The 55,415-nt window shown below is 41.7% G+C and overlaps 1 protein-coding gene across 1 annotated transcript; it reads right to left on the bottom strand.

Annotated features, from left to right (window-relative positions):
- Positions 1-2,490: 2,490 nt before the first annotated feature.
- GOLM1 (golgi membrane protein 1) lies at positions 2,491-25,934 on the bottom strand. The gene is made up of 9 exons (XM_054397682.1): positions 25,806-25,934; positions 23,843-24,022; positions 16,032-16,086; positions 14,985-15,087; positions 8,167-8,305; positions 6,457-6,586; positions 4,988-5,275; positions 2,953-3,066; positions 2,491-2,609 (listed from the first exon to the last, which is right to left on the bottom strand). The coding sequence occupies exons 1-9, from the start codon at positions 25,932-25,934 to the stop codon at positions 2,560-2,562; spliced, it is 1,188 nt and encodes a 395-aa protein (XP_054253657.1). The 3' UTR covers positions 2,491-2,559.
- Positions 25,935-55,415: the final 29,481 nt, after the last annotated feature.

Genomic DNA, 55,415 nt, shown 5'->3' on the forward strand with positions numbered 1-55,415 from the left:
AAGTATTGACTAAAATGGACCAGGGTTATTTAACAAAAAAAAAAAAAAAAAAAAAAAACACATCATGGACAAATATTAATTTAACCCTGAGATGGTTACAGCAATGAAGTTTTCCTTACCTCACACAACTAAAAATTTTAATGAGGCAACACTCTGTAAATCACAGTTCCAAATAATCTCTTCTTCAACTAGAAGTCCTTCAGTTAAAGTTCTATATAGTAGATCTACAGGACCCTTGTCTAGTAGAAATCTACCACTATAATTACATTCCCATGGCACTTGAAGTCATTGAGAATAAGAGAGTAGTCCTGTGTGCTTTTGAACATTGCTTTGCAGGTTTGTAGACCATCTACTGTCAGAGGTATAAAAACTGTACTTTGTGTAAAGGTGGTCTTGTTTGTGGAGAGATTGACATCTGCTTGCCTAGCAAGAAGCTCAGTCAGCTTTGGCTACTGTACAGAAATGGAGGCAAAAAAAAGTTGTTTTAAAATAGTTCTCTGGCAATGTGTGAATTACCTTACGAAGTTTGGGGATTTTTGTGGTATTACCAGTGTCAAGTTAATGCCATTCATTAAACTTGAATACAGTGTTTTGCTGTACATTTTATACTGGTTCTATGCTCTTAACAGTAACTATTAAACTATTGATTAACTTCATCCTGGCTATATAGCTTTTTTACAGTAAAAGTCCCAATAAAATGTCCCTTTTACTCACACTATGGGTAAATATTTCAATATTTTAAAATGCTCTTGTTTGCAAAAAAATCACACCTTAAGAGTCAAAATTTCCCAATCCTTGTCACCTAGAAGATCATACCTCCTTTTCCTGCTTACAAGAATTTCTTCTCCCTGTTATGTTGATTTTCCTAGTCCAGACCAGTTCTGACCAACTTAAATGGTGAACAAAACAGAGTAACCCGGGACCTCAGTAATACAAGTTAGTGCTTTTCTTGGAAGAATTCAGGTTATACAGGGCAAGTCTTAATAATGAATGTTTACATATTTGAGCTTAACAGGCTCTGCCTTTCACTTGGATGGCAACTAACACACTTTTCATTCATGAAAGAACCAACCTTCAACTTGAATATTTAGACATCAGATACAGGAGTTGTGAACTAGTACACCGGGGAATGACATGCCACAAAAGGAGTTACAAAATGTGCATTAAGAGAAAGTCAAGACAAATTTCTGTTTGCTTAAATGGAATTGCTGGTTGGGAAGCTAGCCATGCCTGTCTGTTCCCAAGCTGTCTGGATGAAGGTTTGCTCATACTCACACAAAGATTGCTCCCAACACAGGTGTGAATCTTGAGAACTGACACAAATATGCTCTTCAAAGCTGCTGGCTACACACAATGGAAGGTTGGACTGCTGTTAAGGGTGCCATAGTGGTAGTGGAGTGTATTTCTAGGTTATTCCAAGTAAACTAGGTTTTAGTTTACTTTCAACAAGTTACAGGAAAGACAAAGACTACAAAAGATTAATCACATGATACATTGTGCATAACACAAGATTTCACAACAACTACAGCTGCGCCTGTGGGAAATGCTGACATGTCTGGTAAATGCATAGTCTTGTTTCACATTTTTCAGCTGAGATGATCACTGTTCCATAAGACAAGTATTTGCCTTTTTTATTTTTAAGCAGAAGATAGTGCCGATAGTGCCTAGCTGGATTAAAAAGTAGTCATAATATACCATTTCAGATGCCTTCTGTTATAAAAATTCCAGAAGTTTGAATTTTTACAGCTGAAACTTGTGCAAGTTAGTGGTAACTGAACCATCCCATAGTACTGATACTGTGAACAGGAGTCCAACAAAGCTTTCAGAGAAATCTTCATGGCTAATCTCTTACTAAGACACTATTGCTAGAATCCCCTTTTTAGAAACAAACAAACAACACAAGCAAACAAAAGAAGCTATGAATACAACCAGGACAGTGTTTCAGACTGGTCACAGAGGGTGTACATCAGTAATTTCACCTAGGAGGCCCAGAAAAACAGATGATATTGCATAATAGCTGACCACTACAGTCATGCTTTATGAGTCTATCTACATTGACAGAATAGGCACAAGGGTAGATGCCAGCGTGGGATATTTTTCGTCCTTCTCATCTTTCTTCAGGGTAAGTTGGCTTCTCTTAAGCTGCTCATAAAGTAGGCTGGGGGTTTTTCTACCGCATTGCTCAGGGGAGAAATCCATCCTCAGCAGAGGACTCTCTCATCTACCACCAATCCACATATGCTGTTGTTGTAGTGTGACTGGACAAGTTAGCTAGCTTCAAAATTACTACGCTTACTGCTAACTTGTTTTAATTTTGTAATTGGTAAGAAGCAAAGTCATTGCAGAGGTATATCTGCTTTAAAATGAGCCACCAGAGGTTTAAGTTTTTGTTTTGTTTTTCCACCACAGAACCAGTACTAAAACTTTGCAAAAAAATACTACCTTAGGATCCTTAGGAAGCTTTAAGAAAAGAATCAAAACATTCTCAGATCACTTTGCTGTCGTCCTAGCTGCATTTATGTGAAGAGGCAACTAAGTTGCATCATTAACCTCCTTTGTTCACAACTTCTGTCGTTCTTCACCATGCTCAGGTAAGTGGTTCTTCATAGCTTCAGGGTTTTGAGCAAATCATGGAAAAAAGAAAAAGGTACAGAAATCTCTTTAAGAAGCAGAAGTGACTGTTAGTTCTTCACCTTAGAATACAATCTATAACACAACAGGAGAAATTCTGAGATGACTGGTAAGCACTGTAAAGCTACAGATACTGTCCCTCCCCACCATGTATTTAACAGTAGATTCAGTGGTGCTTTATGGAAAACAGGTTACACTGTCAACATGAGGGAAATTAGCTACTATTAGCTAAATATTAGCTACAGAATACAATTCAAAATACCATCTGAAATTTTTCAGCATGTGGTACTTAGGTTAAAACTGTTTTCCTTAACTTTTTACCATTTTCAGTCCCTGCAAGTGCTGCTTGCTTGTCCATTTCTGATTCAGCTTCATTCTCATCTAAATTGTAATCAATATCCTTGTCCTCCTTCAGTGCTTCATTTTCATGTTTGTCTGGAAAAATGTTAAAATAAGTAGTTTTATTCTGGACCATGAACTCATCTCTACAAGAAACAGTTACTGTAACAGTCTTTGACAGAATTTACTTTGCTGATAATTAATTGCTGTTTAGGCTTTCATATTCTTTCTCCTTTTGAACTGTTAAATTTCAGAGCTGCTTTTGCAGTAAATCTTGTCTAAAGACCTAGATAAAAGACAGAATCTTTGAGGATTCAGGTGGTGTGATAAAATTTGGCCAGCACTGAGATGGACAGAAAGGAAAAGCATTGAACAAATTCAGAATACATTAGAAGCTAGTCTAAGAGTAAAACCTAAAGCCAATGCTGAAAACTTGCCTGTGGTGTTTCTTTTCAGTATGTAACCACCACCCCTAAAACATATTTTAGCTTCACCACTTTGTGTTTTCATTTGACATTCAAGCAGCTGTGAATACAGCATTAAAAATCCCAGTACTTTATGATGTGCTAACTTGACACAAAAGTGTTTTTCTACAAAAGATTTTTCTTCACCCAGTCATTAACCCATCTCAAGCAATTTTTTTTTTTCAGTTAACCAGACAGGAAAAAAAGGTCACAGCATGGAGCTACAAGGACACCCCAGTTAAGAGAGAGCAGGGTCTCTGGTTCTGAATATGCTTAAGCCAAGCCCTCCAAGCAATAATTATCTCAGTGGCAGGCTTGAGAAACTTTTGTTGTCCCCGTTCAGACCACCACATCAAATAGATTTTTAGTTACAGACCTAAAGGTCTAAAAATCTTTAAAAGATGCTTCTCTTGAAAGAAGACAGGATGCTAAGAGAATGTGTAAGAAGCCTTTGCCTTTTGTAAGAAACCTTATGCTTCTTTGGATTCAAGGAACCTATGCAAAAAGTATGGCATTTTTTTGAACAATCAAACCTGAGGAATATCCTGCTAGTCTTTCTAGCTCACAGAAATCCTGGCCTTTTATAGGCTACACAGAAGAGTTTTTTCTTGCACTAAATGGATGATTTTTTTTTTTTTAATCTAATTGTTCCACACCTTTGGGGCCTGCTCTGTCCAGTATCTTTCTGGAGCAGTTTGAAAAATACTACTTTAGCAGTGCAGCCGAGGTTCCTTGTACCTGCCAGGTCCTCAGCAGTGTTAGCATCATTGCTCAAAATTCTGTGAATGCTTTTACTAGTGAAAAAAAAAAAAAAGGGGCATTTTTTGTGGATATCAATTCCTGCTCTAACCACCATAAAGCTTCATCTTGATAACTCTGGGCTAGAGGGTCTACCCAAGACACATGGTTAATTCTGGTCAGGCACAACATCAATACTTTGCTGCTCAGTGCTGTGAAGACAAATGGTCTCATGTGATAGATGCCAAAACCTAGCACCAGAGCAACATCTGATCTGCAGTTTTGCAGACTCACGATAGTAAACTTCAGGTACCCAATGTCTTAGGTCAAATTTTATTCATTGCAGGTTTTTTGTTTGTTTGTTTTTCGAAAATAGGCATTTACACACAGGTACTATAACAAGACTACCTGCAAAACATCAACAGCTAGTATCTCTGTACTTAATGCCTTGGGTGGTTATCTCATCCTTACCAAATGCATCAGGTTCTTAAAAAGCCTCAATATCAAGAAATTTCAGGGCTAATTTCCCCAAATGCCTTGTCCAGCCAGTGGAGAGAGAATACAGGAATGCTGCCATGGTGATGCAGAAGAACCCAGCCTGGTACCTCCATGTTGCCTAAACAGAAGTCTCCATCTTTACCTACAGACTTGTAGAAGAGTGCTGGGGACTGCTGAACTTTTTACATCTCAACACTAACCTTTGTGAAACCTTATACTAAGTCTGGTCAGTTTCCACTCCTGTTGCAGAAATATTGTGCCCTATTCCACACTTTAACCTCTTTACTGTTCTTAAGAATAAGTGACATGCTACCAACCAGCCTTTCCAGGGGGCAAGTCATCCTGATTAGCATCATCATTTAGGAGGTCTTCCCTCTCAATTTCCTCACTGGCAGCCTGCCCTTCTGCCAGCTGTAATGCATCTTGCCCAGCTACATGTTTTTCATCTTCAGATGGATTCAGCTCCTTTTCTGAGTCAGGCAGCATCTCCTTATGAACTGCAGCAGGCTTGAGAAAATCCTGTGTTTTTTTCAGTTGACTAGAAAGCTTTTCGTCTTCTGTCTTAAACTCCTGTTTTCTGGTATCAGTTAGGCTGGAAATTCTTTCTGTAAACAATAAAAAGAATTCTGAGTAGAATGCTTTACAGTGGTGGCACAAGTTAAAAACCTCTAGTAAGTACTGCTTTTTCTTTGTCATGCAATGCTTGTTTTTTCCTCTGAAAGATTATCTTACAGTCACATCGGTTCCAAAGACAAAAAGAAAACAACTCGTGTTTTGCCTAGTGGGAACAGCTAAAGGATGGACAGTGTTTACTGTCAACAGACTTGTGCTTTTACCTACTTAAATTTTTAGTATGTGTAGTTAATAAATTGGGCAGATGAAATGAAGCAGTTGAAATAAAAATTCCAGTGTGTGATATAAGCACCAGGTTTCTACATGTTACTTTTCATTACTAACAATAAAACTGATTTGATGCTCAAAATACCTCCGGACAAAGCAGTCACAGAGGCTGATTTTCAAGTAAATCAAGGCTGTTCTTATTTTTAAATATGAAGAGTAAATGCAGGAGGGTATTAATGTTCAGCAGTCATTACCACATCTCTTTTTCCTGTGTATATGTGTTTTCAACTAAAATCACAGTAACGTTTTCCTGAATAAACTACACGTAGATGTTGTTTTCAGTTGCTAGCTCGCTAAAATGAAAGATTCATGCTCCAAGCCTGCAGTTGAGGACAGCATGTAAGCATAATTCAATAGAAATTGAATTTCTATCACACACAATACTATGCAAGACTGATGCACAAGGATACATCCATTCTAATTAATAGATTCTGAGAGACAAAACACAGGGAGCATGAAAATGCGTTTAAAGCCAAATTTTCAGCTCTTCCGTAAGTACAGACAGGCAAGATGTGTCAAACTTATTAAGAAACTTTTAAATTTTAAAACTTTTAAAACTTTTAAACACACTTGAAAATCACTGATTACAAAAGCAGGGCTTTTTCTCCATATCAAATGAGGAGCGTGACTCCAAAATTGTAAATATTTGTTTTTTTCCTTTACGTGCAACATGTCAATTACAGCAAAACTGAACCAGCAGAAATGCGAGTAGTAAAAATGTTTGAGTAGATATTATTTCTCTCTACTGACAGAAAATTCATTAAAGTTCAGTCTACTGGTGTCCCTTTTTCATCTTGATCTTGTGTACAAGAATGTATTTTAAATCTTCAATTAGATTACAAATGCTCCAAACCAGTTGCTAGTAAGGTAGTGATTTCCATTTCACCTTTAGCCTGCAGTGGGTCTGTCTTTTTTACTGCAGGTACTGCTTTAGGTACATCTTCACTGGGTTTCTGCTGTTCTAAGTCAGTCTGCTTGAATTCAGTTTTCATCACTTCTGGCAGTTGAGTAGTGACCTACAAAGTACACAGATAAGCATTATACATAAGTACAATGTACACAGGTAACCATTCCTCTACATAACTGCTCCTGGATTTGAAAAGGGAAGTGGAAGTTGGGTAACAATTCAGTAGGGGGAAAAAGTCCTAACATAAATATACTTGGACTGAAATTTTTATTGGTGATGTAAGTACGACAACATCTTGAAAACGCAGTGATGTTTCTTTGTAGCAGCACATCAGGAGAATTTAACAAACATTCTTTAATCCAGTTGCAGCTAACAATGAGGTTACTGTTCTCAGTCAGTGCTTCACAAGAAGCACTACATTTTATTCCCCAAGGGTCAGAGAACTGTATCACCACATTTCTCCACTGTTGCCCTGATACCACAGCAGGGTCAGCAGAGCTAAAAACCAGATGGTATTAATTACCATTAGTAATGTGCAAGAACAGGGCATACTTTAAGGTCCCTTCCAACCCAAACCATTCTCTGATTCTATAATACAGCTTCAAATAAGCAAGCCTGTACAGAACTCATCTAAAAACGATGTTGAATGCAGGATTAAAAGAGGGAAAACCTAGATCAACAAACTAGAAAATAGTATCCGTTTAACGTGATGGAGCTTCCTTAAGAATGTATTAAGTACCAGTGCTAGACTACTTTCAGCATTTGACAAACAAAAGCTGTCAAAGTTACCTTTTTTTAAAAGGGATAACTGGCTACAATTTCCTGTCTGTAATATTTCATTCATCTTGCAGTTCCCATACAATGCAACTTCCCAGGATAAAAGGTCACAAACTTCCCACCATTTTACATAAAGGACTGGACCCAGACTATAACCATTACCAAGGGTCTTTGGTTAGATGTTTCAGCCCTTTCCTCCCACCCATTTCCAGCTATTTGCAAAACCCAACTTCCATCCTTTACTGTGTCCAGTTATGAAGTCATCAAATGGTTTCCTTTAGTAGCCTTTTTTTAGCCAAAGAGAAACAGGTATAATCCACTGCCTTTTCCAAAGAGAGTTAGCCACTCTTCTGGGTTCAATTAGGACAAGGTGAAGTTTCTCCACAAGAAGCTGTGAGGAACCACAGCCAAGACAGCCAGTGGGTATTTGATACCATACTGACTCATGCAGGTAAGGGTGTTGCACTCTGCATTCTTATTATTTTCTTCACCATTGTTGTTACTCTTGTTGTTCACTCATTCTTTCTATTTTTGTATTAAACTATTGCATTTTGCTCCAAAATTTGTCCTTCCCATCTTACCAGGGGAAGGGTTTTGGGGAGCAGCTGTGTGAGTGGTTGTGAGGCATTGGTTATGGCTGGGACTGCAAATATGACAGCCATTCACAGTATCACTTCTCAAACACTGCCCATATCAGAGACACAGTGATTTGGAGTCTCGTACAGGGCCTCTCCCTGATCTGTCATCAGAATCACTACAATTTTCTATATTGTCAGAAAGAGTCAACAAATGTTAAGGAAAGCACTGCAAGACTTAATGAGATGGGCTAATGCCAGTTGGATGTAGAAGAAAGGTGGAAAACACCTTAAGAATTACAAATAGAAAGATTTAAAGCAATGACCCAAATCATACCTGGCTATTTTTTTTCGAATCTTCTGAGAGACTTTTGTTTTCCTTGATTTGTGGCACATCACTACCCTTTTTTCTAAGCTCATCTATCCTTTCTTCACATTGTTCCTTTAATTCCTTCATCTGGTTGATGCACTGTGACCTGAAGAAAACAGGAACAAATTAGCAATTGTTAACTTTCATAGAATCTCAGAATTGTCAGGGTTGGAAGGGACCTCAAGGATCATCTAGTTCCAACCCTCCTGCCATGGGCAGGGACACTTCACACTAGATCAGGTTGCCCTGAGCCACATCCAGCCTGGCCTTAAAAAAACAGGGATGGAGCTTCTACCACATCCCTGGGCCACCTGTTCCAGTCTCTCACTACCCTCATGGTGAAGAACTTCTTCCTAACATCCAATCTGACTCCACCCATTTCTAGTTTTGTTCCATTTCCATGTCCCATCACTACCTGACACTCTAAAAAGCCCCTCACCAGCTTTCTTGTAGGTCCCCAGATACTGGAAGGCCACAATAAGGTCACCTCAAAGCCTTTTCTTCTCCAGACTGAACAGCCCAAACTCTCTGTCTGTGCTCATAGGAAAGGTGCTTCATCATCCTCGTGGCCCTTCTCTGGACACCTTCCAGCATGTCCATATCTTGTAATAGGGGCTCCAGAGCTGGACGCAGTACTCCAAGTGGGGTCTCACCAGAGCAGAGTAGAGGGGGGGAATCACCTCCCTTGACCTGCTGGCTATGCTTCTCTTGATGCAGCCCAGGATGTGATTGGCTTTCTGGGCTGCAAGTGCACACTGCTGGCTCATGCTGAGCTTCTCATCCACCAGCACCCCCAAGTCCTTTTCTTCAGGGCTGCTCTCAAGCCATTCACTGCCCAGACTATATCAGTGCTTGGGATTGTCCTGACCCAGATGAAGGACCTTGCATTTGGTCTTGTTGGACTTCATGAGGTTTTGATGGGGCCACTTCTCCAGCCTGTCAAGGTCCCTCTGGATGACATCTCTTCCCTCCAGCATGTCTGCTGCACCACACAGCTTGGTGTTGTCAGCTTTCTTAAACGCCCCCCCCCACTCCAGCTGTCCTTTCTTCCACTCCTTGTAGAGTTTCTTTTTGTGTGACATTGTGTCCAGGAGCTCCTTGCCCATCCAGGCAGGTGTTCTAGCATTCTTTCCTGCTTTCCTCTTCGTGGGTACACTTGGCTCCTGGGCATGTGGGAGAAAGTGATCCCTGAACATTGAGCAGCTGTCCTGGGCCCCTCTTCCTCTAGGGCTTAGTCCCTCGACACTTTGGCCAGCAGATCCCTGAAGCGATCAATGTCTGCATGCCTAAAGTCCAGGGCTGTAAGCTTGGGATACATCTTCCTGGTTGCCCTGAGGATCTTAAATTCAACTGCTTCATGGTCACTGCAGCCAAGGTTATCCCTGAGCCTCACACTGGTCACCAGCCCTTCCCTATTGGTGAGAACAAGTTTCAGCATAGCACCTTTTCTCATTGGTTCCTCTACCACGTGGAGGAGGAAGTTGTCATCTATGCATTCCAGGACCATCCTGGAATGCTGGTACCTAGCTGTGTTGTCCCTCCAGCACATGTCAGGGTGGTTGAAATCCCCCATGAGGACCAGGTCTTGTGACCTGGAAGCCACTTCTATTTGCCTGTGGAGGGTCTCATCTGCTTGGTTCTGCTGGTCAGGTGGCCTGTAGCAGACCCCTACAGTAACATCTCCTTCCCCTGTCTTCCCTTTAATCTTCACCCATATGCTCTCAACCAGCTCATCATCCTTCCCCAGGTGGAGCTCCACTGACTCCAGCTGCTCACTGATAATAAAGAGCAACACCTCCTCCCCTCCTACCCTGCCTGTCCTTCCTAAAGAGCTTGTACCCATCCATCCCTACATTCCAGTCATGGGAATCATCCCACCAAGTTTCAGTAATAGCCACTATGTCATGGCATTCCAGCAGCACAGAGGCCCTTCATTTCCCCTGTTTATTGCCCAAGCTGCATGCATTAGCCTAGAGGCACTTCAGCTGGGCTGGCCGTGTCACCCTCTTAGGTGAATCCCCCTTGATTCCCTTGGGGTGTCCCAGTGCTTCATCCTTGGCTTGCCTCAGGGCAACAAGTTGAGAGCCCTTGCTAGCACTCCATCCCTCTGCCTCTGCTGACCTGCCCCAATGTTTGTCACAGGCAAGCATGAGATTAACAACCCCTTCCCCCTTCACATCTAGTTTAAAGCCCTATCAATGAGCTCTGCCAACTTCTGCCCTAGAATCCTTTTCCCCTTCTGGGACAGGTGCATCCCATTGGTTGCTTGCAGCTCTGGTGTCCTGTAAACTGAGCTGTGATCATAAAATCCAAACCCCTGTTGATGACACCAGTCCTGGAGCCATGAATTGATCTGTTGGCTCTTCCTAAATGTTCCCTTGTCCATCACTGATGTCAGAGGGATAGAGGAGAACACAACTTGAGCTCCTGGTCCCTTTAGCAGTTGCCCCAAGGTCCTGAAGTCTCTTTTAATTGATTGTAATCCTCTCACTGCTGCATCATCACTACCCACCTGAAAAAAACAGCAGTGGGTAATAGTCTGAAGGATTCACAAGGCTTGGAAGTTTACTTATGACATCCTTTACCCAGGCACCAGGGAGACAGCAGACCTGGTGGTTCAGTCTGCATATCAGGCCCTCCTCTCCCCTCAGCAGGGAGTCACCTACAACAATGACCCTTCCATTTTTCTTTCCAGGGTCAGTTTTTATGGCTGGCCTGAGGCGGGTTGGCCTTGGTGGCACTTCTGGCTTTTGTGACACTTTTGGCCTTCCTGAGCCCTCATCCTTGCTCACAACCAATTCCTCCTGCAGAGCCTTATGCCTGTTCTGCAAGGACACTGTGGGTGCTGTGCTTCTTAAAGGAGCATGTTTGCTCCATTTGTATTGTTTGTTTCATCAGGTAGCTACCTGTTCCCATTGACCCTGCACATGTGAGTTACTACAGGAAGGCTGGGGGTGCTTGCTGATGAGAGGCTATTGAATCCTCTGCCCCACTAAGAGTTAACTCCTGTTCTGTATTTGTAAAGATCAGTTTGTGAAAGTTATCACTTTCCCTCTCACTCTCCCTGAGGCTTCTTAACCTACTCACCTCTTCCCTGAGCTCCATCACTTCATCCTGGAGCTGTGCTATTTGGCTGAGCAGGTCAAAAACCTGCTCACACCACACACACACATAATCAGTGTTGTCCTCTGTTGGCTGTGAAAGGCTGTGGCATTCCTCACAACCTGTGACCTGGATGCCAATATCCATTTTGGTGGGTGCTGAGAGCACAGTCATCCTCCTCCGAGTAGCCACCATCATGCCTTCAGTAAAACTGAAGCACCTTGTGTCCTGCCCACACACCCTGCTCGTGACAACTACTGAGCTGACTCAAAAGGAGCCCCTGGGATACCTCACACCCCACTCACTGGGTTCCAACTGAGCTAATTCAAAAGGAGCCCCTGGGTCACACCAAGTCACTATTTGCTCTCCCTGAGCGTGTCAGCCTGCTTGTACCAATGGTCAGGCACTCCCAGCTGTCTGACCATGCCCCCTCCCTCTCCCGCCCCGCTTGCTGGGTTCCAAAGAGCCTGAAGGCTGTCGCCTCGCAGCTGCAGTCTGAGAGCCTCTTCCGGTTTCGCTGGGTTTAAATCCCCTGCGGCTTCCCCGACAACGCCCCCACCCACACCACCCTCTCAGGCACACTCGCAGGAGACGCCGAGTCGGGTCAGGTCACTTGGCTTCATCCACGCTCTCCTCTAAAATTTTCTCTTACAAAATTATTTATTCCCCTCCTCCCCCAGCCCTTTTTTAATTGTATTATTTTCTTGTGTTTACATTTGAGAAATCAGTAACAAAAAAAAGGGGGTTGTTAACCTAAGACATAAGTCATGGTGAAGGCAGTTCAACTTCTGGAAGAAATTAATTTAAATTGCTTTTATTAGACCAGCTCAACGAGCTGTGTGTATTTTCTTGTCTTCCACTAACCAATTTCAATTAAGTCCAAATCAGTTTTGATCCTTCAAGCATTTCTACTAAAACAACAGCTGTGTATTTAGATTTTAGCTAGGAGGAGTAACCAGTAAGATACTGGTTGCAACAAAAAGTGTAAACTACTGCAAGACTAACAAAACATGTATTACAGAAACAATGTTTATCAGTAGATAATTATGTTTCAAAAGAAGTATTCCCTAAAGATGCAACTATTGTGTATCTTTTAAATTATTTTATTAATTACACAGTGCCACTAGTGATTAAACCTTTGTGATAGCAACAGTCTTCTTTTAGCAGTCCTATAGCTTGCCTTTCCCTTGCCGTTCCAGAACCTCTAGGTAAGCCCTAAACTGATGTGTGCAGCCCCCTTCTGTGGCTGTACTAAGAATCCTGTCCAAACTCCAGGAATGTTGGGAAGCTGATTTGGTCAGAGAAAGTCAGCTGCCGTCAGGGCATGATCACCCCCTCTCCCTGACTCTTAATTTGTAGCTTTTGATTTATATTAGAGGAAGAACAAGATCTAGAAAATAAAGCACATAAGCATTACTCTGTAACAAACACATAGAAAGCTTAGAACCTAGTCATTATACAACCCCAAGTATGCACCAACAAAGGAGTTTTTTGGGTTTTCAAATCCTTTTTCCCCTTTCTGTCTATGTTTTTACACTTCAGGCAACTTTCAGATCAATGCATGCCATCAGCTACAGATCTGGCAAACACACCTTCCTGAACACAACATGGATCAAGACACTGCAAGTTTTACCTCCATCTCACTGAAACACAAGTGTTAATACCCCTGGTGTAACAGTAGCTTGTTTAGACAGATATGTTCTATTATCTTAAACTGCAAATAACCCAACCAGAAGAATTCTCAGGGCATGTGCTTGTATGACAGCAGATCACTCATTTTTATTGCATTTTCATCACTCTGCACCTGTGTTATTTAGAAGTGAATAAAAGAAAAAAGAAAAAAAGAGTGGCAGACAGATATGCTATGACCTAACAAAATAATTACTTTAATGAACTGACAAATTACCTTTACTACCATTTCATCTTGATTAGATAATACTCTAAAGTCTGATTTTGTGAATGCTAATACTTGAAGGAGTCATCAGAATAAGAGTGTTTCCTAAGAAGCAAGAGAATAGCTATGTGGTGCTTAGTTCCTGGCTGGGGTTAAACCACAACACACCCCTCCCAAAAAAGATTTCTCATGCACTCACATTCTTACACCTGTCAGGGCTGCAAATGTCAAACTAATCACAGACATTTTTACACATAACAGGATTTCCAAAGAAGTGGCTACTCCTAAGAATCAAAGTGCATTTGAATACTGAAATATTTTCACAAGTTCAGAGGCTTCCATTTCCCTCTGGCTGCTGCAGGAGAGAAGGGTCAGCACAGACAGTCTTTGATGAAAAGCTCTACCACAAGCAGACAACGCTAGGCACAATGTACACCAAGGATAATTTGGTAAGTTGACTGCAGAGGAACACACATTCCTTTTGCACATAATACCAGTAAGCTCAAGTAACTCCTGCTGACTTCTCTATGGAAAACACTAAGCTTGCTCAAAATAAACCCCAGGCACCCCCCGCCCCAAAAAAACAAAAGAAAACGAAAGAAAGCAATGCAAAGCAATGCAAAAGCAAAGCCACAGCAAATCAAAAGCACAGCAAAACACCCAAGATGAAACTTTAAGATTTGGCCATGAGAAGAAACAATGATTTTTGTGCCTTCTAAGTTAACAGATTTTGTTCTTATGCATTACCCACACACAACCAATTTTATCACTGTCTTCTACAGTGCAATATCCAATTGTTTAAAAAAAATATTGATAATTTACAATACAAAAGGTATTTGGTTTCTGTCATCTTTGTATAATATTTTCAGTTATGCAATTAATTGTTTTCATTTTTCCCCAGGGCAAAGTGTACTTGATAGGTGTGAAGCTTTCATTCATATAACCCCAAGTCAAAGGAGGAAATATTGGCATTACACAAACCCAGTAAGCATTCCAAAAGCGATAGTACTTAATTCTTAAGCAAGGAAAAGGAAAAAAAAAGAAAAAAAATTTTTTTCAAGGTTTGGCCTGCAGAATTGAAGTTCTTTGATTGTCATGTTGAGCTTTTAATTGAAATTCTTAAAGAAATTTGGCTAAGCAGTGGCTGCTGGAAAATGTACAGCAGTTACATTTTTGATGAAAAATCATCATGAGAATATGCAAACAGCACATTCTGCTAGTTTTCTCTACCTACACATCAGAGGATGTAAAGACACATAGAGGGAACAAGAACCAAACCAAAAGAGCCCAGGAGAAATTCCTAGAAATACCAGAAATTTGTATTTAGTGCAAGGAGACTGATACACATTTGTGTTCAGTTGTTCATGCCTTATGGCAGTGTGAAATCTCCACAAAAAAAGTGTGATGTCACTGTAATGCAGAACACATAGCTCTGACCTCTGGTAACACAATGATGTGCAGCTGCTCATCAGGTATTCCCATATCTTAGTTCTTAAACTTCTTCAGTTTAGCCTCTTTGTGTTTCAATTCCCCTCCCCTCTGACTCTTAAATGTGCTTAAATATTGCTGCCTTTCTCCACCCACAGTGGAGGGAACATCATGAAATGCAGGAAAACCCTGTGGATACTGTGATGCCAAGTGTGGTAAGATCAACTGTGTGCAATTTTAGACATGCCAGGTGTTACTTTCTAATGATGTACATTTACTAACAGTTTATAGCTACCACAAGAATATTATTACCATGTAACCTACAACTTCAGAAGCCATTGTTTAGAGAGAACATACTTACAGGTCATATGAAAACTTCTTCTGAAGGTTAGTCTGGTTCTTCTGAAACCAGAGAACATCCAGCTGTAGCCTTCCATATTCTGTCTGCAACTCTTTCAAGTGTTCTGACCATAACAGGATTAAAACGTATATATTAAAATAAACACACACATATACATACCTTCATATATTACAACAGAAGTATTAAACAGCAAGTTGGCAGTAAGCATGCGAACTCCATCCATCACACTCATTACATTTTGTATACAAATACACAGATAGCTGTTGCATTTATTGATCAAAGATGAACAGGATTGGGTAAGAATAGCCTTTTAACCTATTAACAAAACTGGTGTCATACAGATTTTTTTTTTTTACCTCCCTTTCTTCCTAAGGAATACTCTTAACTCTGTTAAGTTTCAGCCCACAGAATCTTTATGAAATACTAATCAGGACATTTTATGAAACAGCATTGTTTATTAGCCATCTAAAGACAAGCTTACAATACTTCCCTGAGTTACATGCAATTTACAGTTATGCTGCCCAAAATCAGGAACATATGTGACTAAGATTTCTTCCTGAGAGAAAGCTGTGTGATGGCACCACGTGTTTATAAACCCCAGGAACCATTACCCGGTCTTCTGAGCAACAAATTGCTAAGAAAGATTTTGAAGTACCAACATGAATATAAATTAATTAGACCAATTTTTCTTGTTTCAAATAGGAGTTCGTAAAGTCAGAGAGGAATCCAAGAATCCACTGCAAGAGGAAGAATGAAGGCTAAATATATTAATAGTACACAGAGAAGCTAACTTCATTCCATATTACTTTAAGGGTCAGCAGTCCTACATTGAACACTACACAGACAAATCCTTCTACAGTTGAGGCAGATTCATCTGACACTGCACTGAAAAGGAACTATGCATATGCAGGATCTAAGTCACTGCAGCTCCTGCACCATCCCACAACGTAAAGGCAGCAGTCCCAGAAGATGCCTGAAAAATCCAAATCCTAAAAGCAAGGAGCTTAAAACACAATATGAAAGAAACAGAGGGGTATCACAACATACCTCGTAGACCCTGGATCAGTCTTTCATTTACTGTGATGTTACTCATGAGCACTGCCTGGAAGGAGTGAAAAAAAAACCCACCAATTTTAATTGTGTTATCATTATTAACACTGATCAAAACATTTGTAAGATCTTTGTAGAGCAAAACACATCAGCTTGTAGCTGCTCTAGTTATTTACTATTGCAAACAACAAACGCTTGGTTTAACACAGATTTCCCACTAAACAGGGGGTTGGGGAGAAGGACAAAGGGCACAGGGAAGTTATCACTGCACTTAAATAATAAGAGGAGGACTTCAAAAAGTTCACTACTATAATTGCTCATCATTGCAGTCACAGACAGATTTATTGTATTTGTTCCTTGAAAGAAGGGGCAGTGCAGCACAGATCGCCATCAACTACCCTCTCACCTAGGGAATCAATATACCTACACTCACACATGCAAGGATGAGCTATGAAAGCAATAGTCATAAAGCATGAAGGAACTCCATGAAAGGAATGTGAAATTATTCCATTGTATCATTTTATAACTACAGTCTCTTTCACTTTGATAAGAAATTAATGGAGTGACCTTCCTTTCCCTCACTTTACCTCATTCTGAAGAGGCAGTCAACATTAGCACAGGTTTTGTCTATTCTTTCATCAATCCCACTCTAATCACCTATGTATGCATGTGCTCCAAAACACTTAAACACTGACAGAACTAAGGCAAGCCTAAATTAAATTAATTACTGTGAGCCAGAGGTCAGGATAATTCAGACTCATACTTAACATTCAAGAAGTCTGGTGCAAAAGTGTCTTCTTAAGACTACAAAGAGATGAAATCCACTGACCCTTCAGAAATTATTCAACCTACTCTTAGCATATTTCTTAAGCTTCTTAAGCCAATTTCCATGCCATGCTTTTCCCAGAAAATGTCAGTGTTCTCTAGGGGTCCCAAATCAGAATACATCAACTTTCCAGTTTCCCAAAGTTTCTGCTCAAAGTATTAAGTTTTTCTTTTTGAAATGAATAAAATTATTTGCCATGCAGAACAGGCTCCTTAAATCTCAAGAGGGGAAAAAAGCACATGCCTTGGTCTTTCTGGATTGCTTGTAAAACTTCCTTTTGCAATGCCACCTCTACCTCCCTGAACTTGCAGGTAGGAGTCTAGGAGAAAAATCACTAAAATCTAGTTAGTTAACTAGAGCACGAAATACTGTATAATAGTTTACAGGGCAGTACTCCAACTGCCAGGTTCCAAACTGACTGTAGCAGTGACAAGAGGCTTTCCACTCCTCCTCCTCTTGCCATCCACAAGCTAACTAACCCTCACATCGTGGCTGTGAATTAGGCAGACGTTTTCTTCTGGGGTTTTATACAGGTCAAGAAAGCCAAGTGTGGGAAGCAGTCACAAAACACATGCCAAAACACAGTTCTAGGAAGAAACACATATTTTACATCTTTTCCAGCCCACAAAACAATACCTATGATTCCTAAGAGGGAGAAATCAGCTTTGAGAGAAAAGTTTGACATAGATATTTCAAAGCGTACGTTTCAAGCACGTACTCTGAACGGCGCACATGCACTCAATCCAGTTAATACACAGGAGTCTCCATAAACATATTCCTTGGAGGCATTACTACAACTACTCCTTCAGCATTTGCTACAGCCATTGCTCAAGCTAATCCAAGCACACCGAAATGATATATGTGCTTTCTAACACTGACTGCATATGGTGTATGTAAAATCATAATGAGATACTGCCACAAGAAAAGACTGAACTGCAATGAACTTGATGGGAATAAAACGTTTCAGAACCAACAACTAAGAAAAAAGGGCTGTGCATTCACAAATATAGGTCTTAAGGAGGAAAAGATGAGTTGCAGCATCTGTAAATCATCTGCTAAGAATAAAACCAACTGGGAACAAAGCAAGCTGGAAGGATAAGACACATGCAGAAACCAGAAGAAACAAGCATTCTTAATACTGAGGGAAAAGAAAGGCACCTACTTCATGATTACCTTAAACTGATCTAAGCCCTTACTGCAAAGAAGGAACAGTTCTACCTTGCATGTTCCTACTGCTCCCTACCACCACACTGGCAGTGCAGCACAGGTCAAATTAATACTGTTCATTTGCTAAATATATCTGGAAATTCTTACCCCTCTTCTTTGCTAGCACACCTCCACACACACTTTCCTTGTGTCATGTACATAAATTCTTTCTGTATTTTTCTTCTTCATCACTTGGAAATAATCTTCAGGAGTAAAGAAATCATTTATACTAACCACAAAAAGGCTTCCTCATTGTAGGCCATAAGATTAATAGCTAATTACAGATTAATATGTGCAGGAAAAGTTCATAAATAAGATCTGTAAGAAAATAATTCACTTTTAGGTTGGTCTGTGTACTGCACACTCATGTATACTTCAGATGAGGAGTATCGACTCAAGTATGTCTACAACAAATTCCAAGCTCTAAACGGAGAAGACATTGTTCATACAAATCTATTTCTCACTGAACTGAATGGCATTCAGAAATAAGACTCTTCCCTATCCTCAGTAGAGGGGAAAAAAAAACCCTAAAACAAAACAGACCCAACCAACCAAAAAAAAAAAAAAAAAATCCAAACAACCCATGACAAACACCCCCACCCCAAAAAAAAACCCAAACCACCACCCACACAAAATCAAATCAAAGTAAAACAAAAAACCCCAGCTCTACTCCCAAGGAATGATCATGGTAAAGATCAGATACTCAATATTGTTTCACATTCTCAGTGAAATAATGTGCACCATGACGTGTTGCAGTTCAACCTTTGAAACTCCAGAAGCCACCAAAACTATAAAGTTAATAATTTCTTACAGTTTCAGCAGAGGAGAAAGAGAAGTTGAGACATATGAATAAGAAATGACTTTTACAGGTACAGGATAGTAGTAAGTGAATTGGAGGAAACTAAAGCACTGTGCAGCTACAGAAATGTCCTAACGTCGTTTTCTTTTATTAAAACACAAACAAGAGGCAGTATAAACGAAACAAAATCTTATGATGTGATAATCTTAATATAAAAGCTGTACAAATATACATAAGGTACCTTCTGCTTCCCTTTTTGTCCGTTCATTTTGCTATGATTCCATGAAACATTTCATTATTTTTCTTGAGCTACACATAGTCTAAATTTCCACTCTTAGGATGCCTAAAGTTCACCTAGTCCCAGAGTATCAATCTTTTTTCTTCATGTGAAAATACACTTCAAACAGAGGTAATCTTCTGAACTTCTGCAGTAAGCAGATTTCTCTTGCTAATTTAGTTATATCACGCTATGGCAAGTAGAACAAGGCAAGAGGCAGTGCTTGCTTTTCCTTAATGCCTTTTCAAAAATCAAAAGATGCGGTATTGTTTGATTTAAAAAACAGAAAAACCACAGACAGGGACCTTTTCATTTCACAGCAGCTTTCGTCTCTCTCCATCCCACTCACTCTGATTTCTTTCAGGAGAAACCGATTCTGATCACGTACATGGGAAAGAATTACACAAATCAAATCCAAAGAAAACTGCAAAAGCAGATTCCAGCAGTAAAAAAGGCCAAAAGAGGGGCCAAAAGAGGGGCCAAAAGAGGGGCCAAAAGAGGGGCCAAAAGAGGGGCCAAAAGAGGGGCCAAAAGAGGGGCCAAAAGAGGGGCCAAAAGAGAAAGACAGATTATATAGTTTGTTCTCCTGATATACTGCTCAAAAAAATCGTCATGGCTGTATATATCCCAGAGTATATCAGTCTTTAATAGCAACCATACAGAATACTGCTCCTTAGAAAAAGGCCTACAGATTAGAAACAGCCCATTTGCACTCCTGATTTTTTAGCTGTTGTCACTAAGAATTCCTGTAAACTCTCTCTTCAGTCTGTTTCTTATGCACTTCCAGAAGCCATTTGCTAAATCTACATTAATCCTTAAAAATTCAAGCAGACTTTTTAAAAGCAGTGATTTCCCAGGATTACACTGCTTCAGTGAGTGGTGAGTGCACAAGGTATTCCAGGCCCTGACTACTTCCTACCTTCTACGTCTTTGTTCTTCAAGTAGCACAGAGACAGTCCTACTAGAAAAGAAGACAGAATTGACTCAAAGTAGTTCCCACACTGACAATGACTTTAGCACGGTGAGTATCTCATTAGTGTATTAGTTTGGTATCAGTGGCATGATTATTCTGTATTTTATCAGCAGAGTAATAAGACACAGTGAGCAGAGATGAACTGCAATTCATGGGTCTCAAATGCAACTTGAGAGTTGCTTTTGGTAAGGAGTCCAGATTGTGGAAATTTAATCCCATATGGATTTCTCCTATAAGCAGAACAACCATAATGTCTCCCTGAAAAAGAGGGGGTTGAGACAGACCTACTGAAAGCATTTTCATTTTCCTTTAAGAACAACAAGAATAATTACACAAAATCCCATTTATCACTCAAAGATCTGTTGAGTCAGTATTACTCGTAAAGCAAGCTGAGAGACTTGGGATTTGGATTTGCATTCATCCTTCCTGAACTATGTTAGTATTTGCTAACCCCTACGGCTCAAGGACAGAGTTTCCTGTAACAAGAACAGATGAATTCACTGCTTGCCTCCCAGGAACCTCAGACTCCTCTGGAATTCCCAGAGCTGAAAAACAAGGAGATGTGTGTGTGCCTCTGTGTGCATACAAATGTGAATATACAACTTGCACTTATACATACACAACAAGCACAGTATTTTCTTATACTTTACATCCCTCTGTGAAATAACCTCTGATCCTGGATAGTTTCCTCAGATCAAGATTCTTGGTGAGAGGCTTTCCCTCTCTTCCCTACCACCGTATCAGGGGCATTCCTAAATTAAAGTGGATGAATCCATGCCAGCTTGTCTGATGGCATCTTCTCACAAATACATAGGTTCCCATTAAACCCACCCTTCCGACACTTATATTGTAGAGTTGGAAAACAAACACCATCTGTGCAGCATACTTCCTCATGTGCTGCAACAAGAGCGAATTTTGAATTTGCCACAGAGTGGTGCACATGTTCATCCTACCACTTCAGGCTTCCAAGACACACTCTTCTCCAGTCACAAAATGCAGAAGACAGGTCCCCTGCACCACTTCAATGCCTTCTGCAGCATCAGCAGGTGGGGTTTTAACAGCAAGAGTTGTAAACTATTCCATTACTGAACAAATCATCTTTGGGTCAATGGAAGGAAAAGCACTTAACAGGAAGAACAGCTGTACCAGAATGGCCCCCAAAATCACCTTGCCCAGCATGTGTCTATAATAGACAGTAACTGTGGATGCTAAATGAACATGGAGGCAGCCATGAAACAGTATTTTTAAAGCATGCTTGGAGCCAGTACTGGGTAGTGGGGCAGATGTTTGTCCACGGTTATCCAGTTGCTTTTCAACCTACACAGACCCCACTGCAAGTGGGCATTATGGATGTCCCACACTGGCAGCTTCAGCATCTATACCCTGAAGAGCACTTCTTCTATCCAGACTGAACTAAAACTTGCGGAGTACATTTGAAGCACATCAATGGATGGGAAAACAATCCAGCCACAAACTCTTTCCACACTATTTGAGATCCTAGGGATATCTGTGATGGATCTCCTCAGCTGGCCCTGGTCCAGCCTGTAACCTGCACTTCCAATTCCTACAGACAACGTATCAGTATCACAGCACATTAAAGGTTGTATGGGTTTGGTTAAGATCCTTGTTTTCCACTGGATGACTTTCCCAGCACTCCAAAACTCAGTAACAGTAACCCACCCACAGTCCAACAACTAACTCAGTTTATTTCTAAGCTGCTTTGTATCTTTGCCTTATTATTGACCCCTGCAGTAACACCATCTTACCCCGTGGCTGCATAATTTATCTACAAGCCATGTGTGTAGCCTTTCGCAATTCCAAGTGTGAATGCATACATTAGTTTCCCCTACCCTTGTCACCAACTCTTTCAGAAGATAACTCCTAGAGACTTCAAAACCAACAGACTTCAAAACCAAGATTTCCTTTTCCAGAAGTTGCTTGGACTCTTCCCCCAAACTAGTACATTCACCCCTACGTTCAACAGCAGTTCTGGTTTCATAAAATACCTCCCAACACTTTTCCTGGTACAGATGCCAGATTTAACTGACAATAGCTCCTGCATGTCCTGTAGGCTCAAAAACACAGCCACGAGAAAGATGGCTTGTGTGGTGTCAGCTACATTTGTAGAAAGGCTGCACATCATGCTTGGCAGAAGCAATACTTCATCCACTGAACTTCCTTAAAACTCCTGGGTGAGCTCCTGTCACCAACTCTCAGCTCCACGCATCTAGACAGTCTGCACTGTAAACTCTGTGGCCAGCGCTTCACCACTCCACTGACTTTAATAATTCTGGCTAAAGAAAAACTTATATGAAAAGGAAGCATAAAAAAAAAAATGACTGCAAAGTCATGCATGTGCTTTCACTGCTTGCAGGATGACATTGGAACATAAAAACATATCAAAACAGAATGACAAGTTCCATAAACATGTAAACTGGGGTTCCTTCCCACAGAATAATATATCTAAACAATTATCACAGGATTCAGCAGCAATGTCCACTGTTAGGAGGCAGAATTGACAAGAAAATTGATCACTCACTCAAATGCTGTCTGACTATCCTGGAATACGTTTTTAACAAATATATGCATTACAAAAAATAGATGAACTATACCTCAACCTTTTTTAAAGCATAAACAAAGACTGAACCCAAATAGAGAAGAATTATTTAAAAAATGTGTTTGTCTTGAAGAGGTAAAAAGAATTATTTTATTATTTCTTTGAAGATCTTGGATAAGAATTACTTCAAAATAAATTAAAAACATAGGCACTAATGTGCATATTAATGAAAATTATTTTATTTCCTCTAAATCCTTCAAAGATTTTTCTGGTGATATTTTGTTCATGCACCACAAGTTTTGAGCAGCAAATGGCCACCTAATGTAGAACCCTTTACCTGAAGAGCACCTACTACCATCACCAGTGTCTGTTCAATTTGATGAAAATAGTAGTCTTAGAAAGCTGACCTATGAAATTCAGTCAAGAGACTGTATAGCCAAAGCAATAAACCTGCAACATACACTCTCTGCTAAACACTTCTAGTAAACATGAGAAAAGCGATATTCCTGACTAACAGCCATATCCAAGGCTGTGTTGGCAATATGAGGAAAAAACACAATGGAACAGATTGCAAAGCACTGCACAGCAGTAATCGCTCACACTGCTATTTAAACAGGTAAGTCCACATTCTTTACAGAGGATTTACATCCCTCTGGCAATACTGCCCTGTAACAAAAGGCCAGTATAAACTTCTGATGGCTCCCAGCATTACCAGGTTTTGGAGGCAGAAGTCCAAGGTACCACAAAATCTGCATCATATTTAGAAAATAAACATCAACCATTTCTGCCTATAAATATATACATATATATTTGGAAATACAAATATATCTGTTGCTACAGCTTCTTCTTTTCCTTAGGTTTTAAAATATTGGTATATGGGAAAGACAGAAGCCAATCCAAGGTTGGCAAAAAATACTTATAGAGGGAGGAGAGGTTTTATTGATAAGTGCTGTTACTTCCAGCTTCTAGTATTTCACATATTGTGTACTGGATGCTATAGTGCATGCTCAGTACCTATTTCCTAAATATTGTACAATGGTACATAAACGTTTTAGCACACCAACACTGATTCTATGCCCATCAGCTGGAACATCAGAGCAAACTTATTCTGTTGCAGAGCGTCTTAATAAATCACAGCCTCACAGAAAGCTGTGGCTAAAAAACACCTACCTTCTCCTCCTGGTGTACTCTGTTGGCATTTTCCATCTGAAAGCTGTGCAAGGACTGGATTTTGTCAATCTGCTGCCGCTGCTTCTCTAGCTCCCCTTGGAATTCATTCTTTTTGAGCTCCACAGCACCCCTTTCTGCTGCTGCCCTGCGGACTTTGCCTTCCAGATCCATGATTCGACCCTGAGGAAAAGCAAATTAGCCAATACTTCCTTCCCCCTTGCCAAACTCTTTTCCAATGTATTCAAAGAATAGCAAGTTTCACAGAACTAAGAATGCTAATATCACCATTGTGTCAGCCATGGATACTCACCACACAGACAGACACACACCATTTTTTCACAATTTAAAAGAATACAGTATATTCTTGTACTAATTATCAACATTTCAGTCAAAGAGAAATGTAAAGCTGTCTTAGTACTTGGAGCTTAAAAAAAAAAAAAACACAAAACATCAAATCACCAAAAACCAACAAAACACAAACAAAGACTGCAATCTACAATCTCTCTGAAGTATAAGGTCAAATAATTTTTCAAATTTAATCCAGGCAATCCTGGCATCACAGCCCTTTCTAGCATTGATTCTAAACTAACTCAGAGGGCAAATTCATCTCTCAAATCAAAATTTTCCTGGAAGACCTGGGAAAGAGTAGAGGGAGGAGAACACTTCCCAACTTTTACACAAACAACTGAAAAATTACTGTTACACAAAGACATACAAGAAAAATTAATTTATAAGCAAAAAATCATCATTCTTCTTGAACGTTCAGAGCATACTGATAACTCAACACCATCACACAATGCACATACAAACACAGAGATAGATATAATGTAAGGAATCAAGCTTTTTTGTTTGATTTTATTTTTAAAGGTAGCTTATTTTCATCATCATTACCAGCTGCCTCACAACCATGCAGCAAGGAACTTCAGCAATACCGAAACAGTTGCTATCTGCTGGTAGCCATCCTGAGGCAACTGACTGAAAGGAGAACAAGGGATGACTGGAGTGCCAGATGACAGGGCATCATACCCTCCACCAAGGGAAAGCTAAGCCAGGCCTTTAACTGCATGGCCAGAGACGTGTGGCCTGTTTGAATAGTGCCCACTCTGAGATTATAATACAGGAGCTCAATTCCTAGAGCTGTCAACTCACTACTAAAATTTGGCTTGATTACAAAGAGGTTACAAATTCAGTGAGTGGAGCTCTCATTAGCCATGTTTAATCACCAGGTTGTTAGTTTTTAGGTTCGATTGTTGAAAAGGGGAAAAAGAAACATCCTGCAGACATTGTCAACAGCCATAACTTTTATTTACATGTTCCTCAACTTCAGAAAGCATGCTCCTGAAAGGTTTAAAACCCAAGCCCAGCACTCACAGAAAACAGGATTACCATTAGAGTAATAACAGACAAGGTAACTTTTCCATGTAATTTCTCTGCCTGCTTTAGAAAAGGTTCATAAGAAACATACATTTGGATTATTTTGACACTGTTTCTGAACAAGCTACATTTTGAACAAGTAATATTTCCTTGTACTTGTTGGGAAAATAAGCATACATTCTTTTGGGTCACAAGAGGCGGGGGGAAAAAGGAGATGAGTAAATTGCAGATGCCTATTCAGATTAGAAATGGGAGTGGTAGTCTAAGTGCATAGGTTAGGAATCAAAACAAAGGATGATATTTACCACATCCATAAACTGAAACAGCACAAGCTAACCGAACGCTTTCTACGAGCAGAAGTAACACGTACCATACGTTCAGGTCTTCAAGTTTTGGGCCCACTTCACTTACAATAGCCATTCTTCCCATTCTCCTCATCTCCACTAATAAAAAGCAACAACTGTTGTTAAAATTCCTACAATGAGCTGAAGCTCTTGGACCACCACATGCCAGAGAAGGATCCTTCTTATGGACTACAGTTATTAACCACACAAGCACAAGACGACATGGAGAGCAGCAAGGAAGTTACCTGTAGATCCACGCTGCGAGAACTTGCAATCCAGTAATTGAAACCCAAAACAACGATGCATGCCACAAGTGCAGCCACGAGAAGAGGTGGTGACTTCATCCCTCGGCAGCTATTTCCCAGCCCTACCATTTCAAGACAAAAAACAAACCCAAAGAACCACAATGGAGTAGAAACCTGCAAATTAAAATAGATACATTATATTGCATCCTCTGCCATGGCTATTTTATAAACACAACAGAACTTTTACTGCAGTAACACAACAACTCTCAGCTGAAGGGACTACAGACAGCAGGAAGGGATTTCTAAAGTACAAAGGAAGGCCATTCCACACTGTTAGCTTGTACATAAATTTCAGAGGGACTTAAGGGGGAAGCCTTGAATACTCCTAATAAATAATGAAAATCTGCAATAAACAGAGCCTACCAGCCATCCTTTTACCATACATTCCACATGAAATGCTAATTAGAAAACACTGGTCTACAGATATAAGATAGATACCTTATCTAATTGAGGCAGAAAACAAATTTAAGTCTCACTCTTCAGCAGTAATTTTCACTTCCCACACTTGGATACATTTAACTTATTCCTTCTGATATACTATTTTAGGTTTTTCGGTTCCACGCTTGTAAATAAATAAACCAGATTGAACCAAACTTCCTTAAGAATAGCAAAAATAAAAGCCTAATATAAAAATTAAAAAAAAAATTGAAGACCCTTCATTTATTTCAATAGTAAATCGTTTGTTTTGACCCTCAGCTGCTTGCTTTGCCCCCTAAAAAAATACGTAACTCGCTTTAACAAATGAACACTACTAAGAGTACTGCTACAGGTACTACTGGTTACTAATGAGAAGTCTGTTTCTGTGGCAGCTCATTTCAACAGAAGAGTGGGCACAAAGGGCAGTTGCAACTCACAGAAATGCATTCGGTTGGAAGGGACCCTTGACTATCAACTAGTGCAACCCCCCCCTGTAATAAGGAGGAACATCCCCAACTAGATCAGGCTGCTCAGGGCCACATCAAGTTTGACCTTGAATGTCTTCACAGATGGGTTCCCTGGGCAACCTCTTCCAGTATTTCACCACCCTCATTGTGAAGAACTTTCTCCTAATGTCTAACCTAAATCTGCCCTGTCCTATTTTGAAAACATTGCCCCTCATCCTACAGCTACATGCCCTTCTAAACAGTCCCTCCCCAGCTTTCTTGTAGGTCTTCCTCAGATGCTGAAATGTTGCCATAAGGTCTCCCAGGCGCCTTCTCCAGGCTGAACAACCCCAAGTCTCTCAGCCTGTCTTCACAGAGAGGAGCTGCCAGCCATTTGAGCCATATTTGTTCTATGACCTGATCTTCATGAGTGTAATAGCACCTAGCTCAATGAATCCTCCAACTCCACCTTCCTCTTTTCTCAGCAGGAAGTGCACAATGCTGCCAGGCTGGTGAACACCTCAAATCTATTTGTTAATCTGAAGTTTGTGAATTTCTTCATGTAAGACCTTCAAGGCAAAGAGAGCAAAACAATTTATGCATTTCAGACTCTCAGAAGAAAAGTCAAGTGTCTCTGCTGACAAGGCCCAGGTCTGTGTATGTGCATGAGACCTGCCAAGGGAGAATAAGCACAAGAGATGACTAACTCAATAAATCAGTGTATAGCTGGTAGGGAAGCAAAAGGTGTCCTCCATCCCCTGGCTGCTGATCTGCCTACCAATTGCCTTCCCCACCACCCAGCCAACCCATAGTACAAAGCCAAAGCAGCATGTGAAGACCATGTGCAATTGGAGCAAAAGCACATCTTATTTGGAGATTTGCACCTCCAAGTAACAAGGCCTTAATCAAAAACAAGGAAGCAAAAAAAAAAAAAAATGACCCAAGGTCTACTGGATAGCACTGAGAAAACACATAACCTCATTCTGACCAGACTGGCCTACAGGCAACTGCTCTGCCCAGACTGGGGAAACTTCCCATTGAGGGACCCCCACAAACAATGGTGCTATCCTCACCTTTTGCAGATTCCTAATTTTTCAGTGAGATAGTGCAAGAAACTACTTGTTTGTTTTTTTTTTTCAGGTATTGCCATGAAATTCCTGTCCGATTGCCTGAATAAAAAGATACCAGCTTAACCAAACAAGACTATCAAAACCTCTTTTACTGAAAACAGTTAGTTAGCTATACCCAGAAACTGGGGTTTAGGAAAAAAAAAAACAACAAAACAAAACAAAAAAAACCAAACACCACACCAACCAAACCAACACACTTTAAAAAAGGTAATTCTTAAAAAAGTGAATCCACAAAAGTGATGGTTTGTGGGTGAACGGAAATGGAGAAGTAAAAACCAAACTAAAACAAAGAAACCTTTCTGTATGGGGTTTGATTTATTATACGCTTAACATGAAGTAGTGATCACTCTCGAAAAAACAAATTCAATTGCTGGTTCTCACTCATGGCTGAATGTTACCTACAAGTAACCACCACTGACAGTCACATGGAGAGAATCAGTTGTAAGCAGCATCAATCTTTATGCTTTCACAGGTGTGCTGATCGCTTACAGGGGTATCAGAAACTGGGTCTAGTACAGTGGCACGAAACAGGGCGCAGAGAGTTCTTGTCCCCCTTTGCAGAGACACTGTCTGGAGGTGAGTTTTTCAAGTTTGCACATAAAAACAGGTCAAACAAATGTTTTCCCAATGGAGATTTAATGTTCGCGCAACAAGCTCAAGCCTGCAGACCACAAACTTTCTAAATACCTTTCACATAAATCCACAAACTACAAGAAAAAAAATACCAAAAACACACACACACAAAATCCACCCAAACAAACAAACAAACAAATTAAAAACTCATGAATATTCAGCAACAGCCATTTCTCAAACTTCCATACTTTGGATGACTGGCTCCTTTAAAGCAGCAACCATCAAATAAAAAAATAAATTCAAACACAAATGCTGCAGGGTAACACTGAGTCAATATTTACACTTTCACAAGACAGAAAGAGGAAAACCACTCATGTTACAAAGTTCAGCAACTGCATTGTCATCCTTGTCAAGTATAACCACCGTTTGATATCCAAGTCAGATCCTAGGCCTTCATTTTCTAGTGCATTTGAAGCTAGAAATAACAAACAAGTATGAAAGTACTGTTCAGGGGAAAGTGACTATTACCACTGTCCACTAATTTTTCAACTAGAGGAGCTACAGCTTCTTGTAGTCATTTGAAAGGAAAGAATAACCAGTCAACCACAATGAGCTGCCCTTTATCTAATCTAAAAGAAAGCTCAATCAAGTGTGTTGTTAAACAGATGCTAGAGGTTTAAGGCAGGCATATATTCTGACAAAGAAAGCTAGGTAACCAAAGGTTAGCTTCTAAAATATCCACACAAAGTTTTTGGACATGCTGTCTAGCTATACTTGTAAAAAAATTACTATTACCACCCAAAAATACTATATATGGAAACAAAATGAAGCAAGCAAACTTACACACCACAATTATCTCAAAAGTTAGTCAAAGAGTTCATTTGTTTTAGGAAATTATTTTTTGCCAGTATTCTCCCCATACAACATTAGGATCACAACGAACAGGACATCCACTCGATCTTAAAAATAAACATCAGGAAACAAGAGAATAGGAAGTTTAGATATGTTATGTGAAAACCGTCAAATTGCTACCATTCCCCCCCCCCCTCTATAACACTACACATATAGTTTCACTGTAAACCATGCAAATCTCCCTCTAGTAAAAAAAAGTAATTTAAGATCGACAGTGCAAATCGTTCCTTAGGAGCAAAGTGCTCTTAAGATGCAGGATGAAAAGCTATTAAAAAAGACAAACCAAGAGCAAGGTTAATTAAAAACCTGATCAACTACTCACATCTTCAGGTTGGCAAGTGAATGCAATGAAGCAAAGCAAGGTAAACCACCTGGGTGCAGGAAATAAACCCAGCATTCACTGTGTGCCCAGCAGCTCACTCAAAATCTGTGAGGTTATCTCACACCCTGCCTTGCCATTTCCGATTTCAAACAGCGTAATTTCTACCTACGAGTTGTTGCAAGCTAGAAAGAGGCTTCTCAGCAACAGAGCTTGAGAGGGAATGACTGAAGACAAAAAGTAGTATGATCAGCAGCTACTACTGCCGAGTATGCACGCAAGCTAAGCACAGTCGAACCGTCGCTCTACCTCTGCTGCCATCTACCCGCGTCTAGCGGGAAGTTCCAGCAGGACGGAGTCGGCCCGGGGCCACAACTTGCCGCCCGCTCCGCCGTCCTCACCGCCCACTTCCCGCAGAGCCAGTGGCTGCCTGGCCCCCCTCGCAAACCCCGCGCCGGAGACGCCGCTCGCCTACCTTGGCCGGGAACGGGCTCCTAGAGCCAGCCCAGACGAGCTCGGCGGCAGACAGGCAGGCAAACAGCGGCAAGCGGCGACAAGCGGCGGCCTGGGGTCCCTCACGCTACGCCACGCCGCCGACCCCCGTCTGGCCGTTTGAGCAGCTGTAGAGGCCGCCGGGCCGGGCAACGGGAGTCCCGGTCAGCCTGGGCGCACCAGTCCCCAGCCCAGCCTAACCTGACAGGCAGCAGAGGGGGCCGTGGCCACTCACTTTGCCGTGACGCTGGAGGCGCCCCGCACCGAGCAGGAAGACAGCAGCCCGTGCCGCGCCTCCCGCAGCCCCCGGCGGCCACTGCGAAGTGGAGCAGAGGCGGCAGGAGGCACCGCAGGAAGGGTAGGGGCTGGGCAGAGCAGGAAGTGCAGGGCGCAGAGGAAGTGTGGCAGGCACGGGAGCCGCGGGCGTTCCTGGGCAGCCCCTGGCCGGGCACTGCCTTTCAACGGCGTGGCCACAGCTGGGGCCGTGGCAAGCTCGCGGCTCGAACGGAGACCTCAGGGCGTGCCGCCGCCCGCCACGTCCCACTGACTCCTGCGCCCGAAGGCCACCTGGGCTCTACAGCGGAGTGTGACCCGAGGCACACTGGCGTGTCAACGCCTACCTGCAGTGAGCCGCCGGAGAACCGCAACTACTGCCTTCAACGCATTAGCTGAGGTCCGAATTGCCAGTCCTGACCACAGCGCTTGAGTTTCTGTTCAGTGACGTTATGTTGTTTGTAGAAGGATCATCCTGCTTCTGGGAGCCCGCACGGGTGATGGGAGTATTTAGTGTCCCAGAAGGTAATGTATCGCGATTCGATTTGCTCATTAACGTGGTCAGTGCTAACCATAATATTCGCCACGTTATTAAAATGTACGGTGAAAAATCATTCCCGGTGTTTTGTGCTTCTTTCTGAGAGGGTCTCTCCAACCCTGTTCCATTCTGTTAGTTCGTACGTCCTGGATTCGGGATACCAGGGGCAATTACGATTAACCAATAGCAAAAGAAGGGTAAGTTTCTGAGAGCTTAGTCTGTACCCTTGTTCTTTGATAATTCACATGAGCACATCGTGGTGCAATTGCTGTGATTTCATGGCTCCCTGGCCCATTTTCTCTCCCGGCCGTGATCCCTGTACCTGTCCGGCAAACGTAGGGGACGGACGCGTCATTTGCTCACTTCTCTGTTCGGCTCACTGGGGGTGCTCCCCGACGGTGGATCAGGATTTGATCTCCCTGAAGTCCCGATACGCGCGCCATTATGTCGGAGAGCGTGCATGGACCCCAGGTAGGTGTAGCAGGAATCCGTTTATTGGCATCGAACAAACAGTCTATATAGGAAAAGTCGACCAGGCTAAACAATAACCCAACATGTTTTTACCCCTCTTGCTACTTGAGTTTCTTCTTTGATGTGTAGCTGTCCATTGTTGTCTTCTTCCAATATCAGGTTGACCTGATTTTGCATGTAGGTAAATGTTATCTTGTCTCACACTTCAAGTTGTTTATTGCAGTCAGCTCCTCTTATCATCAGGTCATTCTTCTGTTATCAGCGGCCTTTCTTGTTCTGAAGCCTTTCATAGATACTTTCTGTTCTCCCACACTGCAGTGCATTGCTACCCTCAATCAGATCAATTTAGTGTCATGTGCAAACTTGCTGATGGTGCACTCAATCCCCTCATCCAAATCATGATAAAGATGTTAAACTGAACTGGCCCCAGTACCAAGCCCTGGGGGTCATTGCTTGTGACCAGCTGCCAGCTGAACTCCCATTTACCACAGCTCTTTGGGCCTCGCTGTCCAGCCCATTCTCTGTCCAGCAAACGGTACATCTGCCTGTGCATTGTGCCACAAGCTTCTCGAGGAGAATGCTGTAGGAAAGGGTGTCAGAGGCTTTACTAAGGTCCTCATCCCTGAGGTGGGTCACCTGGTCATAGAAGGAGATGATGTTGGTCAAGCAGGACCTGCCTTTCATGAACCCATGCTGGCTCGGCCTGTTCCCACCATTATGCTGTACTTGCTGTGTGAGCGCACCCAAGATGCACCACTCTGTAATCTTCCCCAGTACCAAGGTCAGGCTGACAGGCTGTAGTTCCCCAGGTCCTCCTTTTGGCCCTTTTTGTAGATTGGTGTCATGTTGGCAACCCTCCAGTCATCTGGCATTTATCAGGAATGCTGATAAATGATGGAGAGCGACTTGACAAGCTCCTCTGCCAGCTCCCTCAGCTGTCTTGGGTGAATCCAAGACTGATAGATGACACAGCAGATTTAACAACAACAACAAAATATTTTTTTTGTTTTCTATGTAATTGAACAAAGAGGACAAAATAAAAATTATCTTCTAGAATATGCAGATAACGCTGAGTGTGAACCTTTCTTTCAGTCCTTGCCAGCCATTTAAAATTGGTCAGTGTAACCTATGCTTTAGCTTTTCCATGGGAGAGAAGAGGTTTTCATTTTTAATAATATATGCAGTAGTATTCAATAGCTCAAAACAAATTTTTCTTACAAGTTCTGAGACTTGTTGGATCACATTCTTTTAGTTAGGATATTAATGTGATTTCCCAATACAGCACAGCTGAAGTCCAGAATTACAATTTGACTAAAACCAGAGCTATAAATGAACTGAACCGTTAGTTGAGATTCATAAAAACACAAAACTCAGAAAACAGCTCATTCCTCTTTGTCAGTAAGACAAGAAGATATTAAAAATAAATACCAATAAAGTACTAATTAGGAATAACTGTGTAAACAGAAAAATTGAGGACTGTCTGCAGCTGCAACCACTAATAGTTTAATTTTGCCTGCTTGCTCACAAGGAGATAAAAATACTGGAGGCATAATGCCATTATTTTTTCCCTGTTTTATGAAACTGTCTTGAGGAGAGGCATTTCTGTCCAGCAGATTGGTGTGGGTAGAGGGGGAAACAGAAAAATCATTTAGATATATAAATGATTGACAAGTTCCAAAACCCTATTAATTATAACACCTATCTCTGTTAGGGAGAATGAAGGTTTTATTAAACCCAGTACTGTCTGCAGTATGGAAGCAATGCAAAAAAATGAAACTAATGGAGTTAAAAGATACAAAAAGTGAGTAAAAACCATTTGAACACATCAGCAGTGACAGACCTGGTTCAACATGTTTATCAGCAGTCATCATTTACCAGTGCTATAGAAAATATTCAGTAACTGATACTGGCAGAGAGGGAGTTGTGAACAGCTCAGATGCTGCAGAGCAGCGGTTCGTATATGAAAAAAAACCCAAACAAAACTGCTCTATTCATAGCCATAATTTCTTTCCCTACTAATTGAAGGAATTGATTTAGGGACCAGAACCCCAGACACTGTCTTACTGATAGAAGGAGATGCTTTAACCCTGATGGGTGGCAAACCCTGGGAACAGAGCACAGCTAGAAGGAAAACACAGACAGGTCGGCTCCCTAGAGGCCACTGTGACCTAAGGGAGTTATGCAGGGACCTGATAACAAGAACAAAGCAAAACTTAGGACAGAATTATGGAATCCCTTTATCTCTTGCCTGACGTATGCTTAAGCCTTCTGAAAAATATATGCGTTTGTGTGATACTTTCTCTCTGTAGCCAATCATGAATTTACAACTGTAGTATGGACATACCAATGACCAATTACAAGCTGCCTTCTGATACTATGTTAACCTATATAAAGAAAAAGCTTTGTACAATAAATCGACACTTGGCTTGCATCAGGCCTCGTCCCGTCTCTCACATCACAGCAAAATGGTGACCCTCGACGTGATGAGGCAATAACCACTATACAGTGGCCTGCTGCGACGTCCCACAGAACTTTAAGTGAGCTGCTGAAAGGAAGCAGGACGCCGGCCGGCAACAATCATCCCTCCAGGAAGTGAGGTGAGCTGTGGGAAACTGAAATGGGGAATCAAGAGTTGTCCCCAGAGAGAGACGTATATGAACTAATTAATGCACTCCTTAAAAAGCATGGCAAAGTTATTTCTGGCCATGATCTTGGAGTAGCACTGAAGTGGGTGCAAGAAAAAATCCCCACAGTTACAGCACGGACAGCGGTATGGGGCAGCGGGAGCGGGAGGAGATGGCCCCTGGCTGGGCCATCATGAGTCTCAGAGCAGCGGTGCCAGCCACAGCAGGGAGCCAAGCGGCGACCCCCGCGTTGGCTCTGGCTTGTCCGGTGGAGGAGGCGGCGGCTGCGGCTCCCATCGCTCTCGTCTATCAGCAGCAGCAATAGCGTTTACAGACCTTGATTTTTTAAAGAAATGTCACAGTTTTTTCATCAAGAAATCAGTGAAAAAGCAACCTTGGAGCTGAAGGCAGTGCTCATGCAGTCAGAACCTTCACTTCAAAGCTGGAAAACCTGCACATTTCTGAAGATAACAGCGTGTGAACAACGAAAAGAAAAAAAGAAAAAAGTGTCTTCTCTACTGGCGTTTGCCACCCCTCCTCTCTCTCTCACCCCCTTCCTTCTCCCTCCTTATCTCACTCCCTTGTTTCACTCCCTGTTGAAGGTCTGCAGAAACCTATGTTCTGATTTTAAAGTAACAGTGTTAAGTTTTGTTAAGAAAGGTATTTCACCATTTCATGAATGGAACTGATATCTATGTATTGCTTTTATCCTTACTTCTGATTGTAAGGGATTTGAGCTTATAAGTTTTTAGTGATTATGTTAAAGTATTTTTCCTAATTAACAAGCATGATACCGTGTAAGTGCTACAGGTTTTATGAGTTTATAGGTTAAGGTTTCTCTTTTTTCCTTTTTTCTGGTTCGAACCTCTCTTTTTTTTGAGTTTGCCAGCAAAATTTTAAAGAGAGCTCTATATGGTAAATAAGTTTTCATTTTGAAAAGCATGCATTATCTTTTTTTTGGTGTTTTTTTGTACATTATATTGATGGTTTAAATTTTTGTAGTTTTTTAAGTTTTTAGGACCTTTTTTTATATTAGCAGGACATAAGATTATTTTAGGAACGTTATAGAGTGTTCTATTGGGTTTTGTGTTTATAAAGGTTTTAAGATAAGGTTATAAGAATATGAAAAGCGACAAAAAAAAAGAATTATTTTCCTTTTTTGGTACATAGGTTTTCCCTAGGGAAAACTCAGGGCTAGGAAAGGGATTCACCTTTTCCCACCTACAGGTTTTTCCTGATGCCAGCATGGCAAGGCCCAGCGCAAGACTCAAAGGATGGGACAAACAGCAGTGCCCGTGAAGCTGACAATCAGCTGACCACTGAGTCTGACCACAGTGCCTGTTTAACTGAGATCAGAAGTGTTGATCTGAAGCTGACCACATGAGTGTCCCTGGAGGTAACATTTCATTCGGGACTGAATGTTTCAATGCCTTAATGTTATGTAATTAGGGAATATGTTTATGCAGATTTATATGTTAACTCACCAGAATGTTATAGTTAAACAGTGGTTACCCAGGAATAGACAAATAGCCCAGCCTACCTATCTGGTAAAATTAATTCGTTCTTGCAATTGTGGGGTATTGCTCATGTTCCCTGTATTTCTTATTCCTTCACACAGTACACTGAAGTGACTTTTGCAAAAACTAAAGAGGGGGAATGGTTGGGGCCTCTTCAGAGGCCTGGTTAAACATATGTCTTACATTTTAAAATTTAAATTTTTACAGCTTCCTAATGATTCCCAGGAAACCCCAATGACACGTCATTTTAATTTTTTAACTACCACCAGTGTATTAATAACCTCGGGTGGAGGATATGCTTGTGTCTAAACAGGTTTTGGACCATATTGGGTCCCAGTGCTTTCATCATCCTTTGGATGCTGACTGCAGCAGCAGCCTTGTAGATCTCAAAGCAAAATGTGTGGATCACGCTTGCCAAGGTGATAGGACAAGACATGCTATGCCTCTCCATATCAAAGCCTGCCAATCCCTTCAGCACCTGTCTGGTGGTGTATTGGGTTTGGCCAAGCTGGAGTTAATTCTCCAGTGCTGTGTTTTGCAGCAGCAGTTGATAACATAGCAGTGTTTTGGCTACTGTTGAATAGGTACCCAGGCTATGTCTTTTCAATGTTTCCCTGCCCCAAGAGTACATTGAGGGATGGGCAGGATCTTGGGAGGGGACATGGCTGAGCTGGCTTACCTGGACTGGCCAAAGAGGTATTCCATGCCATATGATGTCAGCTCAGATATAAGAATGAAGTAAAAGAAGGAAGTGGGGGGATTGGTCCATGGCGTCTATCCTCCCAAGCAACTACCAAGCTTAGAGAGCCCTGCTTCCCAAGATCGACCATCGTCCTGCTGATGGGAAGTAGAGACTAACATCTCTCTCTTGCTTCCGCGCGGTCTATTGCTTTTGCGTATTATTGTTATTAAATTTGCTTCTATCTTATTATTAGCTTTGGTCAATTTTTTTTTCTTCTTCCTCCCCTCTCCCCCTGTCCATTTAAGAGGGGGAGTGATAGAGCGGCTTTGGTGGGCATCTGGCCTCCAGGCCAGAGCCAAACCACCACAGGTGGGCATATCAGTGAATGGGTAAAAGGACATCACTGAAAAAACTGAACCACTGAACTTGAAAAGATCATTCTACATGTGCTTCCTGGCACACTTAAAAGCTTTCATAGTTTTGGGTGTAAAGGATTTGAAAAGACAAATCTGACTAGCCTCAAGAGATAAGTATGTTAGGATTGGTAAGAATGGATTACTGTGTTGTGTTTAATTCTACATCAGACAAGGCCACTGATATTCAGGATGTTACTCCAGCAGGGAAGAGGTACAGAAATTATACTGCATGGTGCAATCGAACTGAATTCATAGAAGTGAAGATGCATTCCCATCCTCGTTGTTTTCCTTATTTGTGGGGATAGAGCCTGGCCAGCTCTGCCCTCACAAATCAGAGGAGGACTTTGCAGTCTCGGTCCTTTAACCATTTTGGCTGACTTTGTAGTCTTGCTAAAACAGTCATTTATGCTTTTGCTGTTTTGCTTTTTTATTGCTTTTTTTACCCTGTATATTGCAATGTTTACAAGGCTTAATTAATCGATCACTCAAGAGAATCCTTATCATTCAACAGGGAGGGGGAAATGAAGGAATTGATTTAGGGACCAGAACCCCAGACACTGTCTTACTGATAGAAGGAGATGCTTTAACCCTGATGGGTGGCAAACCCTGGGAACAGAGCACAGCTAGAAGGAAAACAGACAGGTCAGCTCCCTAGAGGCCACTGTGACCTAAGGGAGTTATGGAGGGACCTGATAACAAGAACAAAGCAAAACTTAGGACAGAATTATGGAATCCCTTTATCTCTTGCTTGACGTTTGCTTAAGCCTTCTGAAAAATATATGCGTTCCTGTGATACTTTCTCTCTGTAGCCAATCATGAATTTACAAGTGTAGTTTAGACATACTATGACCAATTACAAGCTGCCTTCTGATGTTATGTTAACCTATACAGAGAAAAAGCTATGTACAATAAATCGACACTTGGCTTGCATCAGGCCTCGTCCCGTCTCTCACATCGCAGCAACTAATTCTTTAAACTACAATAATAATCATAAAAATTGGAACATGCAGCATCAATAAAAATATGTATTTATTTTCAGAATACCCATACATTTTAACAAAGAACTAACAAAAATACAATTTCTGTCTTTAAACACAAAAGCTGTAAAGCAAAAAATTCTTGAAAGAAAATTACTCATTTTGGTTGAGATGAACAGAATGGATGGCACATAGCAACCAGACCACTCAGCGTGGTTTCCTGTTTGCTTATATATTCACAGTCTTACAGTGGTTTTTCAGAACTGTAGTCTAACACTGCTTTGAAGCCGATAGGAACACAGCTGTGAGTACATTAAACTGTGGAACAGGGGCGGATGTCAACAGGACTTCTGGGAGCAGAACTAGGAGTCATATGTTTGATAAGGTATTGTTTGTATGAGCCTCAATGTGTATGAGCTTCAATGTTAGGGTTAGAAGGAAGCCAGATTTGTGCTTGAAAACACAGCATACTAGGACTGAGTGTTAGTGACTTACTGCTCCAAAAATACCCTGTCTGAAAGGGTGGTCTAGAAGTAAAATGATTTGCAGAAGGCTGATGGAGATGGATCATGTACACAACTGGTATGCCTTCCAGAGGTATTTTTGAAAATCAAAACTACAGTTTAAACTGAAGTGAGAAAGTTGACTGTACTTTGAAATTAAATGCTCACAAATCTTTGTAATAATGGTTATTTATGATCAGATTAACTGATGTGTAGATGTGCGATTGTTGGCATATACAGCTGGCAAAGCACTGAAATCAGGTTGCATTCATGTGCAAAAATTGAAAGTCAGCAAATTAGACAATGGTAAAGAAATAAATTTTATTTTATCTATGCCAGAAACGTGACAACTGATGGTAGTGTGCATTCTTTTTTTATAAGAGTTTCTAATGAACAATAACACTGTTCAACAGATGCCTTTATTATGAGTTTTGATGTTGCTAAACTCTGCACAGAAACTTCACTATAAGCAGTAGATTTTGATAAATGTTAAAATGTTAAAAGAAAACACCTGAGGTACAAAGGTTGTGCTGCCATTCAGCAATACTTAGGCTGGAGAGTTGGACAGGGAGAAATGCAACAAAATTCAGCAAGGGTAAGTGTAGAGTCTTGCTCCTGGGAAAGAACAACCCCATGTACCAGTATAGGTTGGACACAGCAGTGAAGGGGAAAAGGCCTGGGGGTCCTAGTGGATGGAAGGTTGACCATAAGCCAGCAATGTGCTCTTGTGGCCAATGCCATTCTGGGGTGCATTAGAAGGGGTGTGGTTAGTAGGTTGAGAGAGGTTCTCTGCCCCCCCCCCCCCCCCCCCCCATCTGCCCTGGTGAGGCTGCATCTGGAATATTGTGTCCAGTTCTGGGACCTTCAGTTCAAGAAGGACAGGGAACCGCTTGAAAGAGTCCAGTGCAGAGCCACAAAAATGATTAAGGGAGTGGAACATCTTCCTTATGAGGAGAGACTGAGAGAGCTAAGTCTCTTTAGTTTGGAGGAGGCTGAGGGATGACCTCATTAATGTTTATAAATATGTAAAGGGTGAGTGCCAAGAGGATGGACTCAGGCTCTTCTTGGTGATGTCCAATGACAGGACAAGGGGCAATGGGTGAAAGTTGAGGCATGGGAAGTTCCACGGAAACAGAAGGAAGAATTTTTTCACTGTGAGGTTGATGGAACACTGGACAGGCTGCCCAGGGGGATTGTGGAGTCTCCCTCTCTGGAGATATTCAATATCTGCCTGGATGAGTTCCTGTGTTATCTGGTGTAGGTGATCCTGCTCTGACAGTGGGGTTGGACTAGATGATCTCTTGAGGCCCCTTCCAGCCCCTAACATTCTGTGATTCTGTGATACTTTGGATTGATGCCATGGAATTAGTACACCTGTTTGTTGACTTCAAGTTGTGGACAAATAGATTAGGAGAGCTAATCCATGTGAAAAACTGTTCTGAATTGTGAGCCTACTATGTTTCCAGATGGTGGCTGACATGTTCATGTGGTGTTTCTGGTATCTCCGCGAATGAATAAACTAACACTAAACACTCTCAATATCACTTTCTATTTTCTATTTTAGAAATTATCTTCCAATATTGCATTGTGCTTTTTTCATTAGCTAAAATACAAGGATGCTAAATATTTACCTTTCTAACATATGGGGAAAGAGGTATAGCAGCTTTAAGAGCCATATTCTTACTATTAAGAAGGAATGCGTCAAATTCTGCTGACTAAGCCCTTCTTGATTAGTTCAGGCTCTTCTGAAAGTTTATTGATTAAGATGTATTACCTCAGTGACTTGGACTTTGAGTACATCTTAAACACAAGAAGTGTTTTCCCTGATTCCATACAATCTTTTATGTTACCTGAACTCCTAAGTACCTGTAAAACGGATTGTAGCTGTAATTGTAAAATCTGTCGATCATGCAAACGGATGAGCTCTTCTTTGATCTGCATTACTTAAATGTCTGAGAGATGTGGGTGTAGCTTTTACCTCACATTCCATCATTTTCTGCCTACTTGTTAGGAACTGAATTTTTTTAAGTCACACTGCCTTGTAGTTAAAAGTGAAAAATAAACATCTTACTATTCCTTACAAAACTAGCAGTTTAATAATCTTGATCCTGAGAAGTTCACTCACAAATTGCTTGAGTTTGCTCCTGACCTTCTCTGTGGTTGTTTGTACATACATACAAATGCCCAGAAAATGCCTTACTGCTGTAACCAAATTTGCCCATGTCCACTGGCGCATTCCTATTTGAATACATATACTCCAACAGATTTAGTTGTGAGCTCCACCTCTCTTATTACCTCTCCAACGTATGGTGGGTTGGAAATTCCACCCCCTCAACATTAACTTTGCCAGACCAGCTCAGGTGGAAGCAAATGAAAGCTGTATTTACAAGCAAAACTACAATCTACAATGGAATGCAATGAATATGTACAAAACATACAGTATTTACAATATTTAATATACAGTATTTACAATATTTACAATTAACAAACAGCTGCAACAACTTCTCCCTTCCTGCCTCCCCCTTGCCCCCCATGTACAAAAGGGACAAGAGAGAGAAGCAGAGGTATTAGACTTAGCTAAAAAAAAAAGTGATGCAGCCAATGTCAGTAAAGCCAGCTAGTGTCTCTATGAGTAAAGAAGTGAGAAGGGAGAACAGCTCCCAAACGGTTTTGGGAGCCAGATCTTATGGTAGATATCTCTCCAATGGGATTGTTTAGAATAATCATTATTTTCCTTTTTTTCATCCAATAGTGATTTATGTACATTCTAACTACTTTCTGCTCAAGATCTGTGAAAAATTTTAAAGGCATAGTCTAAAACTACCACACAACACTACAGGAGCGCTGTAGTACTGGAGAGAATATCCTGCTTTTTCATCTTTAAAAGATACTCAAAGTTTTGTTCTAGCCATACTGTTAAAGCAAGAAAGCATTAGTCTAGCAGAGAAAGAACAGATGTTAAGAGCTTTGATTCAAATCCCATCTCTGCCAACTGTTTTTTGTGCAGGTCTGAGTAAGTAATTTGAAACGTTAAGTTTGAAAATTAAGGTATATCTCATAACCAGAGAAATAGCATAGAGCTGGTGTAAAGTGCATTTTGGGAGTCACTTTTCACTTTTTTATATGTACATTACATTTTAAAAATAAATTTAACAATTGAACAAACATACTATGTTAGAGATTTCCCTTACACCATGTGGTTCATGTGTACCCTACCTTTTAAAACACCTTGAAATGGTAGTGTGTCAGATTGTATTTCATTGTACTGGATTGAAAGGATTTTGTTTTTCAATGGAAGCTTTCACAGCAGTAGTTGTATTCCTTCTTCTCATTACAATACCACAATACAAACACATAAAAGCCACAAGAACTAAGGAGAAAATACAGAATCTTACACTGACTTCCAAATGCTGAAGAACTGTGAGTATAACTCCAGCTTCTGACCTAGGTGAAATAAGATCTGGGGCATCATCTTTGTCTCACCTTTTTGGTCACACAGAGTAGCATCTTAATGATAGACTTTTTCTGACTGTCCAGGTTGAATGCATCTTAAACACAGCCCTCCTCATGTCCCTTTCCTGCTCCTTTTATGCCCTGAAAAAACAAAACAAAGCAAAAACAAGCCCCCCAAGAACAATAGTTACATTACAGAGGAAGTAATTGTGTTGAAGTAGAGCCTCATCTTTACACCGTACAGTCATGCTGAAATTTAACGTAAACTGTAATGTTAGCTGGGCTCACTTTTGCTTTGGTAAAATCATGCTGCTCCCAAAGCCCAGAAAGTGTAGTCACCGAATTGTTAAAGGCAAAGATTTTATATTTTGTCTTTTCTAGAGAGAATGTCTTTTCCAGCTCAATGGAGAAGAGATCCTGAAAGACTAAGCACAAAAAAATAGGCCTTTCCTCTGTTAAATGTCAGTTACAGTTTTCTCGACAACAGCAGACTTGTTGCTGTGCTTTTCACTTCTTCCTCTCCAAAGCAAATTAAGAGGGATGTTTTTTTTCAGCAAAGCATGTATATGTCTTACCTAAAAGTTTACTGAAATAGAACTTCTTCAGACTTCCTTAGCAGTCCTACACGCCAGACTCTTTTCTTTTTGATTCTCAAGGGTGTTTTGGGGTTTTCTATGCTTTCTAATGTTCCTATCACATGACAGAGAAGGAGCAACTCTCAAAATATTGCCAAGAAATAGATTGCCTTAAACAATTTTTCATATCCTAACATTTTTTTTTTCTGAAATTCTTACATAGATCTCACAAGTCACAACTGATAGGACAAGAGGAAATGGCATCAAGTCACACTGGCTCAGGTTTTGGTTAGACATTAAAAAAAACTGCTTATATCAAAAGGGTTGCCAAAGACTTGGAACAGGCTGCCCAGGGAAGTGGTTGAATTGCCATCCCTGCATGTATTTAAAAGCTGTCTGGATATGGTGTAGCAGTGGCACTGGTAGAGTTAGATAATGGTTGGACTTGATGATCTTAGAGGTCTTTTCCAACCATACTGATTCTGTGATTCTGTTCCATCTTTCCCCTGGAAGAGCAGATGATTTCATGGGGGCTGTTGATACTGACAGAAACAGTGGTGTAATACTAGTGGTGCTATTACTATCACTGAATTTGTATAGGAAAGTGCTGGCAAAGGACTATTCAAAGCAACAGGGATGAGTAGGTCATGCATGGCACAAAGATGTGATCTTGATGCTGTATCTCGGAAGAGGAAGCTGCACGACAATTGAAACACAACCATGTGTAGGGGCTCTGCTACCTTTTTCCTGATTTTGGCATCCTAGGACTAACTCCTGAAGTCACTTCATACTTGTTTGCACAGGCATGGACTGTCTTAGGTCCAATAATAAACTGCACATAAGCCCTTTTCATTAGCTAGCTGTCTTGCAGCCCAGAAAAACACAGCTGTCATGAAATAGTCCAGGAGCTGATCATATCTGCATGCCATTTACTGCACTACCCTGAATAACTCTTTGCAGCCACCACTTCTAGAAGTGCAGTCAGAGCTGGCCCTGATCCAACATACAGAGGCTCTAAAAATAATGCATTTGAAATAATATACTCAGAGCAAGAATGTGACAGCCCACTGGAGCATAGCTCAGCACAGACTGTCTTGGTGCCTGAGGAACACTAAGTGGGGACTAACTGCATTGATAATTTGCCTTCCCTGATTATATGAACATGATTTTTAGAGCCTGGGATCAGGTGCAAGCAATTACAGACCTCAGAATGATTTCCCAACCTATTCCTGCCAACAGGCTTGTAATTGCTCCAGAATACTCCAGGACACAAGGAGAGTGTAAACATGTTCTCACTTTTTTTCCTTGCCATGTCTGCTTGGCAGTGCTCCAGTTCTGCAGACCTGCTGTTGGGCATGACCTGTGTGCCCAGTATTAGTAATCCTACCAATATTAGTCTCACGTCTGACAAATAAGGAGCTTCTCAAAATATACCCTTGTGGCAAAACAACTTGAGCAGGGGAAAAATAAAAAATTACCAAAGAAGCCCCAAATATTAAAACCCAGGGATTTCCTGGCTAAACCCATAGTATTTTCCTATGTCTGCATTCTGAGTGATTGCCATTTCAGGTGGGAAAGAGGATCCAATCTGCCTTGAGTTGTCTCCATTCAAACACAATCCCTCTTTCTCTATGCAGAAAGCAACCCCATGAAGCAATTGGAAGAGCCTAGCAGCTGTCCTTCTGGGAATCCCAGTGTATATGCTGCGATCATTCCCTCATCTCCAGGTCTTGCCATGCTTCAGGCTCTAGCATGGTTTTCAAAAACCTGCAGCCTCTAACTCTGTTCCCTATAGAAAAGAAAACACAGACAGGACTTGCGCCTGCATTATGTAGAATTTCTAACTGTTATGACAATAATTTATGCATGTGTCCCCTTGCTCCAGCATGTGCAGGGCCTTCTGCAATAAAGAGAAGCATGTGTTATATCTGCCTCGGGGCAGTGTGTGTTTTGCAAGGCATAATAACAGAGGCTAAACACAATAGCTCTTCAATATATTTCCAGCTGTGATACTTTTTATGACCTTAGGACACCAGACTATGTATTTAAGTTTCCATGCACGAGTTTGTTCCTTACAGCGGCTCTAATGTTTTTTAGCTGGAGAGGTCAGTAGCTGTTGAGTGTGCATATGTGCACCATGTGTATAAACAATGGAAGCATTAAGCTACCACTTCATACAAAATAAAACAAGGGCATTGACAAGCTTAAGCTAAACAGATAGGAACACGTACTTGTAGACTGGGAAAACAACAATGAAAAAAATGATATTACCTTGCAAAATGTTTCAAAACTTTCTCTTACACTGCCCTGTCATGCTCACGGTTTGAGCTACCAGCTACCTGTTTCTGAGAGCTTGGGAACAGCCAGTGAAATCTACACTGGGATTTCTAAGGAGGTGCATGTGTGCAGGACGCTGTCACTGTCAGGCATTACTTAAAAAACAATCACATAAACTAGCAAACAGTGGAAACTTGTCATATGTCAGAACAAATTATTGCATATTGTAACCTGTTAGATACTACAGCAGTTCTTCATGGGACTGGGGATAGTTCCTCCACTGGATACCAGAGGGAAATTTATGCTGCATCCTGCCACTACTGCATGTAACTCTTAAAATAAAATGATAAAGTAAGGTTTCAGTGAGGATTATAAAATTTTGATGGAGATGGGCCACTTCTTTCCAATGTTAGAAATACCCTTGGTTCTTAGAGTTCTATATAGAATTCACAATAAAGCCTATTCTTCTGTTCCCTTTGTGGCATAATTATATGGTGAAGCTGTGCTTCAGATACGAGAAAAAACAACCCACTAGGACACAGCCATTCCCAGATAAACATGCTGCTACAGTGGTGATCACAGAGAATGTTACGGGGTGCTCCAAACCCTGCTTCCCCCACCTCCATCAGCGGAGGTTTGAATGGGGGAAGACAAAGGCGCAAAATTGCCTTCCAAGGCGCGAGATTGCCTTCCTCCCACCCCGGGGGACAGGTAACAGGCACTCATTCTCTCTGCCGGGGCAGAGGTCCCTCACAGGTACCCGTGGGGGGAGCCCGCTGGGATTTGGAACTGGATTAATGGGGTACTTCGCGCCCAGTACATATTGGCCCCGGTCACATAGTCTGCAAAAGCCTTAAATAGAGTGACCAGGAAGCGGTCTGCGCTCATTTTTCGGGGCCCGCTCATTTTGGCTCTCTCATTCGGGCGTCACTTTGGACTCGTTGTGCTCTGGGTTCATGGTGAAATTGGAGGAACTGGCACTCAGACCTGGCTTCTCCCCGGACCTGCCTGCCCTGGAGTGATCCTGCCTGCTGTGAAACTTGGGGCTTTTCTTCCTGCCTGCCGTGAAACTGCAGCTTTCCTAGCACTGTTCAGACAGTGCTACTGCACGAGTTTTCCCTCTTAGCAGCCGCGTCTACAAACACTTTGATTTTTGGCGGGTCCCTTTTCTTTGGATTTGAGCCACATTCTCCACAAATCGGATTATAAAACCTGCAGTTCTGGAGCCTGCCAGCGGAGAAAGACCTAGAGACCATCTCCAAATTCCTGTTCCGGTCTCATGAGTAATACCGGCATTCTCGTGTTTCTTTCCCTATAGTCCTGGCTTGCCTCTGATTTGTAAGTGGGGTGAAGTTATTTGTGGCTTAGCTTTTTCCATTTTCCGAGTTCTCTAAATTGTACTGAAGTTCCCCATAAGCATCCTGGTAGAATTCGCAACCAAATAGAACCTGTAAATAAGTATAATCAGTTGTGTACATAATTTGGGGGCAGGGATTTCAGGAAAAATAAAGATAACTATATTTTTATAATTCCTGCCTTGTTAATTTAACCCCAATTAAAACAGAGAAAAGACAGCTGACCTGTTAGATCAGAGACACAGAGGCAGCCTTAAAGGGACAGAAAATTCCCTTTTTGTTTTACGTATTCTTTTTTGTTGCATGAGAACCCACACCATGTTTGCAATCCTGAAAAGTCAGAGAGAAAACTTGACTAGAGCTACGCAGGGGAAAGAGGTTTAGGATCATCTTTAACAGTGTAGCTTCTAATCATCTTGCTCCACGACAGAATTCAAGACTGATGTTAGACAGTGTCTTCCCCTGCAGTGCACTGGTAGAGTGCAGTGAGCCAGCTCCAACACCTTTGTGGAATAAAGCACTTCAGAATTAAACATCCAACATCACCATCACTGAAAGCTGGACTCACATCTTTTAATGAAGGTGACAACAGATGATGGGTAATAGCTCCAATAGCTCCTAAAAGGGCAGAGCAGGTAGTAAAAGTTAAAATAAAATAGACTATTTCTCCTACATAGCTCTCAGTTACCCAGATTCAGCAGTGATGTTAGATTAATTTGTATCAAAATCTTCACTGTAAAAACTACTACATCAATAAAAACTACTACATCAATAAAAACACTGGTCAGAGTGCCTTCTTCATTTTCTTTTGCTTTCCCACCATGAACTTATCCAAACACTGAAGTGATTTTACTTCTTCTGGCTTGTCCATTAATTTTAAGCATCATAAATAAAGGCATCCTACGATGACTTCCTAGAAATTACACAATCTCTGTTTTATACCAGGAAATCTGTCCTTTCTGCAAATTGTGATAGTGCTACAAGTGAAATACAAGCACTAGTTTCCTTTTGTTTTATAAGCACTTGTTCTAAGATCTACATAAGCTTTAATTTATGTTACATATTTGTCTTCAGTGGTATGGATTCATTTAAACAGAGGTAAGATTGACATTTTGAGTGCAATTTTTATGTGCAGAAGAATCAGAGTTGTAAAGTCTGCTTTATCATTCTGTAGGTCACTGCAAGGGAAGGACTCTCTCCAGTGCCACACCACCATCAGGATGTGAAGCAAGGGTCTGCAGGAGGTAAGGCACAGTCTTGCCTTTAGGCAGTATTAAAACACCTCTTTTATTTAAAGGAAAAACTTTTACAGCCTTTTGTATGCTGTTTCTCAGGGGCAGTGCTTTCTCCCAGCAGTGTATGTCTGGATAATCAACCCACGTGTCCTTTGAAACTGAAATTCTGAAGCAGAGACAGCTATTATCAGCAAATAACCAGAATACTCACTGAAAAGTTATCTTTGTTATGTTAGCAAAAATCCATTTCATGCTTTATGATCCTAATCCAAACTTCTCTGAAGCCTGGGGATTTTCATTAACCACCACCACCACCAAAACAACCCAAAGTAGTATTTCATAACCTATTTCCCAGCCTCTGGGTTGGACATACAATTAAAGCTCAGCAGAGCAGAAGCCAGGTGAGATTTTCACTAGGCTCTTTCCCACACCACTTATGCATCTCAGAACATTTTACAATTGCAGAGTAAATCTGAAATTCCTACATAGCTCTCAGTGGGATTTCTGAAAGAATGACTAGTGGTGGGTAGTTAAAGTAGCTTTGATACTCTTTCTTCAGGTATCTTCACCATTCTTCTGGTGCAGTAGGGCTGCACCCATATTTGAATCTCATCCTCAAAGAAATGACTGTTTTCTTATGCTGTGTTAACAGTCATATGTGCCTCCAGGGAATGATTTATTTGCATGGAGAAGATAGAAAAATAGCACAGGTAGCTACTAGCAGCAGAGACCTTTGAGTAGTTTGAAAAGAGTGGTTGTGGCTGCTCTGGGCACCTGGAAAGAAGTGAGTCTTTTTGGTGACACAACACCACTGGACTAGCTGATTAGCAATGACAACCAGGTGAGTCAAATAAATATGTTGCTAACTCTTGGAGACAGGGTTGGTCTGGCAGAAAGATCTCTTCATAATCAGGGCTGAAGGACTCCTGATGTCAAAGGCAGCTGAGTTAAACGAGAATGGAAGAGGAGGAAAGAATACAAGTGGGAAATTTGTCCCTGAAACAGATAAAATTTAAAGAGGGTTTGTTCCCTGGGCGCTTGGAAGCAAAGAGTGCTTCATGACTGTCAAGAGCAGACTGAGAATAAAAGGTGATTAAAAAAACCCAAGGCATTGTTTAGAAAGATAGCAGAAGACCAGAGGAATATTCAGAGAGATATGGACTTGCAAAAATAAGGAGAGAGAGAGAAATAAAAGGAAGAGAGAGGAGAAGGGACAGACTTGAGTTCCTTAATCTGGGGAAGGCACAACCTCATTAATTAAGTGACTGACACAGAACATGCTGGTTTTCAGGATCACAACTGACTGATCTCAGTCGTCAGTTAAGTGAGCCAAACTCTTTAGAGTGGGAGTTACATTGAACAGAAAATGATGAGCTACTTGTTATATAAAAAGTAAATCACTATGTTCATGCAGAGACAAAGAACTACATGTACGACACCTGAAGGCTAAAGTTTCCCTGCAGTGCTCAGCGTCCGGGAAATGGTAACATATTTGGGAGAAAGAGTCATGTACGAGCATGAGGAGGTCATGCTCCAGGCTCAATTTCAAGATACTACTACAGTCTGAAGAATAATTAAAAATAGTGATAAGTTTTTAGTTGCATACAACACGTACAGTTCTGTTTGCTTTCTCTGCTGAACTTCAGTCATTCCCGTTTAAATTCATGGTACGGAAGAGGATATGCAGGATAAACAGAAAATTGTTTAATCCTTTAAAGTCAAAGGGAGGACATAGTGTGCCTTCTGAGTTGTTGCCTCTAGTATCTTGAAAGGTCTGGAATTTGCTTCTCTCAGAAAACTTTGGAATGACTCCTCTTCACAGTGCCTTCATACAATTTCCATTATGGATGTCTCAGATTGTGGAGGATCACATATGGTGTTTCTAGCACTGGCAAAAAAGTCTGCAGTGTGCTGACATGTATATAATATAATTTTTTCTCTAAAGTGTGAGGACACTGTAACAAGGAATAACACTGACATCTGCATGCTATAGTTCAAACTGATGTTCAGAATCCAGCTCTTGCAGCGAGGTATCCACACTGATAGGCACCTAGATGGCTTGTTATTGTTGTTTTTCAGAAAAGAAATATAGGCCTAGGCCTGCTTCCATTGAGACAAGCAGAGAGATTTTTACTGATTGCAAAATCAAGAGGGAAAAACAGTTCACATCACATTCAAGTTTGGTGCTCGTATTGCCATTCTCAGTCACTACTCCAAAAAGTAACTATACATCAAAAACTAACAACTCCACATTTTCACACATGCAGGTTGCTGGCAAATAGAGAAGACAAGTTTATACTGACACTGCCTATGCTGCATCTGCTATTTGAAGTAAAAAACAGTTTATTTTATCTTCTTTCATTCTTGCCATGTTGAAACCTCCTAGGCCATCCAGGCATGGATTTTGTTGCTACTGGCTTCAGAGGAGCATCTTGGCAGAGACAGCATAAGAACCAATTGAAACTAGCTGCCTAAGCAGGCTGTCAGCTTCTTGAGGGAAGTGGATGTTACGGCAGTCTTCAGGTGAAGACTCTCCCACGCTACAGGGGAAAAGCCTCCACCAAATTGTTCAAATCGGGAAGCTGTAAAAATCAGTTTAATTTTTCCCAAGTTATGCAGAAAGGCCACTCAGAGCCAGTAACTGGTGGTTTTCTGAGATGTATGTGTACACACACACAAAGAGTAATGTATGAAAAAAATTATGCAAAACTCTAAAGTAATTTGAAGTCCTGAAGATGGGGAGGAGCATAAAAATATGGAAAGTGTTGCTTTGGTGCAGATTCTCCATGCTGTAGTTTGTGTAGGATCAAAGACACTCTGCTGTAGTAGCCTCTCCCCAATGAAGGATCAAGGTGTATGCAAGCCATTAGCTGTAACAGATACCTTAAAACGCCTGCTAATGCACTTCAGAGCAGATGTGGAGTTAAAAAACATGTCATTCCCTTCAGAATCCAATGCTTTGCTCAAACAAGGAGAACACTCTATACATGAATCCAAGTCCCACTGAAATCCAAGCCAAGATTCCCACTGAATTCAACATCTAAGAAGCTTGTAAGAATTCACTACTTCTGTGCACATGGATTTGAAAGTTTCCAAATGCCTGTTGTGATTTGGTATAAGTTTTTGATATTTTTCTGTAAGAAACTGGGAAAAGGGGAAAAAAATGTTTAGTGTAAATAAATGTAACATATAATTGACCTACTTTTTGCTGCAGAGATCAGCTTCAGTGCAGGTAAAGCAGTGCTGGGCAGGGGAATCTGTAGCCAAAAGAGCCATTGAAAAGCTCTTTTGGGGCTTTTTAAAGCTGGGAAAAGCAGCTTTATTGTGCTGAGGCTGGCAGACTGCTGAGGTAGAGTGGACGGAATCAGCACCTCCTGGCAAAGCTAAACGAGGCATTAACACACTAAACGGCCACCAGCTGCAGAGATCAGCACTGCCCACCACCTAGGGAACTGGTACCACCCATCGTTGATCAGGTGTCTCTGGGAGGGTGGCTGCACACACAGCACAGGGTGATCAAATGTGATAGGAGTGCCACAGCTGTTTGTAGCTCATTGTTGTTTGTGACCCTTGTACACTGAGCAAGGTCATTCAACAAGCAAGGTGTGTCCCAGCAGCCTGTGAAGTGAGTTAGTGATAGAGATCCAGCCATGGTTACAACCAGGCTGAGGGCAGTTGTCAGTAGAACTGTAGGTACCCAACAGAGGTTCTGAGCAGACATGTAAGCGTCCAGGTCCCTGGCTGTGGTGAGTGCCAGAACCTGGCACTTGCTATGCAGGGTTGTGGAGACAGCACATGTTTAGATGTGAGCAGGTGAATGATCTGCTCAGCCTGGTGGCTGAGCTGAAGGAAGAAGTTGTGAGGCTAAGGACTAAAAAGGGATATGAAGAGGAGATAGACTTGTGGAGTCGGACTCTGCTGTCCCTGGGGGAGAGTTAACAAGTGTGGGTGGCACAAGAAGCAGGGAATCCCATGCCCTCTTCTCACTTGGAAATAAGAAGAAACCTAAGAGATGGAGAGGAATGGAGGCAGGTCCCTCTCTGGTGAGGCAGGAGAGGGAGGTGAGCGAGCTCCCAATCCCCCCAGTCTTCCCAGTTGCCCACATACAACAGGCATGGGGCTCTTGAAACAGCGGGTCAGACAAACAAGGATGGAGATGATTGTCCATGCATGCAGCCACCCAGGACTTATCAGCCAGTCCCACAACTTAGGAGTAGTGCAAACAAGAAAAAAAAGAAAAGTGGTAGTAGTAGTGGATTCCCTTCTCAGGGGAACTGAGGGCCTGATTTTCAGGCCTGATCCATCCCACAGGGAAGTCTGCTGCCTGCCTGGGGCACAGGTTAGGCACATTTCTAAGAGACTTCCTGATCTGGTGCAGCCATCAGACTATTACCTGCTGCTGGTTATGCAGATTGGGAGTGATGAGGCAATGCATAGGAGCACAAAAGCAATTAAAATAGAGTTCAGGGCTTTGGGGAGATTACCTGAGGGCTTGGGAGCACAAGTGGTGTTCTCCTCAATGCCTCTAGTGACAGGAAGTGATATTGAAGGAAAGAAAAAAACTCTGTGTGATTAACACATGGCTTAGAGATTGGTGCCACCAACAGAACTTCGGGGTTTTTGACCACAGGGAAGTTTTCTAGGCACCAGGTCTACTGGAGACAGATGGAGTTAACCTATGCCATAAGGGGACAAGAATTGTTGCACATGAGTTGTCTGGGCTCATTGACAAGGCTTTAAACTAGTTTTAAAGGGAGACAGGGATGTAGCTGGCCTTGCCACTGAGAGCCCTGGGTGTAGAAGCCCAACACTTGTGGAGCAGTGTGTTGGCATCTTAGATAACCAGAAGGTCTACCTCACCTAAAGGTTGACAACTATATACTCAACTCCTTCCCTGAAATGTTTATACACCATTGCATGCAGCATGGGCAATAAACAGGAGGAGCTGGAGGCCATTGTGCTATAGGGAAGCTATGATACAGCAGCCATCACGGAAACCTGTTGGGATGACTCCCACAACTGAAGTGCTGCAATTGATGGGTAACAACTTTTTACAAGGGATAGGCAAGGAAAAAGAGGTGGTGGAGTGGCCCTCTGTGTTAGGGAAACATATGAAACTATGCAAATCAATGAAGGTGATGATAGGGTTAAGTCCTTATGGGTAAGAATCAGGAGTAAGGCCAGCAAGAGTGATATCATGGTGGGAATCTGTTATAGATCACCCAACCAGGATGAAGAGGTAGATGAAATTATTTTATAAGCAGTTGAGAGAGGTTTCACAATCACTACACCTTGTTCTCATGGGCGACTTCAACTTCCCAGATGTCTGCTGGAAATACAATACAGCAGGGAGAGAAGAGTCTTGGAGGGTCCTGGAGTGTGTGGATGATAATTTCGCAACACAACTGGTGGGGGAGTCAACCAAGGAAGGTGCCCTCCTGGACCTGCTTCTTGTGAACAGGGAAGAACTTGTGGGGAAAGTAAAGGTTGGAGAGTGTCTAGGGCTCAGTGACCATGAGATGATGGAGTTCTCTATCCTTGAGGAAACAAGGAGACGGATTAGTAAAACTGCCTCCTTGAACTTCTGGAGGGCAAACTTTGGCGTATTCAGGAGACTGATTGACAAAGTCCCTAGGGAGGCCACCCTGAAGGATATAGGACTCCACAAAGGCTGGGCATACTTCAAGAGGGAAGTCTTAAAGGCTCAGGAGCAGGCTGTCCCTGTGTGCTGAAAAATGAGTCAGTGTGGAAGGTGTCCGGCCTGGCTGAATAGGGACCTGTGGCTGGACCTCAAGAACAAAATACGAGTCTATGGGCTTTGGAAGAGGGGACAGGTCTCTCATCAGGACTATAAAGATGTAGTAAAGATATACAGGGAGAAAATTAGGACAGCCAAAGCACAGCTAGAGCTCAACCTAGCTACAGCCATTAAGGATAATAAAAAATGTTTCTATGAATTCATTAAGAACAAAAGAAGGACTGAGGAAAATCTCTGTCCTTTGTTGGATGCTGAGGGAAACAGTGACTAAGGATGAGCAGAAGGCTGAGGTGCTCAGTGTCTGCTTTGCCTCAGTGTTTAGCATGGAAACCAGCAGTTCCCTGGACACCCAGCTTCATGAACTAGGAGTCAGGGAGGGGAATCCGATTGAGGTCATCACAAAAGAGGAAGTGGTCACTGGTCTGCTATGCTGCTGAGGTGCACACAAGTCTATGGGGCTGGATGGGCTACACCCAAGGGTGCTGAGGGAGTTGGCAGATGTGCTTGCCAAGCCACTATCCATTATTTACCTGAAGTCCTGGCTAACTGGGGAGGCCCCAATGGACTGGAGAATAGCAAATGTAACATCCATCCACAAGAAAGGAAGAATGGAGGATCTGGGAAACTATAGACCTGTCAGTCTGACCCTGGTACCACAGAAGGTCATGGAGCAGATCATCTCAAGTGCTATTATGTGGCAGATAGAGAACAACCAGGGGATCAGGCCCAGTCAACATGAGTTTATGAAGGGCAATGTCCTGCCTGACCAACCTGATCTCCTTCTATGACCAGGATGACCTGACTGCTGGATGAAGGAAAGGCTGTGGATATTGTCTACCTAGACTTTCAAAAAGCCTTTGATGCTGTTTCCCACAGAATTCTTGTGGACAAACTGGCTGCTCAGGGCTTGGATGAGCACACACTCTGCTGGATAAAGCACTGGCTGGGAGAACAGGCCCGAAGAGTGGTGGTCAATGGAGTTAAATCCAGCTGGTGACTGGTCACAAGTGGTGTTCCTCAGGGCTCAGTGCTGGGACCACTTCTGTTTAACATATTTATTGATGACCTTGATGAAGACATAGAGTGTGTCATCAGTAAGTTTGCAGATGACACCAGATGGGAGTGTTGATCTGCATGAGGAGCGGGAGGCTCTACAGAGGGACTTGGATAGATTGGATCAATGGGCCAACGTTAATGGGATGAGCTTCAGCAAAGCCAAATGCCAGGTCCTGCACTTGGGTCACAACACCCCCAGCAAGGCTACAGACTTGGGGAAGTGTGGCTGGAAAGCTGTGTGCCAGAAAGGAACCTGGGGGTTCTAATCGATGGGCAACGATGAGCAAGCAGTGAGCCCAGGTGGCCAAGAAAGCCAATGGCATCCTGGCTTGTATCAGAAATGCTGTGTCCAGCAGGAGTAGGGAGGTGATTGTCCCCTTGTACCCAGTTCTGGTGAGGCCACACCTTGAACATTATGTCCATTTTGGGCAGCTCACTACAGGAGAGATGTTGAGGTTCTGGAGCGAGTGCAGAGGAGGGCAACGAAGCTGGGGAAGGGCCTGGAGAACAATCTTATGAAGAGTGACTGAAGAAGCTGGGGCTGTTTAGTTTGGAAAAGAGGAGGCTGAGGGGAGACCTCATTGCTCTGTACAACTACCTGAAAGGACGTTGTAGAGAGGCTGGTGCTGGTCTCTTCTCTCAGGTACTTAGTGATACAACAAGAGGGAATGGCCTCAAGCTACGACTGGGTAGGTTTAAACTGGACATTAGGAAAAAATTTTTCACAGAAAGAGTGGTCAGGCATTGGAATGTGCTGCCCAGGGAAGTGGTTGAGTCACCAATCCTGGATGTATTTAAAGGTCATTTAGACATGGTGCTTGGGAATATGGTTTAGGAGTGAACTTTGTAGAGTAGGGTTATTGGTTGGACTTGGTGATCCTAAGGGTCTTTTCCAACCTGAATGTTTTTGTTCTGTTCTGTTTACTTTTGCTTTGACAAACATCATCTTTTCCCATGTCCCAGGTATTCATGCTGATATTATTTTGAAATTATTTCAAATGCTAATATCTGAGTTCTTATATTCAGGAACTGTGTAATGAAATTCAGAATTAATCAGTTTGCCTTCTTCTAATTTTTATTCTGTTGTTCCTAAGATATACATAAATAATTATCAGTAGAGCATGGTCACTGTCAGAAGAGTGTAATGTAGAAATGGAGCAAATCTTGAAAGTCAGCTGGAGCCTTTTCTCTTTCCTGAAATGTATCTTGCATAGTATCTCCCTACTAAAACATTTGTCTTGGATCAAAAAGACTGGCACATAAAGGCAATTTTTGCTCAAAAACATGTAAGAGACCATGAGGTTTTGCAGTGGGTCACAAACATCAGCTTTTTGTGCTCTCCAGCAAAAGGTACTTTTGATTTAGACAGCTCTTTGACTTCATCAGATATGAAATTGCCTGGGATTCTCATTCTTGTTCTTGGTGATTCAGAATTTTCCTTTTTAGCATCTATTTGTGAACAGCTGCAACTGAGATTCATTAGAAAGCTGTGTTTATTACATGCTGTAGCATCCCAGTTGTTAGATCTTACTGCTGACTGTATAGTATAGG

This window comes from Indicator indicator, chromosome Z, assembly GCF_027791375.1.
Source record: "Indicator indicator isolate 239-I01 chromosome Z, UM_Iind_1.1, whole genome shotgun sequence".
NCBI classification, from domain to species: Eukaryota; Metazoa; Chordata; class Aves; order Piciformes; family Indicatoridae; genus Indicator; species Indicator indicator.

Coding starts and splice junctions, on each gene's coding strand:
- GOLM1 (XM_054397682.1), bottom strand. CDS start 25,934: ATGGTAGGGCTGGGAAATAGCTGCCGAGGGATGAAGTCACCACCTCTT. Junction 6,587..8,166: donor ATTCGAAAAAAAATAGCCAG/GTATGATTTGGG, acceptor TGTACTTTGTAG/GTCACTACTCAACTGCCAGA. Junction 3,067..4,987: donor CTTGCCCCCTGGAAAGGCTG/GTTGGTAGCATG, acceptor ACATTTTTCCAG/ACAAACATGAAAATGAAGCA.